This window comes from Apium graveolens, chromosome 3, assembly GCF_009905375.1.
Source record: "Apium graveolens cultivar Ventura chromosome 3, ASM990537v1, whole genome shotgun sequence".
NCBI lineage: Eukaryota > Viridiplantae > Streptophyta > Magnoliopsida > Apiales > Apiaceae > Apium > Apium graveolens.
Genome location: NC_133649.1, coordinates 98,899,993 through 98,972,081, shown reverse-complemented (window position 1 = coordinate 98,972,081; position 72,089 = coordinate 98,899,993). Strand labels below are relative to the sequence as shown.

The 72,089-nt window shown below is 36.6% G+C and overlaps 1 non-coding gene across 1 annotated transcript; it reads left to right on the top strand.

Annotated features, from left to right (window-relative positions):
- Window positions 1-29,721: 29,721 nt before the first annotated feature.
- LOC141716126 (small nucleolar RNA R71) lies at window positions 29,722-29,828 on the top strand. The gene has a single exon (XR_012572847.1). It is a non-coding gene; the product is annotated as a small nucleolar RNA R71 (small nucleolar RNA).
- The last annotated feature ends 42,261 nt before the right edge of the window (window positions 29,829-72,089 follow it).

Below are 72,089 nucleotides of genomic sequence, written 5' to 3'. Positions count from 1 at the left end.
TCCAATTCTTTCATTACCTAGCATCCAAACTTTAAAAATACTCTTTTGATCCTTATGCAGATTAAAACCATTTCACTATGGAACATCAAATGTTAATGATTCTGGTTATTGCTTATTATTGTTTATTCTGTTATTATGTTAGAATTAGATTGTTTTTATAAAATTGTGGACCAGATTCGTGGTCAGACCATATAATGGTCAAGTTAGGCCAATGTGTGCCTTGGATCCAGTATTTAGAGCAGTGCTGTGTGCTTTGCTCGGGGTTAGTGCGTGACTGATCAGCAGCCTAACCTTGGTTTTTAATATGAAAATATAATATCCAATTCTAAATCATAATCCATTTTTCACTTGATATCATAACCATGTTCAAATGATGATCATTATTCTCAGTTTTGTCATTGTGACTTGCTGAGCTAGTTAGCTCATTTGTGCGATATTATTTCTGTTCTTTTCCAGTTAAAAAGGAACCGGTTGGTACCGAGGACCCCAGTCCAGCGCGAGAGCTAGGGGTTTAAGTTGATTAAGCTGAGCTTGTAGGCTTCTTTTGGAATAATTTAAGTCTGTAAAAGTTTGTAATAATGTTTAATACTCAGTTTTGAGTTTGGAATAGTTGGGATTTGAACGTTTGTAATATAATAGTGTGTTTGGCTTGTGTGCATACTTTAACCTGTTGCGGTCCGTGGTGGTTGGTAAGTAGGGTCACTGTATATCATCATTATCTTTATTATTGTTATTAGCAGGTTATAAATAAAGTGTGTGGACCCCAAACTTCTGACCCGGGTTTGGAGGGCGCCACAGGTATAATGTGAATAATCGCATTACTACAGCCTACCATCCTCAGACTAATGGTCAAGCTGAGGTGTCTAATAGAGAGATCAAGCGAATTTTAGAGAAAGTTATGTGTCCATCAAGGAAGGAATGGTCTTTGAAGCTTGATGAAGCTATTTGGGTGTATCGAACAACATACAAGACTTCACTTGGCATATCGCCATTTCAGTTGGTTTATGGTAAGGGATATCATTTGCCTTTGGAGCTAGAGCATAAAGCGTATTGGTTATGAAGAAGTTGAACCTTGATTTGGATGTAGCTGGAAAGAAAAGAATGCTTCAATTGAATGAACTCGACGAGTTTCGACTTCAAGCGTATGAGAATAATAAAATGTATAAGGAGAAAGTCAAGAGGTGGCACGATAGGGGTCTAGTGCTCAAATCATTTGTGCCAGGGCAACAAGTTCTGTTATTCAACTCTCATCTCCGTCTTTTTCTTGGAAAGTTGAAGTTGAGGTGGTCAGGGTCGTTTATTATCAAAACTGTGTTTCCACATGGAGCGGTGGAGATTTTTGAGAATAATCCAGGCCAACCATTCAAGGTGAATGGACAGAGTTTGAAGCATTACTATGGAGATACGGTAAACCGTGAGGTGGTTAGTGTTGTTTTATTGTCAAGTTGATCTCGAGTTTCTACGTCAAGCTAACGACGTAAACCAAGCGCTTCTTGGGAGGCAACCCAAGTTTGTTGTATAATAGTAGATAGAGGAAGAAGAAAACAAGGAGAAAAAACACAAAAAAAAATCAGAAAAGAAAAAAATTGGAGTTCAACTACAGAAGCACGGCGCCCTCGTGCTAAAAAGCGGGGCGGCCGCGCTGAAAAGTCAGTACCTGCACGCGCCCGCACTGGCATGCGGGGCGGCCGTGGTGGAATTCCAGAAGCACGATGTGCCCGCGCTACCAGGCGGGGCAACCGCGCTGAGTCCCTGTAGTAAAAAAAAAGTCAGCAAAATAAACAGAAAATCGGGGACTTCATTACAATATCAATTCAAACCTGAATTGTACTCTCCCACATCCCATATTTCCTTTTCCAAATCAATTTCCATCACCCCATTATTCCCATTATTCCCATAATCAATTCCCACTTTTTTTGCATAATTAATTCTCTCCAAATTCCTGTATATACATACACTTATATAAAAACTGCTCCATCACTTCTCAAATTCTCAAACCCAAATCTCTCTTATACACACATCTCTTATTCTCTCTTATTCAATCTCAATGGCACCCAAAAGACAACGAACCCAAGTTAGCAGCAGCACCACTGATTCTTCGAGTGTGGGTGGTGTGAGGCCTATGTTTTCAACTCCAGAGGCTGAGGCGGAGTATACGAGGCTGCTTTCGAAGCCTATAGCTAATGAGCGAGGTTTTCTGCTATCGGGGAGGGATGGCAAGTTGTTGGAGATGATTGTGGAGATGGGGTGGATAGCTTTTTGTGAGGCACCCGCTGCGGTACCTATGAGTGTGGTTCGCGAGTTTTACACGAATGCAAAGGAGGAGAAGAATGGTTTCACTGTGGTGAGGGGAATGACGGTGGATTATAGTGCTGAGGCGATTCAGAGGGTGATTGAGCATCTCGAGAGGAGGCCAGAACAGGAGAATTAGAATGAGAAGACGGGGGATGATTTTAACTTGGATTTGATCGTTGTTACCCTTTGTGTGCCTGAGACTCACTGAAAGTTTGAGAAGGGCACGAGCGAGTATACCACTTTCCCTTCCTCGTGCATGAACAGGTTTGCACGTGCATAGAATTCCTTTATTTGCGCCAACATCATGCCATCTTCTCATGTGCACGATGTTACTGTGGAGCATGCACATTTGTTGTGGGGGATTCTTCAGGGAGATTATGTGGATCTCAGGATGGTGATTCATCAGGGTATTTTGAGGTTCTTGTGAGGGAGTACTACGGGTTCTATACCCTATACGTCCATTGTGACAAAGTTATATGTGGCAGTTGGCATTCATTGGCCCGCACATGAGCAGTTGTAGCTCCCGAGTGATCTGACTGATAGTTCGACACTGTTGAGTATGCAGGAGTGGTACGGTGGGAAGCCCGATCCTAAGGGGCTTGGTTATTCTTATGACCATCTGCCAGGTGGAAGGCCAGCTGATCAGACGTATGGTGGTGGTTCTACGCAGGCCTATAGAGCAGCTTGGAGAGCTCAGTTAGGTGAGAAGGCCGGTCCTTCGGGTTCACAGCAGCAGCAGCAGCATGAGGCACAGGGCAATGCTGGTATGAGTTTAGCGCAGTATAAGCGCTTGATGAGAAGGATGGATGCGATGCATGACATTCATATTCGGTTTGCACAGGACCTTACCCAGGCATTGGGGACTGCATTCAGAGCCACAGGAGTTGACATCCAGGGGTCAGTATTTGGTGAGGATTCCATGTACCCGCCTCCAGACACTCATGGCACACTACGCGTTGAGGGTGATGACCCTGATTCTGAGTAGGTATGCCTAATTCCTTACTATTACCTTCACTGAGGACAATAAATATTTTAAGTTTGGGGGTAGTAGTTAAGGAATATATATTATATGTGAGTCACATATAGTTCGCATATTCATGATAGTTTAGTTCATATAGTTGCATATTTTCCATGTAGTAGTTTTTTAATTTTTTTTATTTTTATTTTTGCATGATAGTTGTTTCATATAGTTTCATGCATTGGCATTATAACATGATCCCTTAAGTTTACTTTTTCGATTGATTTGTGATATTGATGCTAGTGTAGTGATATCATGTTTAGTGATGATTAAGTCTTATCGAGTTGATTTGCTTGTTAGAAGTAATATAATTTCACTAAGTCTTATAAGTTACTTGAGTGCTAGATCATGATCATGGTTTATTTATTTGTCGAGGTTGTTTAATCACATGTTTATGTTTAGAATTTAGGATATTCTCTTAATGATAAAATAACATGGATATTTTAAAATTGGAGATTTTTTTTGGATTTCATTACTAGTTGTTGTGGCTAGGTGTCAAATGGCTAGTAGCCGGCTCATTTTATATGAGTAGTCTAGGGTTAAACGAGATGGAGCGAAACGCACTCGTTCATAAATTTTTTAAAAAAAAAGAAGAAAAAAAATGTGTTTATGCATAATTGATCACGAGTGGGCTCTTTAATACTCGAGTTATTAAGTTCTTAGGGGACTTTGTGCCTAGTGACGTAAGACTTTGTGCCTAGTTATTAAGTCCACGAATGGTCCATTGGTTTTAGGGAAGAAATTGATCAAATTACTTGTTTGATTTTAAACTTGGTGATAAATAGATATTATGAACTTATTTATTAAATTTAAGTCATAGTTAAGCTTGTATGTTGATTTGGAGTTATGCATGTGAGGATAAATGGTTGCATGTTAGATTAGTATGAATTGTTGGGTTTTCTTGGTTCGAATTTTATGGATTAAAATGAAAAATGAGTCATTTCGATATAAGGTTGTATAATTAGGGTTTGGAGTATTAAGGTATAATATGCTATGTGATATCGTTGAGTCGTACTATGTGATTCGATGATTACTTGTAAATTTGGAGTATACGAGTATATCGTAATACGTGCTATGTGAATATATGGTCGAGTATATGCTTTAAGGGTTATTGCGATAAGGGGTAATTTTTAGACGTTCTGAGAAACGTCGAATATCGAATAAGTTGCTAATTAGGGATTTTTGTTTGAATTGTAGATTCGGATAGCGGATGCATTCCGGCTAGGAAAGGAAAAGCGATCTTAGGTGGCAGTAGCTCAACTCCCTTTAAGCAGGAACACGATTTAAGGCAAATAACTTTGCCTTCTCTTTGATTTGATTGTAGAGAGGATATTATTGATGCCATGATAAAGTAGAAATGGTTATGATGCTCTATCAAACCTTATGATGAACCTATTATTGGCTTCCGAGAAACCCTGTTATTTTTTTCTTGACACCTTGTTATTAATTCCCGTACAAACTTTAATCGTAACCCTATTGTTTCTATTTATTAATACTTTACTATTATTCCTCGATAACTGTTAGGTCCTGAAGTATCGTAGAGGGGGGTTGAATACGATACTCACTAAATTAAAAAAAAATTGAATCTTTTGCGGATATAAAATTTAGTGTTAGTGGTTCTGTGTTCTTAAGGTGAATAGTATTTGGAACAGTAAAACGAGGAACACAAGATATTCGGGGAAATATATATTGATATATAAATCCGCGAGGGGTGTTTCTACACTCTGGTAAATAAATTTACCGACTACAATCCAAGAACAACAATGTTCTTGCTTCTACAAAGATTTACAAATCAAATCCTATACAATGACCTATCTTTATGTTTGTCTAAGGATTCAATTACCGGATAACGATTATAATGCCCCTATGAATATAAAAGAGTTAAATCGGGCATTATAATGTTTCTCTGGTGAGAAGTTAAATGGATATTCAATGTGCTTGAGTTTTTCTGTAAATCGCTGCTGCTTGTTTTATCATCTCTCATTGTTTTGGAGAAGAAGATAAAAACTCTTAACAATACTACTAAATTGTTGTTGTTCTGCTGCTGTAGTGTAGTCTTTATATTCAAGAGAAATCTATGGCCATTTGATTGCCACATAAATCAATTGAATCAATTAATAAAGTTTATTACTGAGAGTTACTTGCGACTGGGAGGCTCTTTAGCACTTAGAAATATTTCCAGCATCAGTTACTTGCGACCCTTGTATGCATACATGCACTTAAAATTTTCTTTCTGATCCTGTTTCTTCCCTGAGACTCGTACTAAGTCAAGATCAGTTCCTGTACTTAAATATTGAACTGTATTTCCAGGATATTGCTTCTGACATCCAATACACTGATCAGGGTGACTCCTACTACAAGGTAGTGATCACTTTGACTTAGTTAGATCGCTTTAATCCTTAAACTGTCCCGTCTTCAAGTCTTCTCTCTTAAGTCTTCATCTGAACCATATAACCTGCATCTTCAGATACGAAATCTCATTTAACAATTCATCTAATGATAATACTCAGATTCCTTTCATAAATCACTGACGCATAGTGCAACTGGTCTGGTCCACAGACGACTAGCTTCGATTCAGGTCTTCAAATTATATCATTGATTATATTGTTAAATTTGCAACAACTTTATCGCTTTGAACACTGACTGTCAATAAATAAATATACTTTCACTGGAATATTTCTAGTACTTAGACAATATCTTCATTGCTACTACAATCTTGAATACTTCATTCACCGTTCTTCACTGACACTTGAACATATAAATGAACTCCTTTCAGTGAGTATAACTTCAAGACTGCAACTGTCTTCTTTAACCTCTGTCTATACCATGTCTTCAATTCTTCAGATTCCTATGCTTTATACACTATCTATCTTCAATCAATGCCAATATACTGAAATCTTCTGGTAGCACTTATACACTGAATCTTCAGCATTTCTGAAACCTTAAAAGTCTTTAACCATTATTCTTCACTGTGGCATGAACATATTAATGAGCTTCTTTCAGTGACCTGTTAACAGACTTCAATCTTTCTTTTAATCTTTTGATTCTTTGTATTTTCCTAGTCTTCATTTCTTCTGATTTCTTGTGTAGTCATTGTATTATTAACCTGTCATGTTCTAGTGTTGTTCTCGAGTTGAGTTATCACGTAACTGTTCACACAGCTACGCAGTCTCACCAACAATATCCCCCTATTTGATTGTTAAACCTAACAAACAAATTAAATAGAGAGGATAACTCAACTAAAAACTTGGAAAAAGTAAAGTACCAGGATTTGTAAATTATGCTACTAGTTTTCTAGATCAAATACCGGATTTCCAGATTTCTTGAGTAACTGAAATGAAAGATGCTTGTTCCTCTAGCACTGAACTGATCTTCAAGTAGTTTCATCTTCATTTCCTCGGTTCTTCAAATCTCTGCCAGATAACACTTCTCAGTCTTGAAGTAATCATCAACAGCTTCTTTTGTACCACCACGTTTCCTGTTGAGAAACACATATCTCTCTTACTTCTCCCCCTATGAGAATTAACTGCTTAAGGAGATCACCTTTGTTTACCACCTCTCCCGTATAATAGGATCTGCGGATAAAAATCAATAGTACTCCCCTTCTGGAAAACAGCTTATCCCCTTATGAAGAATAGTGATGAACCAATCCACTTCTTCTGATAACTAGGAAATCACCTACATGTTTACCACCTCTCCCATACAATAGGATCCATAGTTTCAAATAACAATGGTGTGGTGTGGTGTACATATGCTTTACCTTTTTCCTCCTGCATGCTATTTCTCCCCCTTAGTTGAGGAATTCTCCAAACTATTACTTAAGCTTTTATCTCCCCCTTAGAGAAGGAATGTATGTTGCTTTCTCAAGGAGTTCTCATATTTTACTTGGTTGGAAAAGAAATAACAAGTCATAGTCTGATCAACCATGTCCCTTTAAATGCTGCAAGAATGACTTCACTGTTGATCATCATATTCACCAATCTTCCCAACTCCTTATACCTTCCAACTGTGAGATTACCAATTATTACCAATTGTTAGCTATTGTTAGGTCCCGAAGTCTTCTAATCCAATATGTAAATGTTAGGTCCCTAAGAGTTAGGTTCCAATCATAAACAAATTCGAGACTCGAAGTATCAAGAACCAGTGTTTAGGGATAGGGAATGGGTGTTAGTCGCTAAACACGCGCTAATATTACACGCAAGTATACGAGTCTGCAAGTAGTATAAGATATAAATCAAATTCGATCCCACAGAGACTGTATTGGTTAACTATCTAAATTACGCACCTAAGCAACAATGTATGGTTATTATTCAATGCTAAGACGATAACAAAGTGAGGATGTTTATAACTAGAATTACGCTAACTATTATAACTACGAGAATAAGATAGACTGAGTTAATATATATGACAAACATGGAATTCTAACTTCATTAAATACTTCATTCAATAGATTTATTATTCTCAACCTTAGCATGCAATGGTAATGACACTAATCAGACAACACGAAACTGATAAACGCCAACTTTTGTTGCACGAGTACCATTCTACCAGACATCCACAAAAGAGATAGAAGCTGAAAAGGCACCATTTATATTGAGACCCTATATGTCTCTAGAATTTGACAACATAACAGTTTAAGCACAAGTTATCTATCATGATTACATAGGGCAAGTAAGATGGTTAAAATTACCTACGAACCGTGCATAACAATACATGAACCTATGCTAGCATGGCAAGTTCTAAATCCTTAAATTCACTTTCGCTTCATCAAGAATTAACACACTATCTTATAAGTTCGCGATGCTCACAAGACGAATAAGCACAACCATAACTAGGATATCATACAATCACCACACACTAAGCATCAAACAATTTAACTAAAGACCATATTAGCCTCAAAACAATGCTAATTCACCTAATTCACGAAATAAAGCCTGAAATGCAAAAACACTTGAAAACACGTTAAAACACAAATAACTTGAGTACAAATACACCAACTCAAATCTTATTAGAGCATAAATAAGTGTCATAAATGCCACTTAACACACCCCCAAATTTGAATCGATGCTTGTCCTCAAGCATAAACAGACTCAAAGAACAAGAAATAAAAAAATGCATGAATGCAACTAATATGAATGCAATGATCCCCAAATAATAACTAAACCAATAAATTAGAAACACTTCAGCAAATGCAATTATTCACATAAAGATCCGTCAAATCTCACAAATCAATCTACATACTAGAGACGTCCGTGTGTGCAAATGCTTATAGATATACTATTGTAACTAGATCGATAACCATAACTCACTACTCATCAACACAATCACAGGTTTATAAACAGAATAAAAGCTAGCCTCAAAATAACTTATAACACTTCAATTCTTTTATCGGAGTTAATCATGGATTCATGCTTTATTCAAACAAGACAAAACATATATGCTTATTTGATCGTGCAATGAGTGAGGTCCACAAAAGACTTATACAATAGTACCCATATAGCGAGCGTCAGGTTAGTGGATCCCAGACTATAAAAGCCTTAGGTCACTAGGCACAAAGTCCCCTAAGAACTTAATAACTCGAGTACTAAAGAGCCCACTCGTGATCAATTATACATAACACTTATTCTTCTTCTTTTTCTTTTTTTTTTCTTTTTTTTCTTTTTCAACAATTTCTGAATGAGTGTGTTTCGCTCCATCTCATTCAACCCTAGACTACTCATAAAAATATGAGCCGGCTACTAGCCATTTGACACCTAGCCACACAACTAGCATTAAAATCCAATTTCCTCCAATTTTTAAAATCCATGTCTTTTATAATTAAGAGAATATGCTAAATTCTAAATATAAACAAGCGATTAAACCACGATAAATCAACAAATCATGACTATGATCTAGCACTGTAGTAACCTATAAGACTTAGTGAAATACAAGTGTCTCTAGCATGCAAATCAATCCAATAAGACTCAACATTACTGAATACGACATCACTACACTAGCATCAATATCACCAATAAATCGGAAAAATTATCCAAGGGAATCATAATATAATGTAAATGCATGAAACTACATGAACAAATTATCATAAAAACTACCAAAAATAAAAAAAACTACATGACAAAATATATGCAACTATATGAAATAAAACTATCATGAACATGCAAACTATATGAGACGCACACAAACATATTCCTTCGACTACTACCCCAAACTTAAAATATTCATTGTCCTCAGTGAAGGTAATAGTAAGAAATCAGGCATACCTACTCAGAATCAGAATCATCACCCTCAACGGGTGGAGTGTCAGGTGTGTCCGGAGGTGGATACACGGAATCCTCACCAAAAACTGGCCACTGGATGTCAACTCCCGTAGCTCTAAATGCAATCCCAAGTGCCTGGGTGAGATCGCGTGCAAACTGACTGTGGCTGTCGTGCATCGCATCCATCCTCCATGCAAGACGCCTATACTGCGTCGAACTCAAACCAGCTCCCATATCTGCTCATGTTGCCTCCTCCTGCTGCTGCTGCTGCTGCGATGGTCCCCCTTCATCTCCTAACTGAGATCTCCATGGAGTCCTGCTCGCCTGACCAGCAGCTGGCCTTCCACCAGGTAGGTGGTCAAAAGAATATCCAAGCCCTTTCAGATCGGGCATGCCTCCATCCCATTCCTGCATCGTAGCCAAAGTAGTGCTATCGATCGGAGCACTCAAAATCTGTAACTGCTCATGTGCGGACCAATGCCCACCAACTGCCACACACAACTTCTTCACCATAGACGCATACAGAATAGACCCCGTTGTGCTTCCCCTCAAAAACCTCAAAATACCCTGGTAGATAACCATCCCCAAATTAATGTAATCTCCCTGCAGAATGCCCCACAATAGCCGTACACGCTCAACAGTAACCTCATGTACATGCAAAGATGGCATGATATTATCACATATAAAAGTGTTCCAGGCACGAGCAAACCTGTTCATACCGGACGCCGGAAACAGAGAATACTCATGTGTGGGCCAATGCCCCTCTTGATCTTCCAGTGTGTGTCGGGCCGGCACAGAGTAGCAACAATGAGATCCAAAGTAAAGTCCTATGGAGTCTTATCGTTCCAGGTATCCTGCCCCACCTTCCTCGCAGGCTGCTCAATCACTGTCCTTATAGCCTCAACACTATACTCAACAGTCTTCCCTCTCACCACCGTAAAACCATTATTCTCCTCCTTGGCGTTAGCATAGAACTCCCGCACAACACTCATGGGCACAACCGTGGGAGCCTCACAAAAAGGAACCTAACCCATCTCCAAGATCATCTCCAACAACTTACCATCGTTCCCAGATGGCAGAAAACCTCTCTCCTTAGCAATAGGCTTCGCGGGAAGCCTCGTGTACTCCTCCTCAGCCTCAGGAGTAAAAAACTTGGGCCTCATACCACTCGCAGTAGAAGAATCGGTGGCGCTGCTTCCAACTTGAGTTCTCTGTCTTTTGGGTGCCATCGGGATTAAATAAAAGTGAGTAAAAGCTTAAGTGTTTAGAGAGAATATGTGTTTGAGAGTTTGTGAATTGGTGGAGAAGATGTATGTAAGTGTATGTATTTATAGGTGGAGGGGTGTGAATTTGATAAGGAATAGAAGTGGGATTGATAATGGGAATTGTGGGAATAATGGGATTGATTGGGAAAGGGAATTATGGGATGTGGTAGAGTAAAAATCGGGTTAAAATTGATTTTGGAATTAAAATCCCGATTTTCTCTAATAAAACTGTTATATTTATTTTTTTTCGAACAAGGACCGGCGCGGCCGCGTGCTGAGACAGCGCAGGCACGCTTAACTTCTGGAAAACCGGCACGGGCGCGCGCTAAAACATCTTGAGCGCGCGTGGCTACTGGAAAAATGGCGCGTCCGCGCGCTTGTTCAGCGTGGGCGCGCCCAGCTTTTGTAGTTGGCCCTGAAATTTTTTCTTTTTCTGATTTTTTTTGTGTTTTTCTCCTTTCTTCTTGCTTCCTCTACATACTAATGTACAACATACTTGGGTTGCCTCCCAAGAAACGCTTCTTTTACGTCGCTAGTTCGACGTAGAATCTCAAGATCAAGTGGACAATAAAACGGCACTAACCACCTCGCGGTTTGCCATATCACCATAATAATGCTTCAACCGTTGACCATTTACCTTGAATGCTTGGCCCGAATCATTCTCAAAAATTTCCACCGCTCCATATGGAAACACAGTTTTGACAATAAAAGGACCTGACCATCTTGACTTCAACTTTCCAGGAAAAAGACGGAGACGAGAGTTAAATAAAAGCACTTGTTGCCCCGGCATAAATTTCTTGAGCATTAGACCCCGATCGTGCCACCTCTTGACTTTCTCCTTGTACATTTTGTTGTTCTCATAAGCTTGAAGTCGAAATTCGTCAAGTTCATTTAACTGAAGCATCCTTTTCTTTCCAGCTGCATCCAAGTCTAGATTCAAATTTTTTAAAGCCCAGTATGCTTTATGCTCGAGCTCCAAGGGCAAATGACACCCCTTGCCATAAACTAATTAAAACGGCGACATTCCTAATGGAGTCATATAAGTTGTTCTATACGCCCAAACAGCTTCATCAAGCTTCACAGACCAATCCTTCCTTGATGGACACATTACTTTCTCTAAAATGCGCTTGATTTCTCTGTTAGATACCTCAGCTTGACCATTTATCAGAGGATGATAAGCCGTAGCAATGCGATGATTCACATTATACCTTTTCATCATAGCAGTAAACTTGCGATTGCAAAAATTCGACCCCTCATCACTGATTATGACCCTTGGAGTTCCAAACCTTGTGAATATCTGCTTTTGAAGAAAATTAAGCACCACTTTCACATTGTTCATTGGCAACGCCTTAACTTCAACCCATTTTGACACATAATCAACCGCCAACAGGATATACTGATTGTTGCAAGATTAGACAAATGGCCCCATGAAGTCAATTTCCCAAACATCAAAAACCTCAACCTCTAGAAGCATATTAAGAGGCACCTCATCCTTCTTAGATATAATACCCACTTGTTGACATCTATCACATTTTAAAATGAACTGATGAGCATCTTTAAACAATGTTGGCCAAAAGAAACTTGCTTGAAGAACCCGAGCTGCTGTCTTTTCTCCATCATAGTGTCCTCCATAAGCCGTTGAGTGGCAATCTCGCAAGATCCCCCCCGTTTCGTTCTAAGGAATACATCTCCTGATGATTTGGTCAACTCCTTGTCTAAAAAGAAATGGCTCATACCACATATACCACTTCACTTCATGTAGAAACTTCTTCCTTTGAGCATAAGATAGGTCGGGAGGCATAATGTTACTAACAAGGTAGTTCACAATGTCTGCAAACCACGGCTCTTCTTCTTGCACTCCAAACAGCTGCTCATCGGGAAAAGACTCATTTATCAATGTCTTATCCGATGAAGTAGCATTAGGATTCTCTAAACACGAGAGATGATCATCAACTTGATTTTCAGTTCCTTTTATATCCTTGATCTCTAGTTCAAATTCTTGGAGCAAAAGAACCCATCGAATTAATCTAGGTTTCGAGTCCTTCTTCGAGATGAGATATCGAATTGCAGCATGATCAGTGAACACTGTCACCTTAGTCCTAAGTAGATAAGATCGAATTTTCTCAAAACCGTAGACAATAGCCAAAAGTTCTTTCTCCGTAGTAGTATAATTCAGTTGAGCACCGTTGAGGGTCTTACTAGCACAGTAGACCACATGAAATATGTTGTTCTTCCTCTGCCCAAGAACTGCTCCAACTGCATAATCACTTGCATCACACATCATCTCAAAAAGGTTCATTCCAATCGGGTGCGGTTATGACCGGTGCCGTAATTAGACTCTTCTTCAATGTCTCAAAAGTTGCAAGGCACTCGTCATCAAATTTAAAAGGAACATCTTTCTCTAATATACTACACAATGGCTTTGAAATTTTTGAGAAGTCCTTGATGAAACGGCTGTAGAAACCCGCGTGACCAAGAAAACTGCGAATTCCCTTGATAGAAATAGGTGGGGGAAGATTCTCAATGACCCCTACCTTAGCCTTATCCACCTCAAGACCCTTACTAGAAACTTTGTGCCCAAGAATGATGCCCTGACGCACCATGAAGTGACATTTCTCCCAATTGAAAACCAGATTGGTCTCAACGCATCTCTTGAGAACATGTCCGAGATTTTGCAAGCATTCATCAAAATAATCGCCAAAGACTGAGAAGTCGTCCATGAACACTGCCACATTCTGGCCAATCATGTCAGAAAAGATGGCCATCATACACCGTTGAAATGTGGCTGGTGCACCCCACAGACCAAAAGAAACTCGTCTAAAGGCGAATGTACTGATTGGACAAATGAAGGTAGTTTTCTCTTGATCTTCTGGACCGATACAAATCTGATTATAACCCGAATACCCATCTAGAAGACAATATTACTCATGACCAGCCAACCTGTCAAGCATCTGATCAATGAAGGGTAAGGGAAAGTGATCCTTCCTAGTGGCCTTGTTTAGCTTCATGTAGTCTATACAGACTCTCCACCCCGTGACTGTTCTTGTAGGAATAAGCTCATTCTTCTCATTTGCTACCACAGTAATACCACCTTTCTTTGGTACACATTGAACCGAGCTTACCCATGAACTGTCAGAGATAGGATAAATGATCCCTGTATCTAGCCACTTCAGAATTTCCTTTTTTACTACTTCCTTCGTGATTGGATTAAGTCTTCTTCGCTGCTCGACTATAGGTTTGCTACCTTCTTCTAGCAGAATTTTATGCATACAGTAAGAAGGGCTGATTCCCTTGATATCTGCTATAGTCCATCCAATTGCCGATTTGAACTCTCTTAGGATTCTCAAAAGCTTTTCCTCATCGCTACCGGAAAGGTCAGATGAAATAATGACAGGCAGAGTTGATGCATCACCTAAAAAGCATACCTCAAATGTTCAGGTAAAGGCTTAAGCTCAAGAGTAGGAGCTTCCTCAACAGAAGGCTTGAGGCGCTTAGGAGCTTTGTTCAATTTTTCCATTCCAAGAGATTCAAAAGGCATATCGATCTTCCTTTTCCAGGGAGAAACATTCAAATATTGCAATTGCTCATCACCTTCGTCGTCTTCGCTATCCGAATTTCCCAACAAGGCTTTTTCTAAGGCATCAGACCTTAGCAATTGATCAAGTTCCGATGTGAGCACCGAATCGACCAACTCGACTTTTAAGCACTCCTCATTATCAGTAAGAAATTTCATAGCATTGAACACATTGAAAGTTACATCCTGATCCAACACTCGCATTGTTAGCTCACCCTTCTGCACATCAATCAATGTAATAACCCCAATTTTTGGGAAATTTTTGAAACCCTTATGAATAGTGTTTTTGCTGAATGAGAAAACTTTTCATGCCACACTATGTAGGGGTTCTGATATGGATATTCTGAGATTTTATTAGTACTTTATATGGGATATGAGTGTATGTAAAGATCGTCAGAATCCAAATCCGAACACTTTGATTTTTCCCGGAAATACACTAGATACGGAAAGATTTGAGAAAAAGGTAACAGGATAAAAAGGATTTAAATTAAAGGATTATAGGAGAGGATCATAAAAGGAATATAATATATTGAGAAAGGTTAAGGGAACCTAAGTAATAAGATCCTGGGTATGATCCTTCAAACGATAAACGAAAACGAAAGTTAAGCGAACCGTATAACAGATCAGCGGTCATTAGGCAAACAATTAGGAAGTTAATCAAAGGGATTAGAGAGATGATGTCACCCAACCAATGAGAAGAGGACAAGGAGGGGAGGATGACATCATGAGGATGACACAAGCATGACATGGGAAGGAAGGAGATGTGATGGCTTTTTAACCACACAAAATCAAGGGCAAATAGGTAATTTACTAAAACAAAAACAAAAATCAAACCAACCAAGCCAAGCAAATCATTTTTCATCAAAATCAAAAAGAAACCAAGGCATTGTTCTTCATGCTCTCGGCCAAAACAGAACCAGAACACTAAAACTGCTGTATCTCCTTCATTTCTCACTCATATATTGTGTTCTATAGCTCATTGGAAAGGTATTGAGATGGCCTACAACTCTTGTTCACAAGTCTCGTCCAAATAATCATGGTAAGACCCTCATTTTTACAGTTCTTTAAATCGGACTTTTAGAAACTTCAAAGCCTAACTTTGTGTTCTTGATTTCTTTGGAAAGATCAAGCTTGTAGGAGGCTCCCTAAGGCTTCCTAGCAACTTAACACCTCCCAAGGAAGGTATAAACTTCAAACCCTAGCCTTTACTTTATTTGTTAGTAAGTTAATGGTTGATGTTGTGAAATGAGAAGCATGGATTGTGATTATTAGTAGTTTGGTTTGATTTGGAAGTGTTTTTGGTAATTGAAGCTTGATTATAGTTCATAGGTCTTGATTGTGGTTGTTTGCGTTGAAAACCTTGGAGATTATGGACTGATGTGGTATGGTTTAGGTGAAGTTTTGTTGTATTGATGGTTATGAGTTGGTTGGTGGTTAATTGGAGTAGTTTAAACATTGGTAATCGCGTAAACATAGTCGTCGTAACGTCCGATTTTCTTTGGACTGTTTTTGTGCATAATATTAGGACCCGAGAACCCCCTGCTAGATTATTACCACTGCCATGTTTAGATAGCTCATGTTACGAGCTTCGTTTTGATATGTAGTTCATTCGATTCCGATGCACGGTTTAGGAGAAACGACCGTTTCAAGTAACGGCGTTTCGCGAACGAAACTTTTCCCCTCGCCTTACTTTGAAACATAGGTTAAAGACCAAAAAGGGTTAATTAATGCATGAAACATTTATGGTAAGTGTGTTAGGCAGTTGGTAAGACACTCGCGAAGGAATCGCCTTAAAACTCGTAAAGGTTAAATTATTAAAAATGGTGGAGCCGAGGGTACTCGAGTGACTTAAGAGAATCAGTAAGCGCAAAACGAGCGTTAGAGTCTGAGTTGATTAGAGTATAGATTTACAAGTGACTTTGGTTTAATTCCAACTTACTTGTTGTTTATAGGTTACCAGACTCGTCCCGAGCCATTCGTAACCCCCAGTCGCTCAGGCAAGTTTTCTACCCGATATATTGTTGTTGTGATGTAAATATATGTATATGCATTATCTTGTGATAGTGCATGATTGTTATTAACAAATTTTGCGATATATTGGAGCATGCTGATATGGTATATATGCATGTCTGTTTCATAATCTGGTTATCTATCTGTTGATTTCAATGCTTATAGTTGCATAATACCTATGCTAGAAATAAGCAAGTAGTTGCGTATACTCTTAGTATAGGGGATAAAAGGTGAACATATTTCTAAACCGGGAGTCGATGTTCCCGAGTATATTATATATATATATATTTATATATATATGGATATAGTTTTTAAAACTATGGATCGAATAAGGTTTATTCGATACCTTTATTTTACTTAATTGAATATTAATTTGAGTATTCATTCGAGGGCTTATGACTCAGTTTATTTTATTATTTGAATATTATTTGAATATTCATTCGAGGGCTTATGACTCAGTTTATATTATTATTGAATATTACTTGGATATTCATTTGAGGATGTATGACTCCTTTATTTTATGAATATTATTTATAGTATTCATTCGAGGTATTATGACTCCGCTTATTACTTAATAATATTCTTTATTATATTAAAGAATAAGGTGTCGATAATCAAACTTACTTTTGATTATTCAAATAAAGATATTACTTTCGTAAAAGTATATCTTTGATTATTTGCTATTCATTTCAAGTATAAGTTTTAATACTTCTACTTCAATTATTTTATAAAGATTATTCTTTATGAGAATATTATTTAAATAATAATATTCAGACATTTTCTAAATATTCTGGGGACTGATTTACTTCATTAAATCAGCTTCACTCCAAACATTCTTAAAAATGTTTTGCGAGTCTTCAAAATGATTTTTTTAAAAGTTAGAGCGGATCCCAAAACTCATTTTTTTTAAGATCCTCCTTTCGAAGGGGATTTAAATACTCGCTCAAAACCTGAGGGATCCGGCTCTGTGGTGTGTTTTATATTCGCAACAAGGTTGCTGTTTTGATAAATGAATTGATTACTTACCCAACACTCGGGAAGTAAAATTCTTGGAACAAGTTAATCCATTAACAGGCATCGCCTGGGAAATATCGGTGAGTTCTCCTTTCCAAATAGATACGACTTCTTGGTGGAGCCGTATCAACAAGTTTCTACTTGGGGAAAGTGGGGACAAGCTTTACGTTTCAGAGTCATGGATTTCATCTGAACTAGGAGTGGCGTAAGTGGCCGAGTAGCGCCGGCCCAGCCTTATTATAGTCTCATTTATGTGATGAACTTTTGAAGCTAATTATAACTTGAACGGTGGTAGTTCAAGTAGTATTTGGGAATGATATAAGTATATTGGGGTATCTTGTAACTTCATCTTTTAAACTTATATCTAATTAATAATTGTCTTATGAATTACAAAGATTTTCAGAAAAACGTTGAGACAAGGTTAGATATATGAGATCACCTTGCAACGATATTTTTTTTATACAGTTATACACTGGGACTTTGTGTATATTGTTCATGGAAGAGGACTTCGAATATTTTGAAAAGTATATATGTATATATATATATACTGAATATTTTGCGACTTCATCGCATTAAGATATCAACTTGGTTCATTTCTTTCGACCAAGACTTTCATGAGTACTATGAGAAGGATCATATATTGTTAATCATTATACATATTATTTTGGTGGGCTTGCTGCTCACCCTTGCTTTCTTCTTTCATCACACAACATCAGATAGACAAGATGAACCGGACCAAGCTCCCGATTCGCAAGAGGTTAGGAGACGTTCCGTAGTTTTCTAGAAGCACTGATGCCGCCATAGCTGAGGTAGGAACTACCAATAGGCTAGGCTTTCAAATTTTGATGTATCAGATTATGTATATAAATGAATTGTAATAATGGCAAAGAAATGTAAATTTATTCAGAAACCTGTTTAAGGTGTATTGGCATATAATTGTGGAATAAAACGACTTGTGATTATTTTTGGATATTCATCTCTGAGACTATAACTTGTGGTGTGTGTGTTTATTGTGGGGTCACAGTACAGAGTAGTTGATTATTTATTAAGATTGGGTGTTGTTAAGGGAAATGGAACTCGTGACAACCCGGATCCCCGACCCCGGATTTGGGGGTGTTACAGAAATGGTATCAGAGCCAAGCGTTATAAACCTCAGAGATGATGGGACGTTAAGATAATAAGTTCACTAAGATAATAAGAACTCTTGCCAAGTTCATAGTCGGACTACCTAACGTAGTACTGACAGTTAAAACCCTTATGGGAACCCTTATAAATGTAGCGATAGAAGCGTAGTTCGTTATCGTATATGGTAGCGGGACTCCGAACCCTGAAGTTGAGGAACATCAACGCGATGATGTTTTATTACTAATTGGAGATCAGATTGTGGATCCAATAGAGCGTCCTAACGCAGGACCGGATGATGTTGATATTGAGGATGTAGCGGTTGAGGATGTTGTCCTAGAAGGGATAGTTGCTGAGGAGGATCCCACGGAGGATCCTGACGAGATTGGATAAAGGACCACTGATGAATTGATGACCCTGGTTGGGTCGACTACCAGAGGTAGGATTGGCCGGTCACTACCAGAGGTTCGTTCAAGTTTGTAAAGATAGTAGCCCCTTTAACGCGGCTTACTCGTAAGACTGAGAAGTTCGAATGGACAGAGAAATGCGAGAACAACTTTTAAGAACCGAAGCAAAGGTTGGTGACGTTCCCTATGTTGGCGTTGCCAGATGGAAAATGAGATTTTGTGATTTGTAAGTGACGCTTCGCATAAGGAATTAGGGTGCTTCTTATATAGCACAGCAAGATAATCGCGTCTGCGTCAAGACAATTAAGGGAATTTAAAATTCGATATCCCCACCCATGAGCTTGGGCTCGTGGCAATAGTTTTGCCCTAAAGATTTGAGGCACTACTTGTATGGAGAGAAGTGTGAGATTCACAAACCATAGGAGCTCTAGTACATTCTTACGTAGAAAGAGCTCAACATACGCCAGAGGAGGCGGTTAGAGCTAATCAAGAATTATGATTGGGAGATTCTTTATCATTCGGGGAAAGCCAATATGGTGGCTGATGCCCTTAGTAAAAAGGAGAGACTCAAGATGATAATGTCTTTTGGAGAGTTTATAAGAGATTTTGAGAAAATGGAAATAGTAGTGAAGGTAACCGGAGCCGGTACCGAAAAGCTGTTTGAGATAGCAATACAGCCCGAAGTATTGGAAAAGAACATATTGTGCCAGTAAAAGTGATGAATGAAGGCAGAGAGCCAACAAATAGGTATGAGATTAATACCGAGAGTGATGATAAGGGAATAATGAGGTATTCCTATAGAATTTGGGTTCCAAAGGTTTAAGAGCTTAAAGATGAAATCTTAGATGAAAGCTAGTTTGAGGAATAAGAGTTAGAGCAAACCCTGAACGTGATAGTCAGGGAGGTTGCCACCAAGACAAAAGGAACCCATAACATGATGAAGTGGAAAATGAGGATTTAAATTATGTAAGATGACCCCAATTATGGGGAGTAGGAAGAAATATTTAGACTGAGGAAACAAAAGTCGAGTAAGGACAGGAGACCCGAGATGGTACCCCTATACGGCAATTCATGGACCTGTCTAAAGAGAACTTAGACTATTATCCCCAACCACCACCCTGAGGAGACAGTGCGGTGGGAAATTCTTTCATGACCTTTAAGTCGCTAAGCTCTCAGAGTTCCAAGGAACAAGCTGACCCAGTCGAGGCAAGAGCCTGGCTAAAGGAAATAGATGAATCATTTGAGATTCTAAATGATTGACGAACCACAAAAGACTATTTTGTCACTTACCCTCCTAAGAGAGAGACCAGCCGCTGGTGAAAGGCCAAGGAAGGCACAGAGCAAGAGATTATAATAAACTGATTTAAGTTCAGTCAATTGTTTTCAGGAAAGTACTTCCCAAGGTTATGGAGATAGTGTAAAAGCTTAAGAGCCAGAACAAAGGCAGACGAGTATGATGAATTATGAATCTAAGTTGTAAAAGTTATCAAGATTCGTTCTGAAGACACGAATCCAGAATGACGGGATGTTTGAAATCAATGCTTATGTTGTGTTGGTTCATGAAATAACGATAAGAGAAAGGAATATAAAGGCAAGAGAGTTTGAGGAATGATAAGGGAGTTGGGTATGAGGAAACCCTAAAGACTCGTAGAAATAGAAATAGAAAAGTAGGTAATCGTCCGGATGAGAGTGATTCACCATGAGTTAAATTGATGGTTGAAGGTATAAGAGATACATATATTTTATCCCCTGTAAGTTGGGAAGATTCGAGGAAACCTTGAGATAATTCGAAGGATAAATAATGAGACGCGGATAGACTGAGGAGACAAGAAAGTAAGAAATTAAGAAAATTGGGTGAAGGAAGTGACCTTCAAGAAGGTAAAGTGTAAGACCGGTGGCATGATACCCAGAAAGGGAGACGCCGGATATGAAAGATATCCCAACATTGAGATGACTGTTGAGATAAACAACAAAAGTAAATAAGGAATTATTAAGAAGAAGTTCACGTTGAACATGACCAATATCTTCCAGAACATCCATGTTATCATTACCAAATCAAGAAAGAAAAGTGGATGAGCATTGTTATCTTTTGGAGGCCATATGGATTGACCTCAATTTGAATAAGGATGCTATTATGAAGTTAGGTATAGACTATCGAGGTGGGAATGATTGAATAAGACACCCTTATCAGGGATATATGACTGATTTATCCATGGAAGGATGCAGGTACCTTTTAAAGGTGGAATTAAGGATAGAACATCGGTAACTTAAAATGAATCCTAGGGGAATGCATAAAGGTTGGAATTTCACCCTTAATAGGGACAGTATGAGTTTTGACAGTATGATTTGGAAAGGGTTAATGTAGCAACAACCTTTAAGAATCAGTGGAGAAATTTTTCAGAAGTATATAGACAATGGTTCTAGTAATAGTAAATGGTATTTTAATATGCCCTGTATCTAGGGAATACAGGAGAAACGATTGAAGGATAACCTTAGAGGTTTTACAAGGAGAAAGGTAATATTCAAAATTTTCAAGAATAGAAATGTTGATAAAGGAAATATGACGTAATTATAATGTTGCCAAGTGGGGCACGTGTTAAACCACGAGAAAGTATGGATCGAACCAGTAATGGTCGAAATTATTCAGGGCAATTAGGACTTAAGATAAAAGATGTTCTAATTATGATTGAGAGTCATTCATGACAGTGATTAACCTCTAAAGACTGAGGCAATAACTTATGGAAAAATGGTGATTTTTTTTTACTCATCAGATTTTAAGGAAAGCATTTTCACATAAGCTGTGATTGAAATAAGGTAGAAAATTTATTTGGAGATGGTTAAAGTGACATTAACTGTAAGGAAATTTTACTATCAGGAAAGGCCAAAGAGGTGGCCGACACTTTAAAGGTAAGAGGATAATTATTGGCGCTTGTGCCAAAAGAATACAGTGATGATGGTTAAAACTGTGAAGGTTGTATTATGGTTTGGAAGATTGACATTCCTTCTGATGACTGTGCAATACCCAGCCGTAATAGTAGTTGGTAAAGGTTTAATTCGTGTAATCGCCATGAGCGGGCTATCTATCTTAGAAGGTACTATCTTGAGAATGAGCCTGGACCATGTTTCAAAAGGACTAAACGAACCTTTGAGATCAGGAGTGTTCTTCATGAATCAGTATGTTACCTCCTTAGAAGGATTTGATACGACATGTATGGACTCCGTATGGTTAGCTATTAAGATTTCATGGAAAGTGAATGATGACAGTGGGTCAGTGGTGGACCATAGTAAGGCAGCAATGATTCTGCGAGTAACGAGCTGATTACAACCGTGAGAGTTGTATTGGAATGGATGTTGAGATTGAGTACCACTAAACGGGTCGTGGTAGTGTATAAGTTATCATTGATAGACTAATTAAGTAGAGTATCTACCTATTGAATATTTATTCCCTCTTATGAAAAGAGAGTCGTATTACTATATGAGGAAGGTTGCGGTACAAGCATAGAACTCTAGTAACGGTGATGTCTAAAATGAGATCCCAGGTTCGATTTTCGAAATCGAGGGAGTTTCAAAGGTGATTGTGTATAAGCTCGAGGAAGAGCATGGGTCCATAGAATGATGGACGGAATAGAAATAATTAGGCATGGGAAATACGATGCTATAATACTTGATGCTGATATAAATACGTATATGTTTTGTTCTCCTATGACAAACCTCTATAGTTCAGAGGTAGGTTCCAAGCCAGATATTTTGTGGCAGTATATTTTTTTTATATATACAATTCTCTTCAATTCGTTCTTTTCTCTTCTTTTCATTTCATGTAAGTTGAGAAGAACAACCCTTCCAGAAGGGGAGGTATTGCCGAATGACTGTCTATCTGTGTGATAGAAGCCTAGTAGGATACCAACTATTGTTTAATTGCTTGTCAAGTACTAAAGGCTGGCCACCTTCTGTACTAACTATGCGAGATAACAAGTGTTCATGATCATAGTGATCTCTCAATAAATTCTTTTACTTCTATATGAAGGATTAAGCTTTCGAAAATAGAAACAGCTGAAAAAGGAGTAGTAAAGTTATGGTGGTATTCAGAATGGGAACACATTCGTAATACTAAGGTTGACGTGGTTATTAAAAGGTTATAGAACGCTAACGAGCAAAAGTATAACCAGTATAATATTAGGAATGGAAGGTAGTAGCGATTACGAAGTCGAAAAGAATGGGTATTGAGAAGCAAAAGCTCTAATGCTAAACGCTATAATGAGAGTCTGTGCAATAGACTTGAAAAAATTTGGAATGATCACTTAACGCGGATTTAGTTATATCACGACAATAGATCATATGTCATTATCGAGGTGTCACCTTATGAGATCCTTGAGGGAAGATAATGTCAATCTCCCTTATGTTAGGATGAAGTTGTAGAGCGCAAGATGCTCGGACCCGCAGTAGTCCAAAGGACCAGGGATATAATAGATCTAATCAGAGGACGGCTGGTAGTAACCCAAGATGGACATAAGAGGTATGCTGATTTGACTCAAAAAGGACAAAGAGTATGAAATAGGGGGCCTAGTAATGTTATAGGTATCCCCTTGGAAACCCTTGAAAAAGGATTGATGAGGTTCGGAAAGAAAGGAAAGCTAAGTCTACAATTTGTTGGACCCTTGGATATATTAAGACGTTTGGGAAGTTAGCATATGAGCTAGCCCTACCCCCGAACCTGTAGCAAGTTCATAAAGTGTTCCACGTATCAATGTTAAGGAAATGTAATTCAGATGCCAGACAAATAGGGGCATATGAGCGCATAGACATGCAACCAGACGTAACCTATATGGAGCAACCAGGAAGGGTATATAGTAAAAAGGAACGAGTGCTTAGGAGAAGGGTTATCAAACTAGTAAGAGTTTGATGGTAGAACCACAATGTGGGAAAATTTACTCGAGAGTTAGAAAGTGTAATGCTAAGAGAGTATCCCTATTCATTTTCTATCTGATTCCGGGACGGAATCCTTTTAAGGAGGGGAGACTGTAATAACCCCAATTTTTGGGAAATTTTTGAAACCCTTATGAATAGTATTTTTGCTGAATGAGAAAACTTTTCATGCCACACTATGTAGGGGTTCTGATATGGATATTCTGAGATTTTATTAGTACTTTATATGGGATATAAGTGTATGTAAAGATCGTCAGAATCCAAATCCGAACACTTTGATTTTTCCCGGAAATACACTAGATACGGAAAGATTTGAGAAAAAGGTAACAGGATAAAAAGGATTTAAATTAAAGGATTATAGGAGAGGATCATAAAAGGAATATAATATATTGAGAAAGGTTAAGGGAACCTAAGTAATAAGATCCCGGGTATGATCCTTCAAACGATAAACGAAAACGAAAGTTAAGCGAACCGTATAATAGATCAGCGGTCATTAGGCAAACAATTAGGAAGTTAATCAAAGGGATTAGAGAGATGATGTCACCCAACCAATGAGAAGAGGACAAGGAGGGGAGGATGACATCATGAGGATGACACAAGCATGACATGGGAAGGAAGGAGATGTGATGGCTTTTTAACCACAAAAAATCAAGGGCAACTAGGTAATTTACTAAAACAAAAACAAAAATCAAACCAACCAAGCCAAGCAAATCATTTTTCATCAAAATCAAAAAGAAACCAAGGCATTGTTCTTCATGCTCTCGGCCAAAACAGAACCAGAACACTAAAACTGCTGTATCTCCTTCATTTCTCACTCAAATATTGTGTTCTATAGCTCATTGGAAAGGTATTGAGATGTCCTACAACTCTTGTTCACAAGTCTCATCCAAATAATCATGGTAAGACCCTCATTTTTACAGTTCTTTAAATCGGACTTTTAGAAACTTCAAAGCCTAACTTTGTGTTCTTGATTTCTTTGGAAAGATCAAGCTTGTAGGAGGCTCCCTAAGGCTTCCTAGCAACTTAACACCTCCCAAGGAAGGTATAAACTTCAAACCCTAGCCTTTACTTTATTTGTTAGTAAGTTAATGGTTGATGTTGTGAAATGAGAAGCATGGATTGTGATTATTAGTAGTTTGGTTTGATTTGGAAGTGTTTTTGGTAATTGAAGCTTGATTATAGTTCATAGGTCTTGATTGTGGTTGTTTGAGTTGAAAACCTTGGAGATTATAGACTGATGTGGTATAGTTTAGGTGAAGTTTTGTTGTATTGATGGTTATGAGTTGGTTGGTGGTTAATTGGAGTAGTTTAAACATTGGTAATCGCGTAAACATAGTCGTCGTAACGTCCGATTTTCTTTGGACTGTTTTTGTGCATAATATTAGGACCCGAGAACCCCCTGCTAGATTATGACCACTGCCATGTTTAGATAGCTCATGTTACGAGCTTCGTTTTGATATGTAGTTCATTCGATTCCGATGCACGGTTTAGGAGAAACGACCGTTTCAAGTAACGGCGTTTCGCGAACGAAACTTTTCCCCTCGCCTTACTTTGAAACATAGGTTAAAGACCAAAAAGGGTTAATTAATGCATGAAACATTTATGGTAAGTGTGTTAGGCAGTTGGTAAGACACTCGCGAAGGAATCGCCTTAAAACTCGTAAAGGTTAAATTATTAAAAATGGTGGAGCCGAGGGTACTCGAGTGACTTAAGAGAATCAGTAAGCGCAAAACGAGCGTTAGAGTCTGAGTTGATTAGAGTATAGATTTACAAGTGACTTTGGTTTAATTCCAACTTACTTGTTGTTTATAGGTTACCAGACTCGTCCCGAGCCATTCGTAACCCCCAGTCGCTCAGGCAAGTTTTCTACCCGATATACTGTTGTTGTGATGTAAATATATGTATATGCATTATCTTGTGATAGTGCATGATTGTTATTAGCAAATTTTGCGATATATTGGAGCATGCTGATATGGTATATATGCATGTCTGTTTCGTAATCTGGTTATCTATTTGTTGATTTCAATGCTTATAGTTGCATAATACCTATGCTAGAAATAAGCAAGTAGTTGCGTATACTCTTAGTATAGGGGATAAAAGGTGAACATATTTCTAAACCGGGAGTCGATGTTCCCGAGTATATTATATATATATATATATTTATATATATATGGATATAGTTTTTAAAACTATGGATCGAATAAGGTTTATTCGATACCTTTATTTTACTTAATTGAATATTAATTTGAGTATTCATTCGAGGGCTTATGACTCAGTTTATTTTATTATTTGAATATTATTTGAATATTCATTCGAGGGCTTATGACTCAGTTTATATTATTATTGAATATTACTTGGATATTCATTTGAGGATGTATGACTCCTTTATTTTATGAATATTATTTATAGTATTCATTCGAGGTATTATGACTCCGCTTATTACTTAATAATATTCTTTATTGTATTAAAGAATAAGGTGTCGATAATCAAACTTACTTTTGATTATTCAAATAAAGATATTACTTTCGTAAAAGTATATCTTTGATTATTTGCTATTCATTTCAAGTATAAGTTTTAATACTTCTACTTCAATTATTTTATAAAGATTATTCTTTATGGGAATATTATTTAAATAATAATATTCAGACATTTTCTAAATATTCTGGGGACTGATTTACTTCATTAAATCAGCTTCACTCCAAACATTCTTAAAAATGTTTTGCGAGTCTTCAAAATGATTTTTTTAAAAGTTAGAGCGGATTCCAAAACTCATTTTTTTAAGATCCTCCTTTCGAAGGGGATTTAAATACTCGCTCAAAACCTGAGGGATCCGGCTCTGTGGTGTGTTTTATATTCGCAACAAGGTTGCTGTTTTGATAAATGAATTGATTACTTACCCAACACTCGGGAAGTAAAATTCTTGGAACAAGTTAATCCATTAACAGGCATCGCCTGGGAAATATCGGTGAGTTCTCCTTTCCAAATAGATATGACTTCTTGGTGGAGCCGTATCAACAAGTTTCTACTTGGGGAAAGTGGGGACAAGCTTTACGTTTCAGAGTCATGGATTTCATCTGAACTAGGAGTGGCGTAAGTGGCCGAGTAGCGCCGGCCCAGCCTTATTATATTGGCCCAAATGGCCTAGAAGTTCCGCTAAGGCGGTCCATTCCTTAGGAGTTCAGTGTTCGGTTGACAAGTAAATCCGAAAGGTTCTCCTCTACATGTAGAAAATGGTGGGGTTGTACTACTACGACTGATCATCGTAAGTGGTCTTCCTGGCGCGGCAAACTCCCGTAATGAGTTCATCATCCAATTGGATAATTTCTGCAACACTACCCAGAGCACTTCGATAGAAAGGCTACGGTTGGGCGATTGTTGAGTGTTGGCAGGGTCAAGTTTTCAAAATGATGTTTACATCAAATGAAGTATCTCGTAACTTCATTTTATTTTGATAATATTTTAAAGATTTAATCTATTCAAATCTTGCCTTATAGTCTCATTTATGTGATGAACTTTTGAAGCTAATTATAACTTGAACGGTGGTAGTTCAAGTAGTATTTGGGAAAGATATAAGTATATTGAGGTATCTTGTAACTTCATCTTTTAAACTTATATCTAATTAATAATTGTCTTATGAATGACAAAGATTTTCAGAAAAATGTTGAGACAAGGTTAGATATATGAGATCACCTTGCAACGATATTTTTTTTATACAGTTATACACTGGGACTTTGTGTATATTGTGCATGGAAGAGGACTTCCAATATTTTGAAAAGTATATATGTATATATATATATACTGAATATTTTGCGACTTCATCGCATTAAGATATCAACTTGGTTCATTTCTTTCGACCAAGACTTTCATGAGTACTATGAGAAGGATCATATATTGTTAATCATTATACATATTATTTTGGTGGGCTTGCTGCTCACCCTTGCTTTCTTCTTTCATCACACAACATCAGATAGACAAGATGAACCGGACCAAGCTCCCGATTCGCAAGAGGTTAGGAGACGTTCCGCAGTTTTCTAGAAGCACTGATGCCGCCATAGCTGAGGTAAGAACTACCAATAGGCTAGGCTTTCAAATTTTGATGTATCAGATTATGTATATAAATGAATTGTAATAATGGCAAAGAAATGTAAATTTATTCAGAAACCTGTTTAAGGTGTATTGGCATATAATTGTGGAATAAAACGACTTGTGATTATTTTTGGATATTCATCTCTGAGACTATAACTTGTGGTGTGTGTGTTTATTGTGGGGTCACAGTACAGAGTAGTTGATTATTTATTAAGATTGGGTGTTGTTAAGGGAAATGGAACTCGTGACAACCCGGATCCCCGACCCCGGATTTGGGGGTGTTACAATCAAGGTTCGGCCAGTTGCCAAGAAAGGCCTTCCCAAGATTATGGGAATCTTCTTATCCTCCTCGAAATCAAGAATGACGAAATCAGCAGGGAAGATGAGTTTATCCACCTTGACCAAGACATCCTCCACAATACCTCTCGGATATGTAATAGAACGGTCAGCCAATTGCAAGGTCATATAAGTTGGTTTGAGATCAGGTAAGTCCAATTGCTTGAAGATTGACAATGGCATCAGATTGATGCTAGCTCCCAAGTCACATAAGCATCTGTCAAAAGACACTTTCCCAATAATACATGGAATAGTAAAGCTTCCTGGATCCTTAAGCTTTGGAGGCAACTTCTACTGTAACACAGCACTGCATTCCTCTGTGAGAGCGACAATCTCTAAATCATCTAGCTTCACTTTCTGAGAGAGAATACCTTTCATAAACTTTGCATAACTAGGCATCTGCTCGAGAGCCTCAGCGAAAGGTATGTTGATATGAAGTTTCTTGAACACCTCCAGAACTTCTCGAATTGCTTGTCCAGCTTTTTCTTCTGCAGCCTCTTAGGAAAAGGCGGTGGAGGATAGATCTGGATCTCCCCTGTATTACCCTCAGGTAGAGTGTGCTCAACAGTAGTCTTCCTTGGTTCCACTTCTTCATCCTGCTACTCTACTTCTTTCTCAGCTCCAGCTTTTTTAGTCAACTCTTGAGTTTGTTCGGGATTAGCAACCCTTCCAGACCTCAAAGTGATTGCCTTTACCTGCTCTTTAGCTTCCTTCTTCCCTGGCACTTCAGTGTCATTAGGTAGTGTACCAGGTAGACGATTTAGCAAGGCATTGGAAATTTGTCCAATTTGATTTTCCAAGGTGTTAATAGAAACAGCTTAGCTCTTGCACATAAGCTTCAACTCCTCTAATTCAGATTTTTCATTAGCTTGCTGCAGCTGGAGTTATTGTTTTGGTGCATACTGTGGTTGCTGAAAACCAGGGGGGTTGTACTGCTTAGCTGGATACTGCTGATAAGGCTGTTGAACCACATTCTGAGCATTGCTCCAACTGAAATTAGGATGATTGCGGTTGTTTGGATGATAGGTTGTTGCGATCGCTGGAAGTTGCTCATGAACTGAGCTGATTTATTCGAAATTATGCACTGATCAGTCTCATGGGCACCAGCACAAAGCTCACATACACTAGTGATTTGATTAACTCCATAGTTAGCCAAAGTGTCCACCTTCATTGTCAAAGCCTTAAGTTGGGCAGCTATAGCAGTTGCTGCATCCAACTCCAGAATTCATGCAACTTTTCCCTGAGTCAGTCTCTGGGAAGGATTCTGGTACTCATTAGCAACCATCAGTTCAATAAGTTCATAAGCTTCATCATAGCTCTTAGCCCATAAGGCTTCTCTTGATGCTGCATCAAGCATGGGCCTAGAAGTAGGACCCAATCCGTTGTAGAAACAGTTGTAATCATCCAATCAGGCATGCCATGGTGTGGACACTTTCTTAACATCTCCTTATATCGATCCCAAGCCTCACACAGAGATTCTCCAGTTTGCTGTGCAAACTGGGTAAGAGCATTCCTGATTGCTGCAGTCTTCGCCATGGGAAAAAATTTAGTGAGAAACTTTTGAGCAAGATCTTCCCAAGTTGTGATAGACCCTGCTGGTAGAGAGTGTAACCAGCACTTAGTTTTGTCCCTCAAAGAGAATGGGAAGAGTCACAGCTTGATAGTATCTTCAGTCACACCATTGAACTTGAAAGTGTCACAGATCTCGATGAAATCCCTGATGTGCATGTTGGGGTCTTCGGTAGGAGAACCCCCAAACTGAACTGAGTTCTGTATCATCTGGATTGTGCTTGACTTGATCTCAAAAGTGTTAGCCGCGATGGCTGGTCTAATGATGCTAGACTGAATGTCATTAATCTTAGGCTTAGAATCGTCCATCAAAGCCTTCAGATTTTCTGCTTGATCACCCATAGCTATTACAATTGGCTCTTCAAATTTCTCTTCTTCTTCTACCTTCTTTTCTTCCTCAAAAACTTCCCTACGAACTATCACAAGTTCTTCCTCGGCTTTATCCAGTGTTCTCTTGCGAGTACGCGAATGCGTATGCATACACCCTCGCTAGATCACCTGAAATAAAACAAGGAAACAAATAAGTAACAATGTCCGAGTCAATGAACTTTAACGACCACTGATGGAAAGCACATAAACTAGTAATTAACAATGCAGTCCCCGGCAGCGGTGCCAAAAACTTGCTAATCGCTAAACACGCGCTAATATTACACGCAAGTATACGAGTTCACAAGTAGTATAAGATATAAATCAAATTCGATCCCACAGAGACTGTATTGGTTAACTATCTAAATTACGCACCTAAGCAACAATGTATGGTTATTATTCAATGCTAATAAGATAACAAAGTGAGGATGTTTATAACTAAGAATTACGCTAACTATAATAACTACGAGAATAAGATAGACTGATTTAATATATATGAAACATGGAATTCTAACTTCATTAAGTACTTCATTCAATAGCTTTATTATTCTCAACCTTAGCATGCAATGGTGATGACACTAATCAGACAACACGAAACTGATAAATGCCAACTTTCGTTGCACGAGTACCATTCTACCAGACATCCAGAAAAGAGATAGATGCTGAATAGGCACCAATTATATTGAGACCCTATATGTCTATAGTATTTGAAAACATAACGGTTTAAGAACAAGTTATCTATCTTAATTACATAGGGCAAGTAAGATGGTTAAAATTACCTATGAATCATGCATAACAATACATGAACATATGCTAGTATGGCAAGTTCTAAATCCTTAAATTCACTTTCGCTTCATCAAGAATTAACACACTATCTTATAAGTTCGCGACGCTCACAAGACGAATAAGCACAACCATAACTAGGATATCATACAATTACCACACACTAAGCATCAAACAATTTAACTAAAGAAATCCATAAATAAATCCGCTAGAACCCCACAATAACGATTAACCCATAATAGAACTCATCGCCAACGTGGGTTCCAATGAAAACATGATATAGCAAACATAGTCTTTATATGAATAAATAAACCAAAGTACACACAAGAATATAGGTTCAAACAAACAAGAAACAAGCATCCAAATTACAACTCAAACAAAGATTCACAAGAATAAACTAGATCGTCTTCGCCTTTATTGAATTGTGCCAAAAGATCTCTTGCCGTCTTCTCCCTCCTTGATGTCTTCAAAACTCTGAATTTCTGAATATATCTTAATATCTCCGAATATATCTTTTTTTTCTCTGAAAAATGACCTATGTTATGTTTATATAGCAGTCCATGCACCCCAGGAGTACAGAATTCGAATTGCACAAGAATCAGGATTTTTAACTCCCGACCCAGCGCGACCGCGCACTTCCCCAGCGCAGGCGCGCTGACTTTCTGTTCCCTGGCGCGGCCGCGTGTAACACCAGCCCGGGTGCGCCGACCTTCTGCCAAAACTTTATTTTTTCTTCTTCTTTATTCCTTGCAGCTTCGAGCCAATCTTTCAAGCTTTTATTCCAACACATCCTAAACACCATATTAGCATCAAAACAATGCTAATTCACCTGATTCACGAAATAAAGCCTGAAATGCAAAAATACTTGAAAACACATTAAAACACAAATAACTTGAGTACAAATACACCAACTCAAAGCTTATTAGAGCATAAATAAGTGTCATAAATGCCACTCAACAATGAGATATGGTGTTTCTCTTTCTTCCTCACTGTGAGTGTGTGATTCTGTTTCGTGTACCTCACAAGTGTTTCACTCTTCTCTCCTTTCATGTTCACACTCATTCGCACAAGTGTATCACTCCTCTCATAGCTCCAAAATTGATCTGTACCTGCAAGGAAAATCACCTTAGACATCCTTAAGAAGGTCACAGGTGGTGCAATGGGAGTTTGCAAATCCCCATCCTTGTTAGACTCGTCAGATGAATCTGAGTCATAATCTACAAGTTGCTAGTTTCCCTTTGAGGTTTCTAGATTTGAAGTCTGGGAAGGTAAACAATGATCCAAAGAATTTAGCATAAAGATCAAAGTTTCCTTCTAATGTCTATGAAGACATTTCCTTGTGACTCATTAGGTAAATCTAAATCATTATCAACAAGTTGCCGATCTGTGCCTATGTCAGATCCACTATCCGCAGATGCATCCAGGGATTTAAGTCTGGGAAGGTAGACACTGACCACTGACATATGGCTATTGGATCAGTATCCTCTCCTAACACCTGTAAAGGCAATTGGTCCATCAAAGAACCTTGAACAATTGAATCTGACCGTAAAATGGTTGAAACTTTTATTTCCGTCAACTCTTCCTTTGTTTGAGGTGGTGACACTATATCGGGTACCCTGGCCGACAGGCGAATTTCAATAGACATACCCTATTGAGAGGATGAATTTAGTAACTATTTTTATGCCTTTTCATCCATTATATCTTTTTGAGAAGATGAATGGGGGCTAGAAGTTGCCACGGTTTTAATACTACTTATATTTTTAGGAGACAGAGCTGTTGGGTTGACTTCAGAACCTTCCTTATGTGGTGCACTAAGGCACTTTCTCCCTCATGCCCATTCATAATTTATTTTAGTGGTAAGAGAGTATTGGTTGGTTCTGTTTCTGTATTTGTCTTTACAGTCTGGGACAAAAGTTGTGGGGTTTCAATCTCATGACTATCAAATGAAAGAAGGCCATTGAAGGCTGATCCTGCATTATCAAACATATAGCACAGTAGATAGAATGCACATGAATCTATAATGAATAAAAATCATGCATTTAATCTTTGAGAGAAATGATGTACAATAGTGATTTCAAAAAGATTTTAATAAAATAAGCAATCACCACTATAAAAAGAAGTTTGATTTTTCTCCTAAAAACTGTTCAAGTGCACAAGTCTGTTTTTATGCCTAAAAAGATAAATGATTTGAAAAGACAAAGACTGATGACATAGCAGTATTAAGAAGAGAAAGATTTGTCTTTTAATATGAATGAGTTTTTGTAAAAGCATTGATAACTTATGGTAAAGTCTAAGCAATTCTCATTCATATCAAAAGCTCCATAATCCATCTTTATAAAATTATAATCAACAACATTGTTTATTGATAAATAATCTTAATAAGAATGACTATGCTGCTAACTTCAAATTGTAGTGAATCTGTCAGATATAACAACTCATATAAATTCACTAGAACTTAAAATCTCACAATAATCTGCAATAAAATATTAACAATATATCATTGACTGATATTTGTCAAGTATTTTAGATACTAATAATTATGTTGAATCCTACTTTAATATAATTTAAATCATGAGACTGATTTGACATGGGATTGTATAACATCATAACTCAAATATATTAAAATAAGATATCAATGAATTAAATACCAATTATCTATCAAAGAGGCATTAGCATTAAATTTCATATATTATACAATTGTTAACTCCTAATAACTATAATATCTCAAACAATATTGGTTTGATAAATAAAGCAATATTAACCAACATTGTCTTGTTTGCAATCTTAGAAAAAATTCTAAGTTCCATATACTTTGATGCATTGAGTATTGCAACTATTATCAAAGTGTTTAGGAATTTGCAAATAAGTATAAAAATTATTCTAAGTGGACAATATATGATTACTTTTACCATAGTTGTACTTAAGAAAGATTTGTACACCTTTTGTATTAGTATAAGCGACCGAGGATAAACATTGATTACTTAGAGGAGTTCTGAGTAATGCCACAAATACTAATACTTCACAATTAGTTCATAGTTAAACTCTTAACTAAATATCATTAACTGATATAAGTCAAAAATTAGTACACAACTAATCATGCTACAATCATGATTCTGATTCCAGTGAATTCTTGAGATATAAGCATTGCTAAATTCACTAGAACCAAAATCTCATAATTAATCTATAACATATAAGTTACAATCAATATACTAGATATCAACTGTTGATAGATTTAGTTATAATCAATCATGCTGCTTATTTATTTTAAGTTAGTTTGAATTATGTAGCAAATAAAAATCATTGAATTGCTTCAATTTCCATAATCCAAACTACTCAAAATAAATATTAAATAAATAAATACTAAATATCTATGAATTAGATACTAGCGCTTAAATATTTATAATTATCTTTGAATAATCACCAATAAGATATATGACTTATATAAATGGCAATCACTCTCTGGATAATTAGTAATTTTTAGAAATACTTTCTAAGCATAAAATATTGAGAGTTTTATACACATAACTTAGAAAATACTTCAACTTTCAATATTAGTGATTTTAAAAATAAGCATTGACTACTTAGAACAAAAATTCTAAATAATATCAGTAATACTAGAAGTATCACAATTATTCGTACAAGATATAAATAACTATGCTGCATATTATTTTAATATAATTTAAATTATGAGACTGATAAGGAATGGAATTGTCTACAATTATAATTAAAATAAATTAAAATAATATTGAAACTTAATGCTATAATACTTAACTATCACAACTGTATATGACATTGTAATCATGATAATCAAGATAGTAGCACTAAGTACGAGGTACTGGATTACTGATAAATTCACAAGTCCTTTAAATATTGAAGATTTAATACTTGTGAATTTATATAAAAAAATTCCTTACAAATGGGATTTCCAACTGCAATGAATGGTATCCCACGCTTACAAACCAGTCTTGAAAAATTAACTTTAACAAGTGATTTAATAAGTGTTTCTGCAAGTGACTCTTTGACTAAAATACATGCTCTCGAAATAAATGAGACCTGGTGTTAGAGCGAAAACACGCGCTAAAATTACACGCAAGTATACGTGTTCGCAAGTAGTATAAGATATAAATCAGATTCGTACCCATAGAGACTTTTTTTAGTTAACTTAAGATTATGCACCTATGCAACAATGATATGGCTATCTCTTAATGCTAAGACAAAAACAAGTTGAGATGTTTATAACTAAGATTAAACTAACATGCAATTAACTAACAAATAAGTGATTGAATTAACTATATGAGATAAACATGGGATTCTGACTTCATTAAATACTTCATTCAAAGTTATTATTCTTAACCTTAGCATGCGATGGTGATGACAACTAATCAGATAACACGAAACTAGTAAACGCCAGCTTTCGTTGTACGAATACCCTGCTACCAGACATCCACAAAAGAGTAGAAGCTGAATAGACACCAATTATGTTGAGACCCTATATGTCTATAGAATTTGACAACATAAAGGTTTAATAAACAAGTTATTTATCATGATTACATAGGGAAAGTAAGATGGTTAAAATTACCTACGAATCATGCATAATAAATACATGAACCTATTCTAGCATGACAAGTTCTAAACCTCTAAATTCACTGTCGCTTCAATAGAGATTAACACGCTATCTTATATGTTAGCTATGCACATAAGATGAATAAGCACAACCAATACTAGGATATCTATCAATCACCGCACACTAAGATATCAAAACAATTAATTATAGAAATCCATATGTAAATCCGTTAGAAACCCACGACAACGATTATTTCATAACCGAACTCATCATCACCATTGGTTCCAATGAAAACACGATAATAAACAATATAAGAGTATTAGGGTTTAAGAAAAATTGAAAAAGAGCATCTGAAGTACAACTATAATTAAGAAAACAAAAGTTTTCTTCTTCGTAGTCATCTTGTGCTCTTCTAGGTCTTCGTATTGCTATCCTTGGTATCCTCGTTGTTAAAAATGTCTTTTTATCACTATATATAAGCCCTTAGTGGACCTGTACCCTCAAAATCATCAAATTCTACTAAAATCAGGATTCTGAGGCAAAAAGGGCGGGGCGGCCACGCTCAAATCAGCGTGGGCGCGCTGGTTTTCTGGCAGAAAGTCGGCGCGGCCGCGCTGGTTTTGGGGCGGCCGTGCAAGCTTTCTGGATTTTTCTGCTGATTCTTCTTTTGGCTGTATCTTGAGTTCTGCTCGTTAGAATTAGGCGATTCAACTACCCACGCGAATCTAACGAGATTCTATTCAACTTGAGAATGGCCTAGGCTTCTAATTCTTAGCTTTTTTCAGCATATTTCCTTGATAAGCTCCTTTCGTTATTTTACTAATGCCTGAAATGCAATAACAAGAAAACATATCAAAACTACTAACAACTTAAGTCCTAAACACCAACTTAAGCTTGTAATGAAGCATTCCAAGTAGATAAAAATCCACTTATCCACCCCCAAACTTGAATCGATGCCTGTCCTCAAGTATAAACAGACTCAAAAACTATAAAACAAACCTAATGCATGAATGCAACTACGTGAATGCAACTAAATGATAATGCAATCGATGCCCTCAGAATAACCATAACCAAATGAATAAGCCAATGCCTCTAAGAATGCAATAACTCTTAATAGAGTTCGAATAAATCCCACAAACCAACTCACAAACCAGAAACGTGCGTGTGTGGGATGCTTAACAAATATACTCTCGATACTAGATCAATAACCATAACTTATCTTTCATCAAAACAATCACAAGTTTATAACTAGAATAGACGTTAAACGCATAATGACTCACAACACCTCCTTTCTACTAGAGTTATAGAAGGATTCACACTATTATCGAACACATAACAAAGATGCTTATTTGACCGTGCAATGAATGAGGTCCCACAAGACTTATGCAATAATACCCATGTAGCGAGCATTAGGTTAGCGGATCCCAGACTATAAAAGCCTTAGGTCACTAGGCACAAAGTCCCCTAGAACTCAATAACTCGAGTATTAAAGATCTCACTCTTGATCAATTATGCATAAACACACATTTTTTTCTTTTTTTCCCCTTTTTCAACAATTTCTGAATGAGTGCGTTTCGCTCCATCTCATTCAACTCTAGACTACTCATAAAAATATGAGTCGGCTACTAGCCATTTGACGCCTAGCCTTATTCACAACTAGCAATGAAATCCAAGTTTTTCCCTAGATTAAAATTCAGCGTTCCTACATCATTATGAGACTACCACAAATTCTAGATATAAACAAGTGATTAAATCTCAACGAATAAACAAGTATAATCATGATCTAGCTCAAAAGCAAACCTATAAGACTTGTAAAATTTTTTTCCTGGCATGCAAATCAATTCATTAGGACATAAAAAACCCTCTATTCATCATCACCACGCTCAAATTCACATCAACTTATTAATCAGAAATAGCTCAACCTAAGGGATCATGTTATATGCATGCACATGTAACTAAATGAACTCACATGAAAAATAAATAAAATTATCCTATATGAACAATCATGCAAAAATATGAATGAAATACACTAAACATGCAACATGAATCTAGATGAATCTATATGGACACACACAAACTAATCCTTACATTAACACCCCCAAACTTAAAATTTTCAATGTCCTCATTGAAGGTAATAATAAGGATTTCAGGCATACCTAGTTAGTGGGAGGATCACCCTCTTCGGGTGGAGGATCAGGTGGTCAATCCACCTCGACACCATATCTCAGAAAATAGTACCGAGAGCGTGTGTCAAATCTTCAGCAAAATGTCGGTGGATGTCATGCATGGCCTCAATATGCCGAATCAACCTTCTATATTGCGCATCACCAAGATCAAACCTATCAACTGTCTGTAGTGCACAAAAGGGACCCTCTGTAAGCACGGAAGGAACCGACCAATCACCCTTTAAATTATCATAGATATAATCCAACCCCTTGTCCGGGGGTGCACCTAAGAATGCATAACTCAAGTGATCTGGAAGTCGGTTGAGCTCAAGTGTGGGAGCTTCTTCAATCGACAGTTCGAGACGCTCCTGAGAAATTTTCAGCTCTGCTTACCCAAGAGAATCGAATGGCATATCCAACTTCCTCTTCCACGGAGATGAATTCAAAACCTGTAGTTGCTCTACTCCTTCTTCATCTTCAATAACTGATTCCCCTATTAAGGCTCTCTCTAAGGTATCTGACTTTGGCAATTTCTCAAGCTCCGAATTCACGACAGAGTCGACCCACTCTACTTTAAAGCACTACTCTTTATCTGTGGGTAACTTTATTTCCTTGAACACACTAAAAGTGACATTCTGATCTTGAACCTTCATCGTAAGCTCTCCTTTTTGCACATCAATCATAGTTCAGTCTGGAGCCAATAATGGTCTTCCCAAGATAAGGGGAACCTACTTATCCTCCTCAAAGTCTAGAATGACAAAATCAGCAAGGAAGATGAGCTTATCCACCTTAACCAAGATATCCTCCACTACTTCTCGCGGATAAGTGATGGAACGATCAGCCAAGTGCAAACACATGTTCACATGTTTTGGATCAGGTAGTCCATGTTTCTTGAAAACTGACAAGGGCATCAGATTGATGCCAGCTCTCAAGTCACACAAACACTTGTCGAACGACAGATTGCCAATGGTGCAAGGTATCGTGAAGCTTCCTGGATCTTTAAGCTTAGGAGGTAGTTTCTGTTGTAGCACTGCACTCTTCCGTTAGAGAAACAGTTTCCAACTCCTCAAGTTTTAGCTTCCGAGATAGAATACCCTTCATGAACTTAGCATAGCTCGGCATCTATTCTAAAGCTTCAGTAAAAGGTATGTTGATATGCAGCTTCTTAAAAACTTCCAAAAACTTGGCAAATTGCTTGTTGAACTTATGCTTTTGAATCCTTTTAGGATATGGCGGAGGTGGGTAGACCTGTTTATCCCCTGTATTACCCTCAGGAGGATTGCTTTCAACAACTTTCTTCTTCGGTTCCACCTCGACATCCTTCTGCACCACTTTTTCAGCTACAATTTCATTTTCTGGATTCGGCAAAGGTGCATATGCACCTGCATTCTGGACAGAATTTTCAGACTCTTCATCTTGCTGAATTTGGGGGCTTACGACCTTTCTGGACCTTAAGGTGATGGCGTTCACCTGTTCGTTAACTTCCCTCTTTCCTGGATTGGCTTCTGTATCACTAGAAAGCGTTCTTGATGGTCGATTCAATAAGGCGTTAGCAATTTGCCCTATTTGGTTCTCCGGAGTCTTGATAGAAATAGCCTAGCTTGGGCATATAAGAGCCTGGTTTTTGCACATAAGCCGCAACTCCTCCAATTCAGATTTTTCATTCGAAGATAGACATGCACCTCCACGAGTTTGCTATTGCATTCCCATTGGCTGAAACTGTTGCCATGATGCAAATTGTTGCTGAAAACCAGGAGGATTGAATTATTTGTTTCCAAACTGCTGGAATGGCTGTTGCATCGCATTCTGATTTTTGCCCCAGCTGAAGTTAGGATGATTCCAGTTGTCAGGATGATAAGTGTCTGGAACTGGTTGCTGCGATCTCTGAAAGTTCCCCACAAACTGAGCTAATACACTAGATATAGCGTATTACTCCGTCGCATGCAAACCTGCACACAACTCACAAACACTGGTTATCTGATTAACACCACAGTTAGCCAAAGAATCGATATTCATAGACAACGCCTTTAGTTGAGCAGTGATAGCCGTAGTTGTATCCACTTCAAAAACTCCTATTACCTTACCCCGTGGTAATCTCTAGGTTAGATACTGATATTTATTAGCAGCCATCAGTTCAATTAGATCATAAACTTCCTTATAGCTCTTTGCCCATAATGCTCCACCTGATGTTGCATCGAGCATGGGTCTTGACTGTGCTCCCAAACCGTTATAGAAGCAATTGATGATCATCCAATCAGGCATTCCATGATGAGGACACTTCCCAAGCATCTCCTTGTAGAACTCCCAAGCTTCACATAGAGATTCTGCTGATTGCTGCGCAAATTGAGTAAGAGCATTCCTTATTGGAGCTGTCTTCGCCATAGGGAAGAATTTAGTAAGAAACTTCAGAGCAAGATCCTCCCAAGTAGTGATAGAACCTGCTAGTAAAGAATGTAACCAACACTTAGCTTTATCCCTCAGAGAGAATGGGAAAAGCCTCGACTTTATAGCATCTTCAGAAATATTTTTGAACTTGAAAGTATCACAGATCTCAATGAAATCCCTAATATGCATGTTAGGATCTTCTGTTGGAGTACCCCCAAACTGAATTGAAATCTGTACCATCTGAATTATGCCAATCTTGATCTCAAAGGTATTAGCTGCGATAGCTGGCCTGCAAATGCTAGATTGAATGCCATTGATCTTTGGTTGAGAATAATCCATCAACGCTTTCGGATTTGCTACTGGTTCTCCCATTGCAATGATAACTAGAGTACCTGAAACACACGACTAAAATAAACCTTGTAATTAAAAGAATCCGAGTCAGTGAACTTTAACGACCACTGATGTCAAGCACATAAACTAAAAATTAACCTCGAGTCCCCGACAACGGCGCCAAAAACTTGTTAGAGCGAAAACACACGCTAAAATTACACGCACGTATACGCGTTCACAAGTAGTATAAGATATAAATCAGATTCGTACCCACATAGACTCTTTTTAGTTCACTTAAGATTATGCACCTATACAACAATGGTATGGATATCGCTCAATGCTAAGACAATAACAAGTTGAGATGTTTATAACTAGGATTAAACTAACATGCAATTAACTAAGAATAAAAGTGATTGAATTAATTATATGAGACAAACATGGGATCCTAACTTCATTAAATACTTCATTCAAAGTTATTATTCTTAACCTTAGCATGCAATGGTGATGATAACTAATCAGATAACACAAAACTAGTAAACGCCAGCTTTCGTTGTACGAATACCTTACTACCAGACATCCACAAAAGAGATGGAAGCTGAATAGACACCAATTATGTTGAGAACCTATATATATATAGAATTTGACAATATAAAGGTTTAATGAACAAGTTACCTATCGTGATTACATAGGGCAAGTAAGATGGTTAAAATTACCTATGAATCATGCATAATAAATACATGAACCTATGCTAGCATGGCAAGTTCTAAAGCTCTATATTCATTATCGCTTCAATAGAGATTAACACGCTATCTTATATGGTAGCTACACACGTAAGACGAAGAAGCACAACCAATACTAGGATATCAATCAATCACCGCACACTAAGATATCAAATAAATTAACTATAGAAATCCATAAGTAAATCCGTTAGAACCCCACGACAATGATTAGTTCATAACCGAACTCATCGTCACCATTGGTTCCAATGAAAACATGATAATAAACAATATAAGAGTATTAGGGTTTAAGAACAATTGAAAAAGAGCATCTGAAGTACAACTATAATGAAGAAAACAAAAGTCTTCTTCTTCGTAGTCGTCTTGTGCTCTTCTAGGTCTTCGTATTGCTATCCCCGGTATCCTCGTTGTTAAAAACGTCTTTTTATCACTATATATAAGCCCCTAGTGGACCTGTACCCTCAAAATCATCAAATTCTACTAAAATCAGGATTCTGGGCCAAAAAGGGCGGGGCGGCCATGCTCAAATCAGTGCGGGCGTGCTGGTTTTCTGACAGAAAGTCGGCGCGGCCGCGCTGGTTTTGGGGCGGCCGTGCAAGCTTTGTGAATTTTTCAACTGATTCTTCTTTTGGCCGTATCTTGAGTTTTGCTCATCAGAATTAGGCGATTTAACTGTCCACGTGAATTTAACGAGATTCTTTTCAACTTGAGAATGTCCTAGGCTTCCAATTTTTAGCTCTTTTCAACATATTTTCTTGAAAAACTCTTTTCTTCATTTAATTGATGCCTGAAATGCAATAACACAAAAACATATTAAAAATACCAACAACTTGAGTCCTAAACACCAACTTAAGCTTGTAATGAAGCTTAAGTGGTTCCTTTTGGTAAGTAGTCTTTACATTTTCAGAGTCTTCGAAATTTTACATCTTCGGAAGATCCTTAAATTACTTTTATTGCCATCATTCTTTTGGTTTACGTGAGATTCTAAAAGAAAAATTTTCAAGACATCATTAGCTTTTACCGGAATGTCTTCAACTTGAGCTATGTCAGTGGTTGAGACCTTTGAATCATTATTTAAAGATTCCATATTAAGCTTTGGAGTTTCACCAATTTTCTTCTTTCCTTTATATCTTCTATCAACATTTAGGATGACTTGAGACCTAAAATCGGGTCTTTTAGCAACTGAAGATTGACTAACATCTTTGATCACTATTCCATTCTCTTTAGGTCTTTCCACCTTTGGGATATTCGTAGATATTAAATCAACATTAGTATCTGTAACTTCAACTTTTAGCAATTTGAGATTTTCTTCTAACTGCCTGATCTGTTTAATATCAACATCTGGAAAATCTCTTTCAAACATTCTTCTAGCCACTTCAGCATCAAATTCTAGAAGTTTTGGATCTTGATAGTGTAGAGTTGTCTTTCTTTATACTTTAGAGTTTGTAAGAATTGAATAGCTTCAACACCAACTTATATTACCCTTTTATCCTGGTCATCATCCGCATTTGTGACTGTTAGAGTTTGCTTTTCAGTTGTAGTAGTCACAGTTATAGTCATTTCTTTTGTAAGCACGGTCTTATAAATTTTTATTTTCCTATGCCTCCATTTCTTCCACCTCCTCTTCCTCTTGTTTGGTTAGTGGATTTTTAAACACCACTAGATCCAATAATATCACCTCCACCTTTATTACTTCTAGGTAGTTTACTTCCCTTATTTCCTCCATCAGGAGCATAATCCATTTCATCAGTATTTGATTTGAGCTGATTATATTTAGATTTAGAAATTATCTCCCCCTTTTTGTCATCATCACCAAGCAGTAGAGAGATAATAAGTTCAAGAGACTCCTTAATCTCATCTGGTTGACCAGACATCCTGTTTTAATTGGCTTCCAGTCTTTCTTGGCTGGCAATAAGAAGCTTTAGTTGTTTCTGAATTTCAAACTCACTCTTAGCCTTGACTTCATGAAAAGAATTCTTTGAGTTCATCTAGTTGTGCTTGAGTCTTGACTTGAGTGGAATGAATGGATTTAACCAATAAAGAAGAAGCTTTCAGATGAGTGAGGAGATTTGGATTTGTAATTTGCCTTTCAGCTACTAGCAAATGCTTAGATATATTGTGAATGGAAATGGGATAGAGTTCATCCTTCCATTTGGAATTCCATTCTTCATCCAAATACTCCTTTGACACAACAGCAACTCTCTTATTCATCTTTTGCTTCCTTTCTCTTTGTGGCATATCAGCAGGAAATATGATATCATCCAAATCTTCATCAGAATATAAATGAACATTGATCTTAGAAGGATCAATGTAATAACCCCAATTTTTGGAATTTTTTAATCCCTGATGGATAGTAAATTATGTTGATTTTCGCTGATTGTGAAATATTATCAGATGCCCAAATGTAGAAGTTCTGTTATGAAATTTATGAGTATATATTAGTACTCCATGATGAATTTGAGTGTATGTAAAGATCGTCAGATTTCGAAAATGAGCACTATGATTTTTTCCAAGAATGCACCAAACACCGAAGGAATTAAGTATAAATTTTTAAGATTAAAGGAAATAAATCCAAGGACTATAAAAGAGTATCACTAAATGAATAAAAGATAGTAAGAAGGGCTTAGGGAAACCCTAATAATAAAGATCACATATATGTTCCCTCAAACGATCAACGAGAATGAAAGTTAAATGAACCGTAAAACAAATAAACGATCAAGAAACAAGCTTATGCAAGTGGCAAGAGAGATTAATCAAGCAATTAACAATAAGCAAGAGAATTAAAACAAGGTGACATTATCACACCATAAGATCGTGATAAATGGCATGGAGATGATGTAATCAAAATGATGCAATTACTTTCTTAAAGTGAAATCTAGATATTTAACTATGTAAACCACTTGATCAATTACCAACCACATATTTTGGCACAAGGAGAAAAATTTCCCAATCAAGCTTTCTCCCCCATTTCCTTCACCAAAGCTCTCGGCCTCTTTTTCTTAAAGGAAGAAAAGAAAAACCAAGTCCAAGCTCCACTCCACTATAATTCTCAAGGTATTTAGCATGGCTTCTTGTTGATTAAACTTAGATATCCTAGTAATGTGAGCTTCTAATTCCATTTCTAACTAGTTCAAACAAATCATCAAAAATGATAATGAATAGTAACTTACTTTGGTTTTCTTGATTTTTCATGAAAGATTAAGGTGTATAAGCAAGGATCAAGGTTCTCTTAAGCATTCCAAACTCTTGTATTGTGTTAAGAATCTCCAAGAAGGTATTACAAATCTTCCACCAATTGATTTAAGTTATGTATGGTTTTAGATTGTGAATGGATAATATGATTAATGGTGTGTTTTAGAGGAGTTAGTGTTGACTAGTGTCATTGATTGATCTTATGATTGTGTTTAGTGTTAAAGTTATGGTCCATGGATGTTTTGACTTACAAATTGGTGGATTAGGGTTTTTTATGGTATTGGTGGATTATTGGTTTGGTTGGATTGATTTATTGATTGGTTTGTAAAATACGAATTGTTAGGTTATAGCCGTCGTAATGCCCGATTTTACACTACCTCTGTTTGTTTGTAACTTTAAAGTCCAAGAACCCACTGTTGAACTTCACCACTTTTATGATTAGTTAGTTAATTCTTAAAGCTTCATTTTGGTATATAGATCGCATTAATCGAATATACGGTTTAGGATAAACGATCATTTTAAGTAACGGCATTTCGTGATCCCATCCTGACATTACAAAGTAACTTTGAAACTGTTTTAAGACCCCTAAAAGGCTTGTCAGATTACGGAACTTCTATGTAAGGTGTTAGAGGCAGTTAGAAGCCATCGCCAAGGTTTCACGTTAAAAAGTTTAATTGTCAATTTTATAAAAATGATGGAGCCGAGGGTGCGCAAGCGAGAATTGTTAGTTAACAACTTGAAAACGAGTGTTAGCATATATGAGAGTAAAGCTTAGTTTCATAAGATACCGGTGACTAATCCCGAGTTATATCATTGTTTCTAGGTTATCGTACCAATCCTAGACTCACTACCATCCCTGGACATTTAAGTAAGTTTTTCAACCTTGTACTCTATTTTCAAAATAGTATATCTTTGTTTTGCATATAAGATATAAGTATGTTATGCAAGTTTCCTAACCCTATGTTTTACAAAATAAAACATACTATTGTTCTTTATGCAAATTTCTTAAAACTATATCTTGCTTATCAAAGTGTAATTGATTCTTATGATGTAAGTTTTCGAACCCTAATTACTGTTGTTGTGATGATTACAGTTATGCGCAAAGTTTTGCGATATAAATGCATGTATGATTTTGAGTTAAATCTTATGGCTTATATATGCATGCATGCTTTGAGATTACGATATTTCGATAGTGAAATATAATTGTTTAAAGTAGAGCTTACGAGCTACATAATACCTATGCTAGTGATAAGCGATATTTTGCGCATACCCTTAGTATAGGGCATACAAGTTTGGACATTATACTTTAAACTGTTAGACGTGTTCGCGGTCTGTTACATAAGTTTTCGATAACTAGTAATCGAATAAAGTTATTTGATAGTTTTAAACCATAAAGTGAATATTATTATGAATATTCATTTAATATTTTAATTACGATCTATTATTATTATTAAATATTATTTTGATTATTTGAGTGTAGATTTTACTCATGAATAATTATTTATTTATTTAATGAATATTAGTTTTGAATACTCATGTAAAAATTTTTAACTCTGATTATTTTATTTAAATATATTTATTAAACAATAATTATTTAGAAAATAGTATTTAAATATTCTTTTAATATTTTCAAATGAGATTGACAAATGATTTATATTATTTAAATCCACTTTACCTTAAACGTTTTCGAAAAATGTTTTCGAACCTTATAAAATGGTTTTGAAAGTAAAGAGCGGATTGCAAAACAATCTCAATCGTTAATATGATATTTTGAAATTAGACGATCAAGATTATATCTTAATACAATTATAAATGAAAAATGATTACACTGTTAAATTACTATTCAAATATTAGAATACAATAACAATGTCCTAGATTGAATATAATTAGATGTTCAATTCACCAAAATATGGTATAATGATATTTAGAATATGATTAGATATTCTACTATATATAACTATATAATATACATCGCCAAAAGAATAATTCAATATATCCTATATTTATGAATATCTGCATATTTGTTATAACAATATTAAAACAAACCATAAAAATAAAACCATTATTGTAAAACATAATAAATTAAAAAAATAAAACAAATAAATTTTAGAAAATCGTGCATTGCTCGGGCTATAAGCTAGTATTGAATAATGTGCATAAGGGGGGTCTTATCCAATTTTTTGGTAATCATGTTCCATGTACTACCAATTTAATAAGAATGGTTAGATCATTAAACAAATTGATTATAACCGTTAGATCTAAAATAAAAAAATATAATGTAAACAACAATAAGTAGTTATTCTAAATTGAATAGAACATCCAAACTTTTCGATGATTTAAACAAAAAATAAGTAGGTATCATAAACTGAATAAAATTATAATAAAAAAATTGTATTATTTTTTTTTCAATTTCTAGATAATATTTTTTAGACAAAATTTTTAAACCATTGCTTAATCAAACATTAATTCGTGAGTTTCGCGTGGGTTATAAAGTCAGAAAATTTAATTTATTAAACTCAAAAAAGAGCCGAAATGAAATCAAACAAAACTTGATAATTTTTTATTTTTTGAACTTTAATTTGATAATTTTTAACTATTTCAAATTAATAAACATTTGTTAAATAAAAAATAACACATTCGTGTGTTGCACGCCAAAACATTAAAAAATTGGTAGGTAATGAGTCAGTATCGTACTTGCGTTTATATAATACACATGATTCATTTTTATCTATGTTATTTATGCCACTTTTTTCAAAACCTAAATGAAGATAATCCGTTCGCTGGCCTTGAAATAAGACAAGATGATATACACTATTTATCCGCGCTAAAGCGAAATTATATTATTGGTCGATGTTAAAATAAATTTAATATCAAACTAAGTATAATTAGTTAAATTTGGTCCGTATAATTAATTTGAGACTAACACAAAAAAATACTATTAATTCGACTAGAAATAGTATAATTATTGAACTAGTAATTCGTCGATCGGTATAATAGCGTCAGATTAAAATAAAATAATCAATACTAATCATCCAGGATAAAAAATTATAAAATTGATCCACGATAAAATAAAATTAAAATAAAAATATTATTCTACCAGTTAAAATAAAATAATATATACTATTCATATGAGTTAATTAATAAAAGTAAACTATTGATCTGGTTGTAAATAAAATTAAAATCAGACTGAATATAATTTGTTGGATTTGGTCAGCAAAACAGTCTCAGGATGAAACAAAATTATTTAAAATTAAATGTGATTTGTATACTATTCACATGAGTTAAAACTTATCATTTTAATTAAAGAATAATTAACTTTTGTTAGCACGCGTAGATATTAAATAATATTGTATATATTAATTAGTAATATTATTTTTTTTAAAATTTAAATACCTCTAAATAAAAATATCACACATATATATATGTATATATGTATAATTAATATCAAATTATATCACATAAAAAGTTTGAATAAATAAAATCTGCATTTCAAAAATTCGAGTTTTATTTTTATTTTAAAAATTATATATAACAAGAAAAAATTCATGCATCACACGTGTTATAAACTAATAGGGGTCAAGATAGCGGTGGGGGTGGGGGATAATGTCCATCTCCAATCTAGAATCTAAAGGCCCTTTTAATATTATTTACTTTCTTTCAAAAGAAAAAGATGCTTAAACATACCACTGTTTTTTTTATTAAAATTTATTCTTTTTTGTGAACAAAATATAAATTTCATTAATGCAAATTAGAGTCACACACTGTCTTCAACACAATCGCGAAGAGACAAAGTTGAAGCTATTTAATATACATTAATTTAAGTAACATATGGGTGACCTTGTTGGCATGTTTTTTAACAAATGATATTCACAAAGCAGTCATATGGCGTAGAATAGAACTGTATTTTAATGCTCATACTTTTTTATTCAGTGCATTCACAATAAACATGGAATAAGCAAGAAGTCACATTCTATTTCCATGTTTACGATATGCATTATTTATAACCATTTTAAAGCATCGAGAATACCCAAACTTTAGACTCCAACACTAGAACCTCCCATGCACGCCTTACATTTCTTACTCGAATGAATGTTTCATTGTGATAACGTCAAATCATTCCCACAGAGAAAGATGATGTCCCAGAATACGGTGATGCATCAATGTTCTATTTAAGGTTTTCGCAAACTAAAGTAATCCACGTACCTTCAATTCGTCCAATTTGTAAAGTGTATTAAATGTTCCAAATATTTCTCCCCTTATTTTTCACCACTATGATATTTGTTTTATCCTCCATTTCATTGCAAGTCCATGAGTGACTATTTCATATCCTACCCTCTCAAACTTATTGCAGTCTATATCCCTTAAATCACTGTTGTTATTTTTACACACACATCCTGAGTTTCGCTTGTTAGTCATTGCAATAATCATACCGAAATAATTTAATCATCATTAGACAATCCAAGAAAATTTCAGCTTTTTTTAGCGAAGTCGTAGTCAAAGAAAACATGAGCTAGGAATATGGCATAAGATTGGAGTTTGTACTCCTTTTCTTCTTAACAAATTTTACATGATAAAAAAATCATAGTAAAATCTTGACCTTGCGGGAAACCTGACTTCTCAACAGCTAACTTCAACCGACTCCAACTAGCTTTTAATTAGCATTATGATTGATACAACCATGCCAAAATTTATATCACGTTCTGATACTGTACTTGATATCCACATAATGCACCCAAGCAATTTGATGGTCCACACATGATTCTGAGAAATAGTAATGAGATTAAACTCAATATTCTCAACGAAAAAATAAAATAAACTGTATTGATTATACATTGACTAAATCATAATTAATTACAATATACATACATAATAATATTTTTTTATCATGGAATGTGACTCCCACATAAAATTTTAATTTTGTAAAAAAATATTTTATCAAAATTTATCAAGACTAGCCTCTTATAAAAATTTACTCCTACCATATAAACCCGCTCCATTTCCAGAATTCGAGAAGTACAAGTTAATACCACTAAATATTTTTTTTAACTTATAAAAATCAATAGGATCAAATATAAATTATACAAATATTTTGAAAGACGACTAACAAATGACTAATCACGGATATATATATATATAGACAAGTGATTATATAGACACTATTAAAATAGAAACTTAAATGGAAACCAAGAAAAACAACCCCTATATGACATCACCCACCTCCTTAATCACATCACCCACCTTCTAGATCACAAAACGTAGTCGCGGCCTACTTCCGCTCCCCCAAAATCAACCCTGGCCCACTAGGCCTCACCAACGCTCGAATCATAATCCTAGATTGGCCTCTGGCATGCAAAATAGATTCCAATGGACCTAGTAGTCCCATCCTGACCCACTAAGCCCTCCCTAGCCCCAACCTAACCCTGCCAAGGCCCATCCTTGGGGCTCACCTTCGGGCCCCACTACCAATCCTATCACCCTAAAAGTTAAGTTTCCATTTAGTTTCTATTTTAGTGGTTTCTATTATAGTAATCCTATATATATATAGATAGATAGATAGATAGATAGATAGATAGATAGATAGATGGATAGATAGATATATAGATAGATAGATAGATAGATAGACTTTTAATCAAATAGAAACTCCCTTTAAAATAAAAACTAAACCCCCCTTATTTCGCACTCACTACTAGAAAATCTTCAATAGACATCGGCCAAAAACCGATCTTAAAGGTTTTCCTGACCGATGTCTATGCAGGTGTAGAGAAAGGTACCCCCATATGACATCGATTATAAACTGATGTCTAGGAACATCTTTGTAATATATAATAGATGATGTCAAAGATTACTGGAGCTAACAATATCATTAGCATCTATGATCTGAGTGGAAGATTAATGAATAGTTATTTTCAGTAATTAGTTAAGCTTGGGGCCAACCCTAAGTTAGTTGTATTGTTATCTAAATTTGTATTCTGTACTTGTAACATTTAAATCTATAAAAATGAAAAGGAGCAGACTGGAGTCTTTTTCCTAAAACAGTATCAAGCCTAAGGATTCTGTCTGGAAGAAGATCAAGAAGATCATGCCTCAAAAGAATTTTGAAGAAGCTTGGAGTTGAATAAATCTGTTTGGAGAAAAATGTTCTAAGTCAAGATCTCTATAAGTCATAGATTTAATGTTATAGAGAAGTCATTCGAGAACTCCAGAATGACTTAGCGAGAAGTCATTCAAACTACAGAGAGTACCGACGGATAAGCAATATCTACTCGACGGATGAGCTATATATCTACTCGATGGATGAATAACATCTACTCGACGGATGAGCAATATCTACTCGACGGATAAGCTATACATCTACTCGACGGATGAGCAATATCTACTCAACGGATAAGCAATATCCACGGGGAGTAGAGAAGTCAGGAAAGCTACTCGAGAACTCAAAAAGATATCGACAAGTCATTCTTTCACTAGAGAACTCAGAGTTATCGACAAGTCTATATCCATTCGAGAACTCATAGATATCTACAAGTCAAGTGAAGTTATGAAGAGTAGAGATCTCGATGAGCTGAAGACCTCTACAAGCCAAACTCATTATGGAGTACTAGAGATCTCGATAAGCCTTTGTACTTATCGAGATATCAAGTGTTCAAATAAATCAAACTGGAGATATCAAAGTACAGTCTCAAAGTACAGAATTGCAGATCAGTTTAATATCCAAGATAAACAATCAACAAACAATCCAATAGCTGGATTGACAAGTCTACAAAAAATAGCTTGAAGTGTGTGCAAGATTAATGGCAAAGATTAACTGACAGAGGAAGATTAAAGTAAACACGGGATACTAAAGATATGCTAAGCCAAAAATGGAAGATTTGCTTTTCTATAAATAGAAATGACAAGTGACAGATAGAAAAGCTAATAGCATGTTTATTATTCACTGTGTAAACCAGCGGTTAACTGAGCTATAAAGTTAACATTGGTCCTCTAGTTAAAAGTAACAATTTAGATCAAAATTCTTGTAACACTCTCGAGAAGAAGCTGATCTCTTTAACTTCGAAGAGCTTAGAAAGTTTGTAGCAAAGCATCTTAATTTTTAATACAAAAATTAAGTGAGTTTTGAAGATCTGTGTTCTTTATTTTGTGCAAGTTTAATTTCTGCATGAACACTTTTCTATACAAGATTTAATTTACTTTGTTCAACCATTATCTTTCAAGAAAAGCCTAAAATTAGAAAAATACATTCACCCCCCCCCCTGTGTGTGATTCATTACCTAACAAGTGGTATCAGAGCAAAATCTGAAAGAAAACAGATTCAAGATCTTGGAAGAATGAATACACAGAAAATCAGTAGCATCAAAATTCCTACCTTTGACAAAGCTAACTACACTCTTTGGAAAAAGAAAATGATGCTGTTTATCAAGATGGCTAATCCACTCTATGTTCAGATTCTCAAGAATGGACCCTTCACTCCTATGGTAAGAGTTGAGGAATTTATAAATGGAGACATGGTCGTACCAGCTCATTATGCTCCTAAAGATCCAGCTGAGTATTCTGACCCTGAAAAGGAGAAAGTATCTCTGGACAGCAGCTTACAATTGATATTGATTGAGTCACTTGACAATATGATGTACAACAACATTGTCAACTGTGACACTGCTAAAAAAATATGGGAGAAGATTGAAATACTCTGTGAAGGAACTGAGGAAGTTAGATCTAATCAAAGAAGAATACTGATTTCACAGTATGAGGGTCTCATGGCTAAGCCCAAGGAAAGCATTACTGAAGTGTTTGAAAGATTTAATAAGCTGATAAATGACTTGCAGTTTCATGACAAGTACTATGAAGCTGAAGAGGTGAATCTAAAGTTCTTGCTTACTCTTCCAGATCATTTGGAACAGAAAATCTCAGCAATCAAGGAAGGGAGAGACTTGAGCAGGATAACTCTGAAAGTTCCATATGGAATTCTCAAAACCTATGAACTAGAGATGATTCAAAGGCAATCACTGAGATCTGGACAAGTACATGTTGTAGATGGTTCAAGTGCTTTAATAGTAAATGAAGGCCAAACATCCAATGATGAACCCAGATCTCATACCTCAGTTACCTCAACAAGTGAGCAGAGAACAATTGATTCACAGGAGCAAGTCATACTATAATTGGAAAAGGATGAGTTCTACACTCTTGAAGAACTGGATGAGCTAGATCAGTCAATGGCCTATCTGGCTAGAAAATTCTCTAACATTAGAGTAAGGAAGCCAAGATACTTCAAAAGTAAAGGACAATCGTTTAACAAAGACAGCAGCTGTAAAGAGAAAGGGAAGTATAATTCTTATAGCAAAAGTGGTTACAAAAATGGATCTATTGACAGATCTAATATAAGGTGTTTCAGCTGTGATGAACTAGGCCACTTTGCTACAGAATGCAGGAAACCCAAGAAGGAAAAGAAAGATAATGCTTATCTTGAACTTAAAGCAAAGTATGAAGCTCTTCTGAAGAAACAGCAAAGCAAAGCTTATATTGTAGAAGGTAAAAGTTGGGATGATTCTGAAAATGATGAAGATGAAGAACTTGGAAACTATGCACTCATGGCCTTGGAGCAAGGAGAATCATCCTCATCTAAATCACAGGTACCAACTCTTACCTCCACTAATTTAAATGAGAATCAATATAAGGAAACTGTTGAAAAGATGAGCACATAAATGTTTCACATTCATACAAGCATGGTTGCTGCTAATGAAGAAGTTAGCAGATTAACAAAGTTAAATGAGAAGCTTGAAAGTGAAAAACAAGAAGCTGAATTGTTGATAGTGGAGCTTGAAGCCTTGAAACAAGAAAATGGCTATCTGAAAAACAAGCTCAAGTATGCAAATGAGATTGAGGTTGTGCTAATAGAAAAATTGGAGAAAAGTGAAGTAAAGTTGAAGTCCTTCAAGAATGCAACTGAATAGGTTGGTCAGTACCATGAGAAAAACAAACCATGTGCAAACATTGCCAGTAGTCTTGATTATAATACCTTAAACAGCAAGAAGAAAAACACTGGTGATAGAAGAAAAGCAACAAAAAGTGAAAATGTTCCAGGAATGCTGAAAAATGTTGGGTCACCGGTATTTAAGACTTGTGAGGTAAACTTCAGTGAAGAAGAATTGATTATCAAACAAGAAATTGCAGATGAGGATAATGAAAAGAAGAATGCAGATTCAATTCAATCTTCCAAGGCTGAAGAAAATCTTATGGACAACCAATGTACCAAGACTCATGTCAAAGAAACCAAGATTGAAGATGCAAGTAAGAAGAAGAAAAATAGAAGTGGAAGAATTTGGAAAAACAAAAGCAACAATCTGAACTATGTTGCAGATATTCCTAGCAAGAAGTGTGGAATATGTAGTTCTACAAATCATCTAACTCATCTTTGTAAAAATGGTGTTAGTAAGCCAACTAAAGGAACTTACAAATACAATGAAGCAGATTTAGATGATCCCTACTCATTCTGTGATAAGTTTGATTGCATCCCTTGCAACTTGAAAGTGATGAAGAGTTGTCACAAACTGAGAGTAGACCTAAAAGAAATATAAATTGAGTCTACATCAGAAAGGGAAAATGTATAATAATCATTGAACTCTATTTTATCTGAAACAAATCACTCTACTTCTGCTAAATTAGTTAACAAGAAGAAAGTACCCAACACTGCTTGGGTTACTAAACACACCTGAATCTCATTGTGTGCAGGGAAAATTGAAGAAAGTTATATGGATCATTGACAGTGGATGTTCCAGATATATGACAGGTGATAAGGCCCTGCTATCACAGTTCGAGGAGAAAGCTGGCCCATTGGTGACCTTTGGAGACAACAGCAAAGGATTTACAATGGGATATGGCGAGATTGTTTCTGAAAATATTGTCATTGATGATGTAGCACTAGTAGCTGGTCTTGAGGTGAATCTTCTCAGTGTTAGCCAATTTGCAGATAAAGGATTTGAAGTTTTATTCAACAAAGAAGAATGCACCTTTATCAGCAAGAAAACTGGTGAAATTGCTCTAAAAGGAGCAAGGAAAGGAAGCTTGTTTGTTGCAGACTTGGACTCAACAAATAAGGATGGTATTTGCTGCTTCTACACCAAGGCATCAGAAGAACAAAGCAAGCTATGGCACAAGAAGTTGTCTCACTTGAATTTCAAGGAAATTAACAACTTAGTCAAAAAGAAGTTAGTAAGAGACATGCCCAAGCTGGAGTTTGCTCAAGTTAAAGTCTGTGAAGCTTGTCAGAAAGGAAAGAAGAAAAGATCTAGTCGCAAGTCAAAAACTGTGAATTCTATTAGTGCACCCTTGCAACTTATTCACATGGACTTGTTTGGACCAGTAAATGTCTTATCAATCTCAAGGAACAGATATGCACTTGTGATGGTGGATGATTTCTCAAGATACACTTGGGTAGAGTTCATGTACTCTAAAGATGAAACTCCACATATCATAATTGAGCACATCAAGAAGATAGAAAAGCAGGCTGAAGATTTTAATTGTGTGAAAAGACTGAGAAGTGACAATGGAACAGAATTTAGAAATGATACATTAAAAGAATTCTGCAAAGGCAAATGCATTGTTCAAGAATTCACAGCTGCCAGGACACCTCAACAAAATGGAGTAGTTGAAAGAAAGAACAGAACATTGGTTGAAGCTGCTAGAACAATGCTGCAAGATGCCAAGTTGCCAACAAGTTTCTAGGAAGAGGCTGTCAACACTGCATGTTATACTCAGAATAGATATCTCATTAACAAGGCACATGGCAAGTCACCCTACTCAATCATGTCCAAGAGAAAGCCTACTGTAAAGCATCTTCATGTGTTTGGAAGCAAGTGTTATATTTTGAAAGACAATTCTGAATATGTGGGAAAATTTGACTCAAAGGTCTTTGAAGCAATTTTTCTGGGATATTCACTGGAAAGAACAGCCTACAAAGTCTATGTGATTAATCAAAAGAAGATTATGGAAAGCACAGATGTGACTTTTGATGATGACAAGTTTCCAGGCTTGGAATGCCTTGATGATAAAGAAGCTGAAGCCCTTACATTTGAAAACCTCAACATTGATAGTGATTCTGATGGAGAAGATGAAGTCAATGCACAACAAATGATGAATGAAGAGTCTATTGAACAGGGAAATCATTGTAATGGAAGCTCATCTCAAACACCTGATCTTGATGGCACAAACTCAGGGGGAGAAAGAGAAGAAGGATCTACCAGTCATACTAATAATGGAGAAAATAATAAAGACACAAGTCAACAAACTCACACTAGGAAATGGGATAAAAGTCACACCAGAGAAGCAATTATTGGTGATCCTACTGCTGGTGTGAGGACTAGAAGTGCAACTGCTAATGAGTGCCTACATGCATGTTTTATGTCTCAAGTAGACCCTAAGAAAGTTGATGAAGCTCTGCTGGATTCTGACTGGATATCTGCCATGAAGGAAGAGCTGAATCAGTTTGAAAGAAGCAAAGTCTGGAAGTTAGTTCCTGCACCAAAGAACAGAAGCATTATTGGAACAAAATGGGTGTTTACGAACAAAATGGATGAAAATGGTATAGTTACCAGAAACAAAGCAAGGTTGGTTGTAAAAGGCTACGTTAGATATATTTGAGATGTCATGTCTAATATGATTTATGTTTAGTTTTCAGAACTTAACAACAGGACAAATCAGGACTTACTAAAATCAGGACTTACTAGAAGTCAGAACTTAATATCAGAACTTAAGGTCATATCAGAACTTAAGTGCGGAAAGACTTCAGATAAGGAATGCGGCTGATTTACAGGAGAAGATTGAGACTAAAACAATAGAAGATATGTATGGAAAGAGTTAGAGGACTAGAAGACTTGTAGAAGATATCTGATTGATATATTTTAGGAGACAGAATTATATTCAATATCAATTAGAATATATTTGTAACTTGTACTATATAAACACAGCTTAGGGTTTACATTATATGTGTTATCATTATCGAGAAGATTATACATTATAACCTAGCAACTCTTAGTGATATTTGTTCATCATTGAGAGAGAATAGCAGTTCATATTGTAACAGAGTTTATTGAATATACTTGATCTTTGTTACATACTTGTGTTAAATCGATTTGATTGTATAAACACTGTATTCAACCCCCTTCTACAGTGTTGTGTGACCTAACAATTGGTATCAGAGCTTTTCTATTAACACACATATAGTAAAGATCCAAACAATCATGTCTGAAGAAACATAAAACCCAACTAAGCCCACCAAAACTCAAGAAACTCAAAATATAACGATTCGTGTATTTTTCTTTTATTTTAATATCTAAAAGTGTAATAAAGATTTGAATAATTAAATAAAATGTGTGTATTGATTTTGGCAGTGGTTACTGATTGTTATTTAAATATTTATGATTTGTTGTTATGTGGGATTGAATTGTGTGATTTATTAGTGAGTTATATGATTTTATTTCGCTTGTAAAAGTGATTTATTGTAATTGTAATTCCATAAATACTTGGGTTATTTCTAAAATTGGTTTTATAATTTTATTATTTTAATAATTATTTTTAGGACTTTATAAAATTGAGAAATCAATATTTTATTAATTATTTATCTTTAAATGATTTTATGGTTGTGTTTAATGGTAAAATCAATATTTAATTATGGAAATCTTTAAAAATTACGAAACTCATATTTTATGAAGTTTATAATATTCTGAGGATTTTAAAATTATTTTGGAAATTTTCGGGAATCATTTCACCGCGCGTCGTTTCGTTATTTGTTTAAAAGCGGATACGAAGAGCACCTTAAAAAGTGTTCTAAAAATTTCAAAAATTATGTCTTTGTAAACTTCGGGTTATTTATGACATTTTGATATTATTTTTGTAATTTTCGGGAATTTTTTTTCGTGTACCTTTACCCGGTAATTTTGAATCCCGAGGCAAAGCCGGCCTTAAATTTTATAATTATCACAAAATCAACGTGTCAGCTTCTCAGTATTTGCATTGTCATGTGTTGTAAGCAGGAGAAAGGAAAAAAAATATAACTAAAGGGGGGTTTCCCCTTTTCACTGTGTTGTTCGGCCGTTGTCTCTCTCTCTCTCAAAATCTCTAATCTCTCTCTTCTCTCATCTCTCGTTATCTCTCTCTCCCTCTGTATTTCTCCCTTCCCGTTCCTTTTTTTTCCCCGTTCTTTCTCTGTTTCGCGCATTCTTCTCCGGCTTCCCCTGTTACTCTGGTTTCGCCGCCGCCGTGCTTTTGCTCCGGTGAGCTTGGGGACTCTGTTGCTCAGTTGGTTTATGCATGTATATATATGTGAGTTTGCCCTGTGTAATGGTGTGTGTGTGTGTGTGATTGTGTTGTGTGTGTGTGTGTTGTGATGGCCGTGAGGCCGTGTGTGCGGTGGAAGGCGGCTGTGCAGTGTGTGCAGCTGTGTTCTTGGTTGGTGGGCTTGATTCTGTGTTGGGCTTTCTGTGTTGTTGGGCTTGCAGTTCGAGCTTGATTATTAGGCCTTCTGTTGGGCCTATTATTGGGCCTGGCAGTTGGGTTTAATAGTGGGCTCTAATTGTGGGATTAATTATTGTGCAGTTCGTTTAATATGAATTAATGGTGTTTTTGCAGGGATTTTGTTAACTGATTTTGTGAAATAAAATATCCGTGCAGTAAAAACAATTTTAACAATCAGTAAAATTTTTGGTTGGAATTCGAATTATCGGGTACCCCGAAAATTTTGCCGCGGTACCGCGATGACTCGTTACGAGCGGACGGTGGACAGTGATGACGAAGTTCTGAGTCCTAAATTTTATAAATAAATAAAATGATTACGTAAAATATTTTCGGACGTAAATAATTAATTTTGATTGGTGTTGGGATGTACATTGTATAAAATGGTGGAGTAATATTATGGATTGTTGCGATTATTGACGTCGATCGTAATCGACGGGTAGTCTTATAAACAAATAAGATGCTGCCAGAATTTTCTAAAAATATATTGTAAATATACATAATTATATTCTACGTGTTACCCCTATTTATGTTCGGGATATGTGATTACTTGATTATGTGTAAAATAATAATAATACGAGTCGGGTTATCGGATTGGGTTATTGGATTGAGGATATCAAGCATGTCGGTATAACTAATTAGGGTACTCTGTATTTGTAGATCCCAGTCGAGTTTTCCCAGGATCAAAGTCAGCGTGAAAGCTACTTAGGGTTTTGTAAAGCATTGCAAGGCAAGTACCCCTGACCATTCTTTTGTGGTTCAGTGCATATGAATAGCTAAATGTTTTACTTTCGTAATGGAACATAAACGTTTTAACTTGCGTATCCCCGTAGTTATAAATCACTGTTTTCAAATTATTTTGGGGAAAAGTAACTTTGAAAGGTACCTATCTCGAATGGAATGATTTACGAACTGAATTTTATATGTGTGCTGGTTAAATAAAGGATTTTGAAAATGAGATAGGTACAAGTATTTTGAAAACTGGATAAAACGGTCAGATATGGGATACACTGGGGCATGAGTAGGCCTATTGAGGTGGCGTAAGAGGCTAATTCGGTTGCGCGCACTATAAAATCGATTAGTTCAGCAGGTCAGAGACCTAGCTAGTCTCTTGAGTTCCGGAACATGTAAATGGGATGGCAGTTAGAGCCGTCAGGTGTTGATAGCCTGATCAGCTGTCTTCACATATCCGCTACGTATCTGATTGAGATTTGTAATTTACATAAGAGCATAAGTAGTTGATACAACAGTTTTATAAAAGTGATTAGCATGCTAAAATTGAACTCTGGCATTTACACAACACAATACTATGTTGTTTTGATAAAGCATGCTAGATAATGGTATCCAGTTATCTCTGATTTTCATTATGAAATATTGATATCATGATTACAGTTCTGTTCCTATTATTGTTACATTAATACTTTTATTCCGTTATTCATATGTTGGTGCTGCTGAGCGATTATGCTCACCCTTGCAAACTGTTATGTATATCTCGCAGATGCCTAGAAGATCAGTCAGACCGACCCATGTTCCCGCCCCTACTGGACCCGGCTCCTCTGAGGTAGCTTGTATCAGGCCATGAGGTCCGATGAGTTGCTGAATAAAGTTAGTGTGTGTTAGATGTTGAATAAAGAGTTTGTAATAATAAGAACCCGAATTATACTTGAACCTGGATCGGATCTTGGTTTGGGGTCAACTTAGTATATTTTAATAATAATAATCTTGTTATTTATATTTTTTTATTGTGTTTGGTGACGTCAACTCCTGACCCCGGGGTTGAGGCCGTCACATTTGGTATCAGAGCTATAGGTTCAAGTCCCTGATTCAGGTTAGGGATTGTGTCGAGTAGGTGATAACGTGAGTCTTTAAGTGTGAGTCAACAACTCATGTAGAGGAGCAAACCATTAGAGTCAGTCGAGGGTTCCGACGGTGTTACCCTGGCATCTATTAAATGTTTTGATAGAATTGCCTTGACCTGGTTGTGTCTTGCCTGTATATTTATTATGTTGACAGTGGCCTATTGCTATTTCGAGTTCTCCATCTCGGGAGAATCCCTCCGATTCGGATAGCTCAGACTCTGAGAGACCCCCGGATGTTACTACTGAAGAGACCCCTATGCCACCTCCATCAGCTCCTTCCTTTGTTCCGAGAGACATCCCTGGATCTGGTCCTCGTCCCCGTTGGGTACGTAGGTCTGTGTCTGCTGTCAGGGATTTCCCTCCCGAATGCGGTCCCGGTTCTTCCATGATGAGACCTCTAGTACCTCATGTGGCCCCTAGTGTACTTCTTCACCAATCCCTTACCACGTTCACCGAGCGGTGAGCACTTTCTTTATCAGAGATCAGAGTCCAGAGTTTGCTGCTCAGTTTGATCAGGTACCTGTTGCACCTTTCCAGGGCATCCCTGCCCCTTCCCCGGAGGTACGAGCCCGTGTGAGAGCATTGACCCAGATGGCTGTAGAGAGGGCTAGATCTGTTGACCGTTTCATTAGTTCAGAGTTCAGAGCTGTGCAGTATCAGGACCTAGTGAACTGACTAGTGTTTGAGCTAGGTTCCATTGGTGGTAGTGGTAGTGGCTAGACAGAGTTGCAGCAGAGGGATACAGAGCTCAGAGTTGACCTCTAGGAGTTCTGTAGTTGTTTACTTTGTATATGTACATTATGTTGTGATAGTTTGTAGTAGGCGAGGCTGCTATGACAGCCAATTTTGGTGTGTATTCGGATGGTTCTTTTCAGTTGGATTTTCAGTTGTACTAGTTGGATTCTGTTGGTTATGGTATTTCAGCTGCTTTATCTTATTGTTCAGTTTTTATATATTGTGCATTGCTATTATTGTTGTTATTATTATTGTTGTTTCTGTTGCTGGCATTTTTAGATTATAATCATTCACTCAGGACGGATCCAATTAAACTGGGGATGAGAATATTGTCTTAGTGGCAACGCTCTCCTGATGCATAAATATAAACTGCTAGAGCAATCCATTTTCTTATATATAACTGTTATGTTTCAGGAGATGCCACCAAAGAGAAACTCTCAACCCAATAACGGATCTGCTGGGGATCCTTCCATGAGTGACTTGATGAACTTGTTGCGTCAGCAGACTGTACAGCTGGCCCAACAGCAACAACAATTCTAACAGCAGCAACAACAATTGCAACAACAATAACAACAACAGCAGCAATAGCAGCTCATACAGCAGCAGCAACAACAACAACAAATCCAATAGCAGCAACTACAAATCCAACAGCAGCATGAGATGAGAGGGGCAAATCAGGGTGTTAGTTTTAAGTCTTTTCAAGCAGTGAAGCCCTCAGAGTTTAAAGGAGAAGTAGATCATGTTGCTGCCAGGATATGGTTAAAGGAGATGGAAAAGGCGTTTGCGCTCACCAAGGTGAGTGAGGATTTAAAGACTGACTATGCTAGTTATTTTCTAAGGAATGATTCGAATTATTGGTGGGAATCTACGCGAGCCCTAGAAGGAGAAGGTCCAGTTTCCTGGGCCAGATTTACAGAATTGTTTTTGGAGAAATACTTTCTGGACTGTCTCCAAAGTCAAATGGAGATGGAATTTTTAGAGTTGAAACAAGGAGATAGGAGTGTTACGGAATATGAAGCGAAGTTTACGGAGTTGGCCCGTATAGCACCGGAATATGTGAGTTCAGAAGCTCAACGAGCGAAGCAGTTTTAGCAAGGGTTGAAGCCAGAAATAAGGAGTGGAGTTGTAGCCTTACAACTTAAGACCTATACTTCGGTAGTCCAGGCTGCCTTAGTGATAGAGAGTGATTAGAAGTTAGCGGAAAAAGAGCAGGGTGAGAAGAAGAGAAAATTTGAAAGTGGACCCAATAGGTCAGAATCAAGGATAGCCAGTCGGAAGTTCCAGCGTTGGTTTGGAAAGAATAAGAATAAGAAGTTCAAAAGGCAGAATTTTCCTCAGGCTAAACCTGGTACTACTTCAGTTAACTCTGCCCCGACGAGGATGAGTAAGCCAGTGGTTGATTATAAGACGTTTGGGAAGAGGCACAGTGGACAGTGCCGAGAGAACATCAATTGTTTTAAGTGTGGGCAGAAAGGTCACTATTCCACGGAATGTAAGTCTGAGATTCATGGAGTTACTTCCACAGAAAGGACCAGCAACCAGTACTGCTAGAGCTAGGACTTTCAATATGACCCAGAAGTCTCCAGTTCATGACTCTGATGTGGTTGCAGGTACGCTTACTCTTAATTTTGTACCTGTTAACGTTTTTTTGATTCGGGAGCGTCCAAATCCTTTATATATATGAATTATGTGAATAAAATGCAATTGATGTTAGAAGACCTAGACGAACCTCTGACCATAGAAGTGGCTAATAAAGATAAAGTACATGTAAAACAATTTTGTCCTAGTTGTTGCCTAGAGATTTCAGGGTATATGTTCCCTGTTGACTTAATACCTTTCGAGTTGGGAGACTTTGATGTTATTTTAGGTATGGATTGGTTGTCTTTACATAAGGAGAATATAGACTGTAAGAAAAAGAGAGTTGTTATGTACACCCCAGATAATAAAAAGATCAGTTACCAAGGACAGAGACAAGATAGAAAGTACCTTTCAGTAATGCAAGCAAAGAGACTGCTGCGGCAAGGATGTGAGGCGTACTTGGCTTATGTGGTGGATACAAAGAAAGAGACCCCTATGTTGGATGAGATTCCCATAGTGAGAGAATTCCCTAACGTTTTCCCAGAAGAGTTACCAGGATTGCCACCTGATCGAGAGATAGAATTTTCCATTGATTTGATACCTGGAGCTGAACTAGATTCTAAGGCTCCGTATAGGATGGCCCCGATGGAAATGAAAGAACTGGCTAAGCAACTTCAGGAATTATTGGATAAGGGAGTTATTCGACCCAGTATTTCCCCGTGGGGTGCTCCAATGCTGTTTATGAAGAAAAAGGATGGAAGTATGAGATTGTGTATTAACTATAGAGAGCTGAACAAGTTTACGATAAAGAATAAGTATTATTTGCCACGAATCGATGATTTGTTTGATCAGCTTAAGGGAGCCTGTTACTTCTCAAAGATTGACTTAAGATTTGGCTACCATCAACTGAAGATAAAGCCTGAAGATATCCCCAAGACTGCATTCAGAACAAGGTATGACCATTACGAGTTTCTAGTGATGTCGTTTGGATTGACGAATGCACCAGCGGCTTTCATGGATTTGATGAATAGGGTATATAAGGAGTATCTGGATAAGTTTGTTATTGTATTTATTGATGACATCCTCATATACTCGAAGAATCCGGGAGATCACGTAATGCATCTATAGATTGCCCTTCAGAAGTTAAGAGAAAAGCAATTGTATGCGAAGTTTTCTAAGTGTGAGTTTTGGCTGACGGAAGTACAGTTTCTTGGACATGTGGTGAGTAAGGAGGGTATCAAAGTAGACCTAGTAAAGATCGAAGCCGTATCAAAGTGGGAGCAACCGAAGACACCAACAGGAATAAGAAGTTTTCTGACGGAAGTACAGTTTCTTGGACATGTGGTGAGTAAGGAGGGTATCAAAGTAGACCTAGTAAAGATCGAAGCCGTATCAAAGTGGGAGCAACCGAAGACACCAACAGGAATAAGAAGTTTTCTTGGATTAGCAGGATATTATCGAAGGTTTATGAAAGATTTCTCGAAGATTGCATCCCCATTAACCAAGTTGACCAGGAAGAATGAGAAGTTCGTTTGGACGGAAAAGTGTGAAGAAAGTTTCCAGGAATTGAAACGGAGATTAGTGACTGCTCCAGTGTTAGCATTGTAGATAAGACGGGAAACTTTGTAATCTATAGTGATGCTTCTTTGAAAGGATTGGGTTGTGTGTTAATGCAGCATGATAAAGTGATTGCTTATGCCTCCAGACAGTTAAAGCCTCACGAGCAGAAATATCCAGTTCATGACCTTGAGTTGGCGGCTATAGTGTTTGCTCTGAAGTTATGGCGGCACTACTTGTATGGAGAGAAATGCGATATTTATACAGATCATAAGAGCCCGAAGTACATATTCACGCAGAAGGATTTGAACACGAGGCAGAGAAGGTGGTTGGAGCTAATTAAGGACTACGATTTTTCGATTAACTATCATCCTGGTAAAGCCAATGTGGTGGCTGATGCCTTGAGTAGAAAGGAAAAGTTGAATATGATTAAAATAGCGAAAGAACTAGGATTTGGAAAGAATGGAAATTGAGGTTCGAGTACCTAGCGAAAGTCAAGAGCAATTATATGAAGTTACTTTCCAGCCGACATTGATGGAAAAGATCAGTAGGTGTCAAGAAGGAGTTATGGAACAGGATTTGGATACTTTAACAGGAGAAGAGTTGTGTACTCAAAAAGATAGCCAAGTTTGTATAGATTTTCATCCAGAGTTTGGATTCCTAATGTAACATAATTGAAGAACGAGGTATTGCAGGAAGCGCATAGCTCTGGGTTTTCTATCCACCCTGGTAGTACCAAGATGTACCAGGACTTGAAGAGAAATTTTTGGTGGCCAGGAATGAAGAAGGATATTTCCAATTGGATAAGTAAGTGTCATGTATGTCAAACGGTGAAAGCAGAGCATCAACAACCGAGTGGATTGTTACAACCTTTGGAGATTCCCCAATGGAAATGGGAAGAGATTGCCATGGATTTTGTAGTGGGATTGCCAAGGACGAGAGCGAATCATGATGCTATTTGGGTAATCATTGATAGGTTGACTAAGTCAGCGCATTTTCTTCCGATCAATGAAAGGTATTCGTTGGAAAAGCTAGTTAAGTTATACTTGGATGAGATAGTTACCAAACATGGAGTGCCTGTTTCTATAGTGTCAGATCGAGACCCGAGATTTAACTCTAGGTTCTGGACTAAATTTCAAGAGTGCCTAGAAACGAAATTGAATATGAGCACCGCTTACCACCCTCAGACGGACGGCCAAACTGAAAGGACGATTCAGACCATAAAGGATATGTTGAGAGTCTGTGTTCTGGATTTTAAGGGTAATTGGGATGAACACCTACCTTTGATTGAGTTCTCGTATAATAACAGTTACCATGCCAATATCGAGAAGCCGCCTTACGAATCTTTATATGGACGTAAGTGTAGATCACCGTTGTATTGGGATGAGGTAGGAGAAAAGAAAGTGTTAGGTCCTGAGTTGGTTCAGCAAACTAGAGATGCAAGAGTATTGATTCGGAAAAGGCTAGAAGCAGCCCAAGATAGACAAAGGAAGTATGCAGATTTGTATAGGAAAGATATGGACTTCGAGATAGGAGCTCTGGTGTTACTAAAGGTATCACCTTGGAAAGTGTTAGTACGATTTGGCCAAAACGGTAAACTTAGCCCTAGATTTATAGGACCCTTTGAAGTTTTGAAGAAAGTAGGAAATGTTGCCTATGAGATAGCGTTACAACCGCAGTGGCAGCACATTCATAATGTGTTCCACGTGTCTATGTTGAAGCCCTATGTCCTTAATTCAAATCAAGACATAGAATATGAACCGATTGAGCTTCAGCCATATTTGTCCTATGTGGAACAACCGATTCAAATCTTAGACCGTAGGAAACGAGTCCTTAAGAATAAGTCGATTCCTATAGTGAAGGTTTTATGGAGAAATCCTCGAGTAGAAGAGTCTACTTGGGAATTAGAGTCAGACATGCTTGATAAATATCCTCATCTGTTTAGTTAGGTCAGATTATGGGGACATAATCTTTTTAAGGGGGAAAGGATATAATGACTCGTGTATTTTTCTTTTATTTTAATATCTAAAAGTGTAATAAAGATTTGAATAATTAAATAAAATATGTGTATTGGTTTTGGCAGCGGTTACTGATTGTTATTTAATTATTTATGATTTGTTGTTATGTGGGATTGAATTGTATGATTTATTAGTGAGTTATATGATTTTATTTCGCTTGTAAAAGTGATTTTATTATAATTGTGATTCCATAAATACTTGGGTTATTTCAAAAATTGTTTTTTATAATTTTATTATTTCAATAATTATTTTTAGGACTTTATAAAATTGAGAAATCAATATTTTATAAATTATTTATCTTTAAATGATTTTCTGGTTGTGTTTAATGGTAAAATCCATATTTAATTATGGAAATCTTTAAAAATTACGAAACTCATATTTTATGAAGCTTATAATATTCTGAGGATATTAAAATTATTTTAGAAATTTTCGGGAATCATTTCACCGCGCGTCATTTCGTTATTTGTTTAAAAGCGGATACGAAGAGCACCTTAAAAAATGTTCTAAAAATTTCAAAAATTATGTCTTTGTAAACTTCGGGTTATTTATGACATTTTGATATTATTTTTGTAATTTTCGGGAATTGTTTTTCGTGCACCTTTACCCGTTAATTTTGAATCCCGGGGCAAAGCCGGCCTTAAATCTTTATAATTATCACAAAATCAATGTGTCAGCATCTCAGTATTTGCATTGCCACGTGTTGTAAGCAGGAGAAAGGAAAAAAATATAACTAAAGGGGGGTTTCCCCTTTTCACTGTGTTGCTCGGCCGTTGTCTCTCTCTCTCTCTCAAAATCTCTAATCTCTCTCTTCTCTCATCTCTCGTTATCTTACTCTGCCTCTGTATTTCTCACTTCCCATTCCTTTTTCTTCTCCGTTCTTTCTCTGTTTCCGGCGTTCTTCTCCAGCTTCCCCTGTTACTCCGGTTTCGCCGTCGCCGTGCTTTTGCTCCGGTGAGCTTGGTGACTCTGTTGCTCAGTTGGTTTATGTATGTATATATATATATATGTGAGTGTGCCATATGTAATGGTGTGTGTGTGTGATTGTGTTGTGTGTGTGTGTGTTGTGATGGCCGTGAGGCCGTGTGTGTGGTGGAAGGCGGATGTGCAGTGTGTGCAGCTGTTTTCTTGGTTGTTGGGCTTGGTTCTGTGTTGGGCTTTCCGTGTTGTTAGGCTTGCAGTTCGGGCTTGATTATTGGGCCTTCTGTTGGGCCTATTATTGGGCCTGGCAGTTGGGTTTAATAGTGGGCTCTAATTGTGGGCTTAATTATTGTGCAGTTGGGTTAATATGAATTAATGGTATTTTTGCAGGGATTTTGTTGACTGATTTTATGAAATAAAATATCTGTGCAGTAAAAACAATTTTAATAATCAGTGAAATTTTTGGTTGGAATCCGAATTTTCAGGAACCCCGGAAATTTTGCCTCCGTACCGCGATGACTCGTTACGAGCGGACGGTGGACGGTGATGACGAAGTTCTGAGTCCTAAATTTTATAAATAAATAAAATGATTACGTAAAATATTTTCGGACGTAAATAATTAATTTTGATTGGTGTTGGGATGTATATTGTATAAAATGGTGGAGTAATATTGTGGATTGTTGCGATTATTGACGTCGATCGTAATCGACGGTTAGTCTTATAAACAAATAAGATGTTGCCAGAATTTTCTAAAAATATATTGTAAATGTGCATAATTATATCTACGTTTACCCCTATTTATGTTCGGGATATGTGATTACGTGATTATGTATAAAATAATAATAATACGAGTCGGGTTATCAGATTGGGTTATTGGATTGAGGATATCAAGCATGTCGGTATAACTAATTATGGTACTCTGTATTTGTAGATCCCAGTCGAGTTTTCCCAGGTTCAAAGTCAGCATGAAAGCTACTTAGGGTTTTGTAAAGCGTTGCAAGGCAAGTACCCCTGACCATTCTTTTGTGGTTCAGTACATATGAATAGCTGAATGTTTTACTTTCGTAATGGAACAGAAACATTTTAAGTTGCGTATCCCCGTAGTTATAAATCACTGTTTTCAAATTGTTTTGGGGAAAAGTAACTTCGAAAGGTACCTATCTCGAATGGAATGATTTACGAACTAAATTTTACATGTGTGCTGGTTAAATAAAGGATTTGAAAATGAGATAGGTACAAGTGTTTTGAAAACTGGATAAAACGGTCATATATGGGATACACTGGGGCCAGAGTAGGCCTATTGAGGTGGCGTCAGAGGCTAATTTGGTTGTGCGCACTATAAAACCGATTAGTCCAGCAGGTCAGATACCTAGCTAGTCTATGAGTTCCGGAACAGGTAAATGGGATGGCAGTTAGAGCCGTCTAGTGTTGATAGCCTGATCAGTTGTCTTCACATATCCGCTACGTATCTGATTGGGATTTGTAATTTACATAAGAGCATAAGTAGTTGATACAACGATTTTATAAAAGTGATTAGCATGCTAAAATTGAACTCTAGCATTTACATAACACACTACTATGTTGTTTTGATAAAGCATGCTAGTTAATGATATCCAGTTATCTCTAATTTTCATTATGAAATGTTGATATCATGATTAAGTTATGTTCCTATTATTGTTACATTAATACTTTTATTCCGTTATTCATATGTTGGTGTTGCTGAGCAATTATGCTCACCCTTGCAAACTGTTATGTATATCTCGCAGATGCCTAGAAGATCAGTCAGACCGACCCATGTTCCCGCCCCTACTGGATCCGGCTCCTCTGAGGTAGTTTGTATCAGGCCATGAGGTCTGATGAGTTGCTGAATAAAGTTAGTGTGTGTTAGATATTGAATAAAGAGTTTGTAATAATAAGAACCTGATTATACTTGAACCTGGATCGGATCTTGGTTTGGGGTCAAGTTAGTATATTTTAATAATAATAATCTTGTTATTTATATTTTGTTTATTGTGTTTGGTGACGTCAACTCGTGACCCCGGCGTTGAGGCCGTCACACAAAACACCCAAACCCACAGTCGATATGAGACTATTAGGGTTCCCATACTGAGACCTTCTGAGTATCCCATATGGAAAGTGAAGATGGCTATGTTTCTGGAAGCTACAGATCCAGAATACCTTGATAGGATTAATGAAGGACCATATAAGCCTACCAAGCTCTCTGTTGCAGTTGCTGATCAACCAGCAAAGTCCATACCATAGGAGAAAGGTGATTACACAGCTGAAGATATCTCATATGTTGCCAAGGATGCAAGGGTAAGGCTTTTGCTGCATAGTGCCATTGATAATGTCATGTCAAATAGGGTAATTAATTGCAACTGCAAAGGAGATATGGGATGCTTTGGAGACAAGATACCAGGGAACTGATGTAATCAAAAAGAACAGGAGGACTATACTCACTCAAGAGTATGAGCATTTTGACTCAAAAGCTGATGAGTCATTAACTGATTTATATGACAGGTTTTCCAAACTCTTGAATGATCTGTCACTGGTGGACAAGGAATATGATCTTGAAGATTTAAATCTAAAAATCCTTTTAGCTCTTCCTAAAAATTGGGATTTGAAGTCTACTACCATAAGAGACAACTATGACCTTACTGAAACTACTCTTGATGAAATTTATGGTATGCTCAAGACTCATGAACTTGAGATGGATAAAAAGAGCAAGAGGCATGGAAGAAAGTCAAGGACAGTTGCTCTTAAAGCTGAGGAGGAATCTCCTAAAGTGATTACCTCAAAAAGAGGCAAAGGAAAGGTTGTCATCATAAAGTCTGATTCAGAGTCATCAAATTCTGATGATGATGATTCAGAAACTGAAAGTTTATCTGAAGTTGATATTGATGCAGAGATGATGCAACTGTGTGCTCTTATGGTGAAGTTTTCCAAGAAAGGTGGAAATTCTGATAAGAAAGGTTCAAAAAGTCTGAAGGCAAAGGAGGAAAGTCTGACAAAGGAGACAACTCAAATGTCAAATGCTACAATTATGGTGAAAGAGGCCACATATCTCCTGACTGCAAGAAAGGAAAAAGTGACAAAGGCAAGGCACTTGTCACAAAGAAGAAAAGCTGGATAAACACTTCAGATTCTGAACATGAGGTGAACTATGCCTTAATGGCAAATGCTGATAGCAGTACCGAAACTGCTGAATTGAAGGTACCTCAAACAACTTATGCTTTTCATACTGATGATATTACTGAGTTGAGATTATATCTTAAAACCATTTTCATTAGTTATGTTAGGTCAGACAATACTGTAGAAGGGGGTTGAATACAGTGTAGAATACAATCAAATCGATTTCGAACACAAGTAACAGTAAACAGATATATTCAATATAATAAACTCTGTTACAATGGAATTGTTCTCTCTCAGTGATGAACAAATATCACGAGAGCTGCTAGGTTACAATGTATGATCTTCTCGATAATAATAACACATATAGTGTAAACCTATATCTGTGTTTATATAGTACACAGTTACAAGATAACTTCTAATTGATATGAAATATAATTCTGTCTCCTAAAATATATCAATCAGATATCTTATACAATTCTTTCAGTCCTCTAACTCTTTCCATGCATATCTTCTTTTGTATTAGTCTCGATCTTCTTTCCTGTAAATCAGCTTCCTTTCTTAACTATAAGTCCTCCCATACTTAAGTTTTGATATATATCTTCTGATATTTATCTCCTGATAATCTAAGTTCTGATATCCTTAAGTTCTGACTTCCAGTAAGTACTGATTCCAGTAAGTACTGATATTTCCTGTTTGTTAAGATCTGAAAACTAAACATGAAACATATTAGACATGACATCTCAAATATATCTAACAATCTCCCCCAACTTGTAAATTGTGCAAAAAAATACAAGTTAATAGATTTGATGATGTCAAAAACATTTAAGTTCAAATGTAATGAGAGTTTAATAAGACTACTAACTACAACTTACAGTCCTTGTAGCTTTACCAACTTCACTGGATCAATCTGAATCCATAATGATTCTTAACAAAATCTCTTACCAGCTTGTCTTCAGCTTTCCTCAGAACTTCAACTAATTGTGCTTTGACCTGCATCAGTTCTTCATCTTTACTATCACCAATTTGATAAATGGCTGTTCTGAGAGCTTGAATTGATGTTCCTTCAAGTCCATCACCAAATCTGATAACTCTAGGATGTGAAGAGTTTTCATTATAACATAAGCATCTTCCTTTCAGAATAACTTCCACCTTAGCAGAATTCTTCAGCATAGGAATTTCTCTTCCATCACCATCAGTAATTATTGGTATATACTGAGAAGTCTTTATACCAGAGTTTTTGAATAGATCTCTTATAGCCTTCAAAATGTAATCTGACCATCTTCTTGTAATATTAGATTTTACTTCCAAAAGATAGTGAATATATTGAAGTTCCCTGATAGACTTCTTTAGCACATCAGTATCAACTAGTCTGTAAGTTAGTCCATCATTGAGAAATAAAATCAATTTCTCCTTTAGATTATCCTTATCATGAGCATCTATCACAATTTGAGTAGACATCACTTTGTCAAGATGCTTTTGTTTGATTTGTTCATATGGTTTGTCTGTCAACATGAAAGGATCTCTTAGAGTAACTTCTACTCCTGTTTCTATCTTCTCTTCATCAAAACCTAATCCAGTTCTATCTCTAGGTTGCTTGGATCTCAACCCAAATGATGCGAGTTGATTTATTATAAGATTGGATTTTGGTTCAACTGGAGTAGCTTTCTTCCATAACAGCTTCTTCTTATCAGCAATTGTCATCTTTTCCAAATTAACTTGATCCGAATTTGATGTTTCTTCTGTAACTTGCTGTTCTTCATTCTGAACAACTTGAGCAATGTCAGAGGTTGTTTTAGATTCTTCAGTTATCTTTCTTCTCTTCAGAATTTGAACAGTTTCATCTTTTATCAAATCATCATCATGCATTGTAGTTTGATAGACTGGAACGGAAGAACTTATCTTTTTCTCAATCTTTAAAGGTTCACTAACCTTTTCTTTTCCTTTTGACTTAGGATCAATCTCAGTTTGTAATCTAGTCTTGGACTTTGAAGTCTCAGAATTTGACTTTTCCCTGATCACAATACCTTTTTCCTTAGGCCTTGGAGGTTTCTTCGCATCAAAAGCTTTAGACTTAAAATTTGTCTTCTCAGCTGCAAATCTAGCTTGTTCCTCCTTGAGAGTTTCCAAATCCATTCCCGGATTTTGTTTCGGAAATAATCTTCTAGCTATCTCATCATCAAGTGTCTGGATTTTAGGATTTTTGTAATAAACAGTAGTCTGCTTCCCTTTTAGCTTCAGAGTTTGTAAAAACTTCTGAGAGTATTTAGATCCTGACTAAATCAGAATATCAGAACTTTACATCAGACTTTGTTTATCAGAACTTGACTTCAGACTTTTAGCATTCAAAGCATCAGAACTTGACTTGTTATGTGTAGAAGATTTTCCTTGAACTTT